The 72,089-nt window shown below is 38.0% G+C and overlaps 4 protein-coding genes across 4 annotated transcripts in view; 2 read left to right on the plus strand and 2 right to left on the minus strand.

Annotated features, from left to right (window-relative positions):
- The first annotated feature begins 31,782 nt into the window (after window positions 1-31,782).
- Window positions 31,783-36,473, plus strand: LOC130432669 (uncharacterized). Its single transcript, XM_056762161.1, has 2 exons — window positions 31,783-32,904; window positions 36,215-36,473. The coding sequence occupies exons 1-2, from the start codon at window positions 31,783-31,785 to the stop codon at window positions 36,215-36,217; spliced, it is 1,125 nt and encodes a 374-aa protein (XP_056618139.1). The 3' UTR covers window positions 36,218-36,473.
- Window positions 36,474-46,977: 10,504 nt separating this feature from the next.
- Window positions 46,978-54,117, minus strand: paqr7b (progestin and adipoQ receptor family member VII, b). The gene is made up of 2 exons (XM_056763075.1): window positions 53,835-54,117; window positions 46,978-52,063 (listed from the first exon to the last, which is right to left on the minus strand). Exon 2 carries the CDS (start codon window positions 52,026-52,028, stop codon window positions 50,964-50,966), a length of 1,065 nt encoding a protein of 354 aa, XP_056619053.1. The 5' UTR covers window positions 52,029-52,063; window positions 53,835-54,117; the 3' UTR covers window positions 46,978-50,963.
- Window positions 54,118-56,361: 2,244 nt separating this feature from the next.
- stmn1b (stathmin 1b) lies at window positions 56,362-59,217 on the minus strand. Its single transcript, XM_056763517.1, has 5 exons — window positions 59,122-59,217; window positions 57,485-57,530; window positions 57,222-57,394; window positions 56,918-57,109; window positions 56,362-56,824 (listed from the first exon to the last, which is right to left on the minus strand). Exons 2-5 carry the CDS (start codon window positions 57,498-57,500, stop codon window positions 56,759-56,761), a joined length of 447 nt encoding a protein of 148 aa, XP_056619495.1. The 5' UTR covers window positions 57,501-57,530; window positions 59,122-59,217; the 3' UTR covers window positions 56,362-56,758.
- A 12,762-nt stretch (window positions 59,218-71,979) lies between these two features.
- Window positions 71,980-72,089, plus strand: part of serinc2l (serine incorporator 2, like) — a 9,630-nt gene continuing 9,520 nt past the window's right edge. The window contains exon 1 of the mRNA XM_056762451.1: window positions 71,980-72,089. This exon is cut by the window's right edge and continues 47 nt beyond it. The gene's annotated coding sequence lies outside the window, so the exon portion shown is untranslated.

Below are 72,089 nucleotides of genomic sequence, written 5' to 3' on the forward strand. Positions count from 1 at the left end.
AGTACATGACATGAGATCATGAAAATAACATTTCATGCAGTGTGTAATGTTGGCGTGTTTGAAAGTAAGCAGTCTGCCAAGTTGCAAATCTAAGGGTGAAGGAATAACAAAGTTATTAGCTTAGAAAAAACTGAATCACACAAACGAGTCGTCCCAAGTCTGACTTGCGAACCGCAGCATATTTACATTACTAAACTTGTTGTTGGACACTCCAGAAACCAAAGTAGGACCTTAAAAATCCCTAGTTTACATTTACATTTATGCATTTGGCAGACACAAGTGACTTACATTGCAATATCCTATACATTTATACTTAGGTATTTGCAATTCTCTGGGATCGAACCCACAACCTTGCATCATTTACGCAATGCTCTTACCACTGAGCTACAGGAAATTTATCTTCTCTTTAACAAGTCACATATAAATCTAATGTAAGAACTGGTTTTAATCTCTGTCCTTCTCTGTCACTTAAATTTATAATGTTCATGTATCATTTTCTATGAGGAAGTCAAAGAGATGACTTATAAGGCAGAGCATCCTAGATGCTCATGTTTCTCCATCTTATCCCACTTTAGTAATCCTCCTCCCGCAGCCTTTCTGCACTGCTCCAATAACCAATTATTTACTGCGAGATCACAATCTTTGCTGCATATTACTGTGCTGAATATTCTTCTGCTACTGTGGATCTCTTTTGCCCAAACGCTCATTGATAAGGCCTGGTGCAATTCAATAAATCTATGTATCTGTGTTTACATTTTATTTTCAAATGGATACCTGCCTTTTTTAATCTGTTCTCACCTTGTTCATCTCACCTCGCATTTTTGGAATAAACAGCTCTCCTGTTTTGGTATTTTATTAGTTCTTATAAAATGAGCATAACCTTGATTTTATATCTATCATCTTGTTGTCACACTTCACAATCTGTCTTCATGCCCCTATAACAAAGTGCGAATAACTCATTAAAGACGGGTAACCGAACAATGGAGACAACCTGTCACTTCTGTTGTATGGACACAAAACCAATGCAAGTCAATGGGACCTATTTTTACGATCTAAGCGGATGGTCTAAAGCACAGGGCGCAAGTGCGCTCAGGGCATGTCCAACACACTTTTGCTAGTTTAACGACGGGAAAACGGGCGGCACGCCCGGGCGCATGGCTAGACGTTTTCCCGATTCTCTTATTGAGAAATAAGTGTTTTTTGGGCGTAACGTGCAATAAACCAATCAGAGTGTCATTTCTCATTCCCACTCGCGCCACAGCGGATTCGCTATTTTCACGGCGAAATTCACAAGAGCTAAGACTGGACGCTTCTCCAGAGAGGAAACGCATCTGCTTGTGCATGAGGTTAAAGCGAGCTAGCAGATCATCTACATGAAAAGCCGGATTTGTATCTTTATGTAGGCAACACAAAAATAATCTTTTACATTGTACTGCATTTCTTTTTTACATTTGGCATGTTTGTGTGCTGCTGCGCTTCCCTCTGTGTAATAAGTATAAAGTGAAAGTGCGTTGTGGACCCGCCCAGAGGCGTATTTTCAATTTATGCGCTCTTTTTTTAAACAGTTCCTGAAATAGCAACGCTCCAACACTGCGCCTGAAAACACCTCTTTTTTAGACCAGCAAGGCCTTGGGCGCACAAATGAGCGCAAGTGCATTTTATATTTAAACAACGGAGGACTGGAAAACGAGAACTGTATCGGCTGAAATTAGCAAAAACACTTGCGCAGCATTGGGCCGGGTCTACGACAAGGCCCGACGAGTCAATTATTTTAAAATGTCTTCTTTTGTGTTCTGCAAACGAAAGAACGCCGTACAGGTTAAAAATGACAAGAAGGTGAGTAAAAGATGATGACAAATGACAGGTATTTAAATCCAGTTGTCAGAGAGCACATGTAAGGTCTGGTGTGAGAAGCTCGCCCCTTCAGAAGGCAGCAAATAAGTGCAGTTAATACAGTATCTATCTTGTGAGCTTCTAGGAGACTGAAAATGCACTCTTAGAAGCGCTCTCATCTCTAGTTCTCCAGAATCCAGGTGCGAACAATAATCTTTCTGAAGGAGAGCCAAAGATCCGAGAGGCGTTACTGTACTATAAATAGATGCGTCAAAAAGCTCACCTCTCCACTGTAAGAACCCGTCTGAGTGACAGATGCAAAGAGAGGGAGAGAGAGCTGGTAAAAAAGCCATTTAAATGTGATTGAACATTCCTTCACATCAGCAGGAGAAATCATCAAGTGTCAATTTTCCCGTCCTTGTTCCTTCACTAACACAGTCGGTTGAGCTCGGCTGATACGCTCACGCTCCATCTCTTTATTTCCATGCATTTTTAAACAGCCACATCGACTCGAGCTGCAAAGTCATTTACAAAAGCCTAGCCACGCTGTAATGAGAGAGAGTAATAATGCGTGTTTGACACTCCTTGCATGCTTTTCTCATTCATTATAAAATAAGGCTGCGGAAGTGATTAAAGAAATATGCAGAAACGAGGATGGAAAGCAAAACATTTTGCATAGTGTAGTAATTAAGCAACGCCAGGTGTGTGTTTTATTTATTGCTATTACAATTTGAAAATATAAGCTATCTACTCCACTAATCCAAAACATCACAACAAAGCAATTGTGAAATTAGTAGTTTTTGTATAAAGCTAAGAGATCAATCCGAGACTTTGAAGTTATTGTATTGGGATTTTCACCAAAGATGAACTTTGATATGGAGGAAATATGAAAAAGGTCAAACTCTTAAGTGTTCCTGCAAAATTGATCTACAGTATAATAGTCAACAATCATTATTTGTATTTAATTTTTTATTATGGATCTACAGTAGATCAGGTGTTTTCAGGGGTCGTCCAGAAGGTTCTAAGGGGTCCCCAGAATTTTATTTGAGAAAAAAGTGTATATATTTATTTCTAAGTGTTCATGTCTTGTTTATATGCGTAATGCATACTATTAACAATGATCTTTATAAAGCTGTCATGAAAAAACTATTAAAGTCAACAAAGTAAAATCAAATATATTAAAGTAAAACAATACTGTAAAATAAATTTGAAAATTCTCCTCTTCAGTTTATACATTCAAATTACATTGATTTTAGAATTTCAAACTTATTTATCAAACATGTTTCTTTATGCTGTACATACAAAAATAGTTGGATATGGATTTTCGGATGAGGGTCCGAAAATCATAAGCTAAGGTTTATCATATTTGGGGGTCGTAAGGTTTCATAAGGTTTATCATATTTGGGGGTCGTTGACATCTGAAACTTTGAAAAACCCTGATCTAGAACAAGGGGTTTCGTGTCATTCACTACAACGTCCACGTGACTGTGCGACCTCACACTATCCCACTCTCTCTAAAAGCCAGCACGGAAGTGACTTAAACTGCAATTCATCGACTGGCCGCTAGAGACTGGCTCCAAAAGAGCAAAATATCATTGAGTCCCATGTTAAAGTGGGCAACTTTACAGAAGAAAAAAATAATTTTGGTCTTATTGTACCCTACAGGACAACTGAGGTTAGTGAATTTTTTATAGCTCACCCATTATACTTATGTTAAGCCTTAAAATTAACACATTAGGTGTGTGGCCACTTGAGCTACATGTGGTTTCAGCAACCAGGCATTACAGCTCCAAGCACATCGCGCTTCTTTGCCCATTTTCTATTATCCGGGAGTGACGCGCTGCTAAAATGGCGACGACCGGCTCCGCCTTCTTTAAGGTTCAAAACATTTCCTTAATATCCTACAGGTCAATATTTTATACAATGTATGGGTGTGACTCACAGTTTGAAAACACTGATCTGAATGTTTTTTGAGTTAACTATTAAAACAATGATTGCAGGAATGAATAATGTAAAACTCCTGCACGTGTGCTTGTTCTGCTGTATTCTATTTCATGTAGTACGTCTTGCTTTAAGGATTCATTAGGGATCCTGAGCAATAACCTCATATTCAATTTTACTGCCCAACGTCTGACCACAATGTATATTTCAAGACAGCAATAATCCAAACAGCGGGAACATATTTGACCCACATGTTAAATAATTAAGCAGATCTGCTTATTGGTTTCTTGCTGAAGTGGAATTGCTTTATAAAGCCTTAAGGTGCTTAGTCCGAAAACTTAATTTTCATGTGAATAATAATAATGTTCAGTAGCATTTGTTTACAAATTACAGCATAAAAATTATAAAAAATAATGCCACCAACAGAATTCTTAGTCCGTGCTAAGTAACATTAGAAAGATACATAGTTAGTTTCTGTATGTAGTCAAAAGTGACAGAAAAATACACATAAGCAAAACAACTGCCAACTATTTAACGACAACATAAAGCAAAGAGTTGGTCCTCCCTGTAGGATTTCTGCGGTGTATAACTATCTGTTGTTATGTACTATATTTGAAAATAATTGTGTCAGTGTAGATATCCACGGAACATAAAAGACTATAATCCCAATTGACCCCTGAAGCAAAAAGTACAATAACAAGCTTTAACAGAACAATAGGAAGCTATAAGAAAAATGCGGATTCATTTGAAGTAAACTGAAATCTTCAGCTTCTCCATGAATGATTCTGTTTAAATAATTTGAAAAGTAGAGTTAAAAGTGCGCAACGAATCCTATATCCTAAAGATGTTTCGTGATTTTTATATGCTGGCAAGCATAAAAAAGCAAAAGTAAGACACTTAAAATGAAAGTAAACAGATCCAGGCAGTAAACATTAAAATACATCATTTAAAAACATAGCCACAAGACTTAAATGTTATACGTGTTGGCGAGAGACCGAAGTGATAGAATTGCTTACTGACCTTGTCTATGTAGTGTTATATCCAGTCTTACACATTTGTTGTCATGGCGACCCAGGAGAGTCATTTTTGTAGGTGCAAGGATACTAGAATGTGACCTGAGAAAATAAGTCTTACATCAGAAGAGAACAATTTAGACAACACTACAGCTGAAATGATGAAAAGAGATTTACTGAATAAATTAAGTGCTTTAACAAAAGTTTGAGCATCACATTTTGGCCTTTAACATCTTCAGCGATGGTGCATATTTTGCATTTTACCTGAAATTAAAAGAGTGCCCTACCCAAATACAATGTCATGATAAAAATAGTTATTTTTTACAGAAAACCCTCTAAATGTACAACAATTTGATGGTAATATGACAATTATTCAATGTTATGTTACTCTAAAGTGCATTCATTTTTAAATAGGACTCATCTGAGATTATGTGATATGAATATGAAATTAAATTTGGAGGATTTTCGAGAAGATTTTTGGAAAACAATTTCAAATCTTTTTATGTTCTATCATGTTGCATAAATGCAACAAAACGTTTCGAAAAATGCAATGTGTCTAGTTTTTGCACTGCAAAAAATGACTTTCTTACTTAGTCTTTTGATCTTGTTTTCCAGTATAATTGTCTAAAAATTCTTGAATCAAGATGTATTTTCTTGAGGAAAATTACCTTAGAAAATAATTCTTGTTTTTAGTTAAAAAAAAAAATGAAATTTGATGTAAATTTGTGTTTAAAATAAGCAAAAAAATCTGCCAATGGGGCACGAAAAATTAAGATTAAGTTTTACCTTTTTCTTAGTCACTCAATTAGATTATATTTCTTACCCCATTGGAAGTTTGTTCTTGTTTTAAGCACAAATTTAAAAAAAAATCTTTTTTGCCTTTGTAAGATAATTTATGGTTAATTTTATAAAATAGGATAAAAAAAAAGTTTGTTAACAATGGATTATGGAAATGAGCTCAATTCATTAAAACAACTAAACTAGACGCCCAGACACTACACTAGTCTTCCCAAAAACAATCCAATCAAACAGAACAGCGATGAAACAAACAAATGATAAGTGTCATTACCAGGCACATTGGGCCCTGTTTTTTTTATCAATCATGTCCCACCTGATCTCAACAAATAAGAATACAGTTTGAAGACCTAGCATATCATTAAAAAGGCAGTATAAAGAAGCAATTGTTTTAATGAGACGTGATATAGCCCATGAGAACTATCAACGGGGCCGACGAAGAAATAGCAATGAGAGACCGAGCCAGATGTAATGGCTAATAAAGTGATATTAGACCTTGCTCAGAATGAAGACTGGGAATTCGTTCAGAGATGGTAGCCATTTTAGAAAACACAACAACAAAACTCTCGAGTAGTCCTCGATCTTCATCTGTTCGGCGGATGAGTCCCAGAGCGTGACAGGTAGAGATGAGGAGGCTATCCGTGCTTGCGTCCTAATGAGAGTGGGGAATGAACATTAAGGCTTTAATCTCACCCTGAGAGCCAGAGAGGCATTAGTGGACGTCAGCCATGATGGAAAGTAATGAGATGTTTTAATGAAGTGACACAAAGTGATATTAATGGTGTGTTTAGCATGAGGAAGGGAAAGACGGGAACACAGAGGCTGTGATTGGCATGGATCCGCGGGGCACGGGCATTGATCCAGGAACACACAAGGGGTACATGGCGCAAGCTCCGTAGAATTTGTTATAGTTAAAAAATGCTGGTTGCTTGATCTTGACAGATGTTTGTTGGCGGAGTGATGGACGGACGTAGCGTATACCAGTCTCAACTGACAGGATCAAAGCAAGTCGGATTCGTAGCCCCAGGGGCTCATGGGATTTTGAGACAGATGCCAGGTTTCGGGAATGTGTAAACATTTACGAAGAACAATGGTCAAGTAGTGCAGTGTTATTGTTAATAAGTTTAGAAGTTCTCTAGTCAGATTGAAGATGCGTATTGTCAGGATGACAAATATGGGTATATATGTTAAGACGTGCTCAAAAAGAATCAAGGTTATCACAATATTTATTTATTTGTTTGTTTGGATGAACAAATAATGCTATCAGTCAAATTAATCTTTAATTTGTCTATTTTGTGTCTCCTTTTTTGCTAACAAATCACACATCAGTTAAAATCATGGTTTAAATATGACGTTTATTGACAACACCTGTACATTGTGAAACCCCAAATGTATACCAGTTATTAAAATGATCTATATATTAATTTCTATTTTAAAGTCAATCATATTCCTTCTTTATATACTGAAACCGCTGTTTTCTATAGACTGTTCCATTGGAGGCATGTGCCTGGCCCGAAGTTAACTTCCGGTCTGTGTTTGGTTATCGGTCTGGCTAGTGGCTAGTAATATAAAACTGTATTTTACATCTAATTTATATTAATATTTCATGTATGTTAATTGTATCAAATTACATTGAGACTACTCAATAATATTGATTCTTTGTGGAGGTCAGCTGGAAGTTAAGTTTGGGTCACATAACGTTTGTTTATGTTGTTATTGCAGAATCCATCTGTATGTTGCTATGATGTTAACATTTACACATCCTTATCTGTGTATTCTGTTGTTGACAGCCTGTTGTCGAAGTTTTGACAGTTAACACATCATTAGTGCTCTTGCTGTGGCCAGATCCATCAAAGGCTCTGCTGTCTAAAACAGAACAAATAACAAGCATTGTTTGTGCGCGTTCATCTGAAATGCCTCCTGTCGCTGCCCAAAAACATGATGGAGAACAGAAATAATATGCAATGCATCCCAAAATCTTTTAGACTCGCTGTTTGTCCTTTCATTACTGAAAAATCCTTAGACTCAATGGAATTGAAATTGAATTTTTTTTGGGGTGCTGTTAATATACTGCAGAATTACAGATAACTGCTAAGATTGTGTGCTCCAGGACAATAACAAAACTTGCATTTGCAAGATATACTGTACAGTGGGTACAGAAAAGAAGAATCACCCCCCTTCACAATAATCATATTTTGTTGCCTATGCAGCCTTGATTAAAGATATTAAAGGACATTTTAGTTTTTTTGTCATTTTTATAATATATATATATTTGCTTGGATGTTATAAGTTGCACTCAGTAAAAAGAGGAGGAGCCCCTCGGTATGTCCCGCCCTCGCTTCCTGTTACAGTGGGAATTACGTCAAAGCATTAAACAAATTTCAAGGCACTTCAATGGGACTTTAACCCATTGAGTGCCTTCCCTGTTTGTGAGGGTGGGGCTAGAAAGTGATTTTGACTTTTAAATAATTGTAACTCTGGAATGCTTTTGTCTAGAGACCCAATCCTCCTCTTGTTTTTAGAAGAGATTCTATACTTTATTTTAAAAGTTTCTGGAGTTGAAAATGAAATAAATTTTTTTTTGTTATAGCGGTTTAATTTTACATTAATATAACAATAAAATAATCAATAAACATCGTTTTATTTTACCAAAAAATAAACTTTTCTGATCAAAAAACACACAAAAAATTAAAAGACATATTTCTAAACAAGTTTTGTTCAAATTTCAAGCTGATATTAAAAAATGCGGTTTCTGGGAAAATAGATTAAATCTAGACATATATCACATAGAATTTTGAGGAAGAATCGTTATTAAAAATCGAAAAATCGTGAATCGTGAGGTACCAAAAGATTCCCACCCCTATTATATATTCTAGAGTCTTAGACATTTCCAATGATATATAGTTTGTCATGATTAGATACGATTTAGTTGTGAAATATTGAGGTAAACCTAGGTGTTCCAACGGTGGAACGGTGACAGTTTTGTTGTTGTTTCTGAAAGAAAACAGTATCTTTATAGGTTCAATACATTAGAGAAACATAGAAACAACAGTATATTCCCAGATAGATTTAATGAATTTTGCCGCACATACTTTGGGGGGAAGCCTGTGGAAAGGATTACAATATAATAAAACGTGTTAGACTGAGATTACTGAAGACTACATTTTTTTTACTATCTTAAAGCCTTATCAAATGTGACAGAAATGTTTAATAAACAAACACACAGACCTTGCGGAAGTGTAGAAAGTGAATGATGCCTTCCAACTTTTCAGAAGTCTCTGGTGGTCTTTTAGTTAATTTTCCGTGTGGGCTTGAATATATTCTATGTTGCTTTATTATGCTAAATTGAAATTTACATTACAACTGCCATAGGTCTTCCTTTATGGATATAGACTTCCCAGGCAACACAGTGATAACTCAATAAACATGAAGTCAGCTAACACATATAATACCATAACAACTATTAGTCTTTAACGCCTGCGGGCATGTATTTTCCATTTCAGCGGTTCCTCCCCACCCCCTATCAGACAGCAGCTTATTGGTAAGACTGAAAAATGCTTTCCACATCCCGATCCATTCTCGTTTCTTTCTCGCGCACCCTCATGTTTATATTTCCAGTAAGTAGCACGCGTTCGGCGTGACAAAATGCACGTGCGGGGGACAGGCTGATTCAAAATGGAAATATATGATTGCATCTCTATATTAGCATGCGTGCACTCGTTTGTCTCAAGAAGAGCGGGGCGGGAATTTCACAGCAGAGAAACCAAGTGGGGAGAGAACAGGCGCTGGCTATAGTCTCCTCCGCAGTCTCTGACAAGTTCATTTGTATATAATTACTTACACTACCCGCGCACAAGAACAGACATTTGTCACCGTCAGCCTGACGCTTGAATTTCAGACAGAGACGAATGCGTTGGAGTTCTCTTTACATAGTTGTAGTTATTAATCCCCCAGTTGGTCTCATTTTAGTGTGCCTTAAACCTTAGTAATAAGGGCATTGGTCTTACCGTGGGCCTCAATTTATCAGGCGGTAAGCGCGGGTGAAATGGCGATCTCCATTTAAGGTTCTAGATCCCACATTGCGAAGGCGTTTGAAGCTAAAAGGGCGGGAAAGGAGTCATTTCAACAGTCTCAATTTTTGCGTGTCACCGCGCACGACTTTCCATCAAAAGTACTTTAATACGCAATATCTGTCATATGTATAAATATATATTGACGCAATCTGATGGGAATTCACACCTATTTAACAAGGTGGTTCTTTCGTGTGGATTTCTATTTCCTGCGATCATATTCGTATGTTTAGTTATTATACTAACAAGGTAAACATATACCTTGACTTAAGAGGTCTAAAGACACAAAGCAAGGTAAAAAATCTTGGGGTCATTTTGGAGTCTGACCTTAGTTTCAGCAGTCATGTCAAAGCAATAAGCAGATCAGCGTACTATCATCTCAGAAACAGCCAGAATCAGATGTTTTGTCAAAAGCCAAGATTTAGAGAAACTAGTCCATGCTTTCATCACCAGCAGGGTGGATTACTGTAATGGACTCCTTACAGGTCTTCCCAAAAAGACCGTCAGACAGCTGCAGCTCATACAGAACGCTGCTGCCAGGATTCTGACCAGAACCAAAAAATCTGAGCATATCACTCCAATCCTCAGGACTTACACTGGTTACAAGTTACTTTTAGAATCAACTTCAAAGTATTATTAATTGTCTATAAATCCCTTAATGGTCTAGGACCTAAATACATCTCAGATATGCTCATTGAATATAAACCAATCAGGTTTCTCAGATCATCAGGATCAAGTCAGTTAGAGATAACAAGGGTTCACTCAAAACAGGGCGAGTCAGCGTTTAGTCATTACGCCACCCATAGCGGGAATCTGCTTCTAGAAGACATCAGACATTCACAGACAGAAGCTACTTTTAAATCCAGATTAAAAACACACTTGTTTAGCTGTGCATTCACAACCTGAGAACTGTGCTGCTTAACATCAACTGCACTTCTATTTCTAATTTATTTTTATTTGCTCTTATTCTTTTTATATATACAGTCACATTTTTTATCAATTTTATTGATGTTTTATTGTTTCTTAAAATCTAAAGTTTTTGTGATCTTAAATCATTTGCATTTTAAAGATAAGACCTATTTCTTTCTGTCAATCATTTTATGTAAAGCACTTTGAATTGCACTTGTGTATGAAATGTGCTATATAAATAAACTTGCCTTGCCTTGCCTTGCCTACGACTTTTCCCGTGTGACGTTAGGTTTAGCTAAATGATTTTAGGGTTTGGGGTGAGGTAATGTGTTGGTTAATCAACTCCTAAAGTATTTGCGACTTCTTTTGACATCAATTTGGAAATATATGAATGTACATACACACGCGGTCTGTGTATTGAGAATTGTGGTGCTGGTGACACGAAAAAAGAGGAAATTCGTGATGAAGGACACGAATTAATAGAAATGAGAATTTCACGAATTCCCGTGAGTAATTTAGTCGATCGAGTCGTGCAAATGCACCGTGTTGAAAGCAACCTTTACTCTGAGGTTTGCTTGACATTTGATGTTGGCAAAAATAGATTTTAAGTTAGCATTTAATTACTTTTTGGTGGAACTAATGTTCGTCTTGAACAAAGAGACCGGTTGAACGAGTGGATGCCATGGGTGCTGTTTTACATTTTAGATATGGTTTATTCTACCTTAGTTACTTTAAGAAACTTCTTTTCATAATTCGTACAAGAACGCACATTGACACTGATATGTTTGATGGGTAATTGTATTTAAAAGTGACTGGTTAAAAATAAGTTCTGATCTAAACTTTGATTTAACACTAAATGGACTTAAATGGAGATTTCGCGGTCAAAGACACTCAGTTTAAAATTGACAATCTAAGTGGGGGTGTTTGAGAGCAGTCATCTTGTCTGTTCTGATACCTCGCTGTCAAATGCTTTTTCTCCAATGAAAAGATAATGATGGATACGATAACTGACTCGCTATCAAAATCCCCATGTGAATAACCAACAGCAGCTGCATATAGATGGGTGTCTCAAGTCTCATTCATCATTTAAGGGAGTGCTCTTTAAGTGCTTTTTATGGCTTGATGCTTTGTGTCTTCTCTTGAACTACACGTTTGGTAGAAGTATAGATTGATCATTAAAGAAATCGATTTATAACAGACATATTTCTTGAGATCTGGAGATTGGTGATTCATACAGTGGTTCGTGCACATTAAAGCTCTCTTAAATACTTTAATGGAATTATATGGCGATGTGGGTCTTATGAGGAGGTCAAGGTTTGGCTGGCCAGCATGGGCCATTTAGCCCACCTGACTGCAGAAAGCATGTTTCTGTATCGAAGACTACAAATGTTGCTGTGTGTGTTCTTATTTTGCAAGATATGTTTGCCATATATGTATTAAGGATCATTTTTTTCAAAATTCTAACAAACATTCACAACATAATTCTAGTCTAGTCATGTCCAGTTGTTTGGACATAAAGAACAGCTTGCATATTTTGCCTTTTACATTACATTTACATTACATTTTGAGCTGTTATATAATGTGTCTTCAGTAATAATGTCATAAATGTCCTATTCAAATTGGGTTGGAAGTCCTAGAGGTGTATCAACAGTCAGCGTAACAGTACTGTGTACAGGAAGAGTATGCAGGAGATATCTCAGCAAACAACATCCCTATGCAGAGATGCTTCTTTCCACAAAGGAACAGTGCAGCCTGGAGCTCAGTTAGGCTTTTTCACATGAGTAAACCATCCTTTGAGACTGCCTCTCTGGTCTCAGGAAACTCATTCCTGTCTGTGCTTGGTTTTTTTGTTGAGCAAATTGTTACACAACAGTGTTTGTCTGAATATCATCATTACCTGACACTTTCCAGAAATAGTGTACATTAACGTTTTAATAGTGAGATATGTCCGTTTAGACCAGGGGTTTTCAAACTTTATGATGACAATGACCCCCAAATATGATTAACCTTTTGTGAGGGACCCCCTTTTCTAAAATACTGTATTTACTAATCTAAATTTTTTCTGTGTAAAGAAATGTTTAAAAATGTGTTGGATAAATAGTCAATTGAATATTATTAAGACAACACATTGTTTCTAAACCTGGCAACAATTTCAACTTGAGTCCAAAAAAAGAAACTATAGTGAGAAAATGTCACTAGAAAGATTAAAATATAAACAATTGTGGAAACTATCTATAGCAAAAAAAAGCAGATAAACAGTGTGGACTTAATCATTTTTTGCTTAATCTTTTTTCCTAGAAAATTTCTGGGGGACCCCTTGCATCCTTCTGGAGGCCCCCTGTTCCCCGGACCCCAGTTTGAAAACCCCTGATATAGACTGCTTCCATTAATCCACCAATTTGCACTACATGTTGCTCTTATATAACTACAAAATAAATATTTTTTTAAGAGTTAATTAGTTATACTGTTCTCTGACATGCATCGGAAAATATACAGTATATAATCAGCACTAACATTTATACAGTATACTTTAAAGAGTAACAATGCAATACAGCATTAAATAAAGGTTAAAGGGATACTTCACCTAAAAAAATTCAGTCATTATTACTCACGCTCAAGTGTTAAGCACTTACACGCGAACGTTTAAAGCCCTACATTTAGAATACTATTCAAGCACAGAAAATGCCCAAAAAGGAAAAGCACACGATAGAGAACAACTCCGGCATGCCTGGTCGTTTGACTAAATCACTGTGATTTTCAATTCAGATCCAAAAGCACAGTTCAACTATGAGAGAGATAGCTTTTAACTTATGCTAAGCAATTCCACATCGGTGTAAAAGATTTAACCAACAAACAAACAGGTAACAGCTGGCTTTTCGCTATCGGCGGCAGGCCCGTAAAACAAAAATTAACCCCCTCCCCTTGACACCAGCCCGATATCCAGAGGAAGACATCCAAGTCATAAAAGACTAAATGAGCTTTTCAAGTCTAGAGAAAAGAGAGCAGATCGTCTCAGCTTCATTAATTTGACGCAGCCCTATCAGGCCGTGTTCAGAGGAGGCAGCACATGCTGGTGTGTTAATGTGACGGTAAGTGATGCTGAAGCGTCTGTAGCAATCAGTGTAGTGCAGCGATCGCTGACGAGAGAGCCATTGGCGAAGCTTCAAAGAGTACCCATTAGCCTCTTTTTAATGAAACATGCCCGTTCATGATAGCTATCTTTCGCCGCTCTCTTCTCCCTGGAGAAAAATGGGGGCGAGTTTGAAACTTGTGAAAATATTTAACATGCGTAGTATAGGGTGCGGTAAGGGACTTTACAAGCAGAGCTGATCGACCATGTGAGTGTGTTTAACCTTCGCAAAATGTGCATGATCCTAATATGATGTTACTCAAGGCAATTCTTACGTTTTTTACTTGGAATGGAACATAACACCATTGTGTACCATTTACTGTATGGACATCATATTTATGCATCTTCAAAAGAGGTGTATTCATTACTTCCATAGACCACTAAAACGTTTTGAAATTTGAAGAAGACATAAGTGATAGTTGGTTTGAGATGATTGTAGGAAGACTGTAAAGGGAATTTGATTGAACAAATGTCTGTGTTGTGCAGTATGACTTGTTCATATTTTCATCTTGGTGAAAACAAGTGGAAAAACAATTGCAGATGTTCTGGTATTATAACACAAAAATCCCATTTTTCTGCTCAAATATTTTTCTACTTAAAGTATAATAGTAGTTTAAACAGTTGTTTAAACTCAACAAACAACCTCTTGCTAAACTTCTTTAAGGTTCTGTGTGTAATTTTGTGGAGTTTCTATTGTCAGAAATGCTATATATAATACATAACTATGTCCTCAGAGGTGTATAAAGACCTTACATAATAAAGTACACACACCGCAGGTCCCCTTACATAGAACTGGCCATGTTGTTTCTACACTGTATTCCTAGACGAACAAACAGCTCTACCGAGTGAGTTTCCGAAAAAGTTATCTCGTCCGGCAAAGAAGCGACACAGTGATGACATCTTAGTCCTGTGTCAGCCATCGTAGAGCTTTGAAAAGTGGGCCGTTGGTTGCGATTCACATCCTCACTGCTAGAGGCCGCTAAATTTCAAACACTTGACCTTAAAATACTTACGAATAAGTTACAAAATCTGAATACATGTCTTTTCTTTAATAATTTTTGCTGTTTTTTTATCTGAACATCGTGACTGAAACTGTATTTCTGGCACTTCTCGTGATTGTTGCGTTCGTAACATGAGTTGCTTGTTGTATTCTGCTAAATGGAATGTACAATGTACAGTAAAAAAAAAATGAAACCGAGTTATTTTTACCACATTTGAATTAAATCTGTAGGTGCTTACACAACGATCACTTGCTCATGGTTAACTATGTAGACAAACTTTAAGAACCTTTACTTTTAACAAACATAATTCCGTTGTTATTGATGTAATGGTAATCAGATTGTTATTTCGTGTCAGTGGAAATAAGTGTGTTGTTCTCTACAGTTCTGTGCTTCATCAAAAAACCTTGAATTCATTTTTACTACTGCACCTGATCATTCAGCAACCTATATCAACCAGGAACCAATTTACAAAAACAATACAAGAGCTTAGAGCCCACATCCTCCCTGTTTTAGATGCACTGTTTAACTTAGTTGTTTTTTCAAACCCTTCATAACAGAAACGTATAAAGCTCTGTAAACTTTGCCATGTTTACATGCGGCTTCTTCTTATACATATTTGTATGAACTTCCAGACTCATATCTGAGATATAATGACAAGGTGCAAAGACATCCCTGCATTTACATGAGGGGAACCATTACCTCAGTGAGGGAGGGGGAAGTCAAGAAAGAGGAGAGAGACTATCATACAAATATGAGTCATGTTAAAATGAGATTTACTAATTAAAGCATTTCATTTGACATTTTAAGGAAAACCGTGGGATATCAGATGTTTACATAGTAGTGAACTGCGTTTCCAACAACATGTCCAAGATCCTTTAATCCTTTCACTCTCAGAAGCTTTCTCTCTTTAAGATTCTTACAGCGGTAAGTCAGGGTGTCTTTAAAATATTGCTCAGAAGACAGACTTTCCATCAGTCCTGGTCTTGGAGACTCTGGTATGGTGTTGAATTTTAGCCAATAAGGGTACTCCGACTGTTTAAAGATGTTTGTGATTGGATCACCTTTTTATTCAATATTCACAATCAGAAGACTCTTCCGTCAACACCTGACCGATCAGTTCTGACTTTTATCTCCTTTCAATTCTTTCAAAAACAACCTAGCTCTGTATACTGTGCCCTTTTTGTTGTCTTTATTGTTCCAAACGCATCTGTTAGTCGCTTGATGACTAAATGTAAATGTAAGTCATTGTTATGTTAATGAGATTGAATTATATGACGGTAATGTGGAAATATATATTCATAGGATGTCATTGATGATAGGATGTCTTCAGCAGATTTGATCTGAATTAGCTGAGAAGAACACGTTTCATATGTCTATTAAAAATAGAAGCATTCATTTATTGTAAAAGAAATTGTGAACCTTTATATCTTCAGTGACTGAATGAATCATGGAATTCATGGATGAGGCAGTAATTGGGATTCCTTTCCAAACAGAATTGACAGCTTTGTAGTTGCTTTGCTTGGTCACGTGATGTGTTTTATCTTTGATTATAGGCTGTGCTAAAATGTCTACTACATACAGTGCAGTTGAACATTTGGTTGTTTCTGGAAACCTATTTTACATTCAGAATGGCCGGTACAGACACTACCTCATTGTTTTAACTTGCTCCAGGATTTATCTCGTGTCACTTGACTGTGGTCCTTTTAAAGGGCATCAGCTCCAAAACATCACCAAAAAGGTATGACGGAGTGGATAAATCTTTCATCAATGCCCTAGGGAATAGTGGGGTTGAAATTTACCCCACCGAATCTATGCATTACGTTCAACTTGATTTATGGCTCTCTTGCTCCCCCTACTGTCACTGGCTCACAATGACTCTTGCCAAGAAAGGATTTGAATTCAGGAGATGACTTGATGGGGGCCATAAAATAAGATATTATCATTAATGCGAGACAAAGTGGCCTTTTGAGAGAAGTTCTCTTGCAGGTATGATAGAAAATGTTGGCGAAAGTTTAGTTGCTAGAAATATTGGAACTCGCATGAAAGTAAAAACTACAGATAAGGCTTGATGCATTTGAAAATACTTATTTTTGTTACATTGATTTCAAATAAAATCGAATTATTTATCATTGAATAAACATGTATATGTCCTACAAACGACAGAGAAAAGAACAATTTTTTCCTTAAAAAAAAAACAGATGCCTATGATGATAGGGCAGCAGTCACTTCCCATTGTCCTGTCAAATGATCCATGTAACAACCTCTCATTCTCCAGCACTGCTTTGTCTTGGATCTCCCTTTTCAAAATAAACACCATGTTTGAAAAACTCTTTTTCATAGCTGTCGTCAGAGGCTCGAAATCCCGGAACTTTCCCTCCACCTGTTGCAATTCTCCTGTGCCTCCTCCGCTACGATATACGCATGTTACCTCTCTTGTCTTCCTACAGAGATGAAACAATGTTAAGAGCATAAGTACCACCTACTTACGATGACACTGCTTTGTGTGTGCCCACCACACAATCCGAGTTGGTAAAATTCCCACATGCTGGGGGAAGTGAGTGTTGAAGCTATTGATCAATGTGTGGGTGCATGGCTTGGCAGCGCTACACGCTTTGTCTCTTTGTATGGTGGCATGACTTTCACTGCAATGAGCTTATGCTGGAGCTGAGCCGGTCTGCTCACAAAGTGATAGCGAGAGAAGAAAGGTAAGAACAGAAAGCGAGTGAGATAACGGGATGGTAAAAGAAAAGAAAGGCTCTTGAAGGAGAAGATGATTGGTGCTAAGCTTGTGGAGATCTTTATTCAAGGTCACGGGACGTTCCATGATCACCCTTTTAAGAAGTATAGACATACTTTAATATTGTAATGTCAAATCGTGTGATTTATTCTGTATATACTGGATATATATATAAATACAGCATATCTACTGTATGTGTGTGTGTTTGTACATTAATAGATGCATCACTAGTTTCTATGGCATGCTTTAGTCGTCCGCCATATTGGAACAGTCAAAGCCATCTCAAGATAAAATTTACTGTGAAATTGTTATATAATAAGTTTATTGTGAGTTTCTGCCAATCTCATATTAATCTTGAGTACCTCTAGAGTAGTGTTGCATACTTCGAATCTTCGAAGAGAATTTAGTTTGATCAAATTTATAAAAGACAGATTCAGCTGTACGATTATTTCTGAAAACAAACCACCTGGGGATGTGCAGGGGGAAGAACTAAATCACAGGCACACAATACATCATTGCATTAACACTGCATAACAGTTGATTGTCTATAAGTTTGTGTGGTTTACATTATGCACGTTCGCGCCGATTGCATACAAAACACAGACATATGACTTAGTTTCACTTACTGCGTGCGGTTCATATCTGGCATCTTTTAACACTGGGACAGCTCCATCTATCGGTTTCAAACTATCTACAAATCCAGTGTTATATCCATCTCCACCGTTTATACAACCATCAATGAAATGCTGTGAACAAACAAACACACCTCAACTTCTCTCACTATCGCAAGAGTGACGAGCTGCAGCTCCAGGCCCAAAGCGCAGCCAATCTTGATGGTAAGCGGGTCTTCCTATCGCTCTTCGTTTGATGCGTGGATGGTCCATTTCTTTCGATTTGCGTAGAATTGCCCAATAAGGGACTAAGAAAAGTTGTTATGTAACGTTTTTTCCTGTTCGAAAAAGACTTTCCTAAAACCTAAACGAACCTTGGGGGAGTGTTTCGAGCACAGAAATACTACATAATACGTCCAACTCGTTTTTTTACAAGTTGACCATGTTAAGCATGAGGAGCCAGCATGTTAAACAGTGTAAAGAAGTCAGAATGCATAAATCCCCCCTTTAAGTAAATATGAACTTGTTTTCCTTGCTTTCTTTGAGATCTGAAAAAATGAAAATTCACAGCGCATCTTTTATGTAATTTTGACCTGTTTCTCCAGTTTTCATTTTCTACAAATAACTATTTTTTACAGAATAAAAGAAAATGATAATTTTACCTAAACACAGACCCATAAAACCCCTTTGTAAATTCACGAAAACTGAATAAAATTTTGAAATGCTCTCTTAATTTGTTTGTGGCTGTGTGTAAATAAACAACGGAAAATCAGTGAATGATAAAATATCTCAAATATAGTGATGAGAAAAATACTCTTCACTAGTACCTCTACCTCATTCGTTTCTTCTGGCCTGCAGCAGAAAATGAATCTGGGGAGCAGGAGATGCTTGCTCCATTAAACCAGTGATGGTATCTCTCTCCATCCCCACCCTGCTAGTGTTTTCTTCCCACAAGACTCTTTTGTTTGACAGCATATTTTAATGCTCTAATGTGCTGTGTGATGAGTTCCAGATAGTGACTGAGCAAAGTGGTCCACTGAGAAGCTGTTGTTTGTAATATATAGCTGTACATTGAACTGCATACTATTGCACCGAAATGAAAAGTCGTTGCAGAACGTTGAGATCTGATTTAAAGGGATTTTAAGCATTGATCAGTTACCCTTTCACCTGTTTTGCTGAGTCAATAGAAGATCCCAGGTCTGTATTTTTTGTTAGTACTTTCAACGTATAGCCATGTCCCTTTTCCACGCCATAAACCTAAGAGTTATTTTCTAAGCCCTTTGGAGACTGGTTTCTGTTAATACCTGAGAAATGGTCAGCACAATTTTGGCTTTTATAATTACATTTTTACTTTAGCCGGCACTTCGCAGGAAATGAGAAACTCTCATTGCATGTGAGGATCTCAGCTCATAAAATATAGAGGACAGGGATAAAGGAATGACTCCTTCAGGAAGATAAGAACAACAGCTCATGATCCTGTGTCAGTCGTACCCTGGAGGTACGCAGCATGCATACTCTCTCCAACCATTCAACACCCGCCGCGTAAAAAAATATATTTTTTTAATGCAAAATTTCTTTTTTGCATTAAGGACTTGGAGTCACAGATAAGAAGACATGTAAATTACTTTGAATCTTCATAAAACATACTTGTTTCACTAAAAATACTTTCCCCAACTAGCCTAACAAAGCAGTCTGAACGAACCGTTACATATTTAACAATGTTTCTGCTTTGTTAAGGCTTTGCTAGCTCCCAGCATGCATTGTAGCTTTAATAAATGATACGGTTACTGTTATGGGATTATTATTTTGTTGCTCTGCTCTAATTTGTGTTATTGCCTTGTTAATGTTGTTTTTGTAGTTGCTATTAGGTTAGGCCTGTTTTGGTGTAGTTGTGTGGTGATTCTAAAAGCTCCTTTTTGCTCTTAATGAATCATGTAAGGAAAAAGAAAACAGGTTTCTAAAATAAATGACTTTTTTAAACACATCACTGTCACATTTCTGACCTTATTGAGTTGAAATTCTTCAATCTTCAATTACGTCAGTCAGTCATACTCTAGCTTTGCATGCATCATGCTGCAGCAACCCGTTAACATATATTATCTTGTGGATTTTTTTGCCATTGAATAATGCATTACCCATTTTGTATCATTACCCATATCCATTGAAATATTATATATATAAAAAACACACAAGATTACATGAAATGACATCGCTTTTTTTAATGTTTTTTAAAGTCTTGGGGGCCCCCTGGTGGCCATGGGGGCCCTAAGCAGCCGCTGAGATTGCTGCTATAGATTGCTGCTATTGTTTTGGTGTCCGATCAAAATATGCTCATTTATAATATCACATGTATTAATTCTTAAATTTATATTTCACTTAACCTACTTCGCTTTTGAAAAATGAAATTTGGAAAGAAAGTTAAAGATTCTTTATAGTAATCTAATGCCCAGGTTCACAGACAAGGCAAGTCCCAGATTTAAATGAATGTTTGAGCCTTCTTAACTGAAACCCTAACTTGCCCTAAAACATCTTAAAATATGTCTGTGCCATAGTGTCGTGTTAAGAGGCACACCATGTTTTTACTAAGGTTTTTCATCAAAGTAACTTTTTTATTATTGTTTTTATGTGAACTATTTTATTGTTGTTTGGTTACCAACATTCTTGCAAATATCTTCTTTTGTGTCCTGCTGAAGAAAGAAAGTCATGCAGGTTTGGATTGCCATAAGGGTAACCCACATCTTTAAAAAATGGCATGCTAACCAATTTATTTAAAAGCATCTCCATACACCTATGTATTAGTAACACATACATATCAAACTTTTCACATAGGTGAGGCAAGTTTTATACTGTACACCGAATTTGGCACGACTCGACAAATGACACTGACAATCCCATTAGAACAAGACGTGTGTCGTGTCGCGCCGCGTCCGGTGTAGACAAGGTGTTATTTTTAAAGGCAAAAATACTTAGCACAAAATATTTTATCATTCATGCTATTTTTAAAGTGTTATCATGGTGTAAACCTGTACTGTTGATATTAACAAGGCGACATAACTACAGCCACGAGACAATTGTTGCAGCCAAGCTTTTGTTCACATTCCATCTCCCTGTTTTGTCTGCATATTGAAGACACGAAAGTGTTGTATTGCCATGTTGATACACATATCTCCTCCTGCACAGCCAAACGACAGATATGGCTGCATGCCCAGCGCGCAACAAATCCAGAAGAATAGAAAGAGTTCTCCTGAGGCCCGTAATGTAATTGCCATTTCAGAGTATACTTTTGCATCCGTCAACAAGCAGCTGAGTCAGCAGCTGTCAGCACTAATTTCACATTCATCTCAGCCCTTTAGTTTTCATGTTGAAAGCAAGGTGAAGGGACTGGGAAATAAAATGCGAAAGTCTAATTGTGGTTAAATTGGCAGGCTTAAGAAAAACAACTCCTGAGAAAAGGTGCGTTATCTTGCTCTTACTTTCCTTTAATGAGTTTCTTTTAATAAACGTCTTTAAATGTGACCTTGTAAGTTGGAAGTTAAAATTGGGAGAACAACTTATAATGCTCTTTCCTGAGTTTTGTGATAAGGGGATCGGTAAAGTCTTTTTGGCATCTTGCGTTAGAAAGCGGGCGGTCTCCATTACAAAATAGTTTGAGCTCCTTGGTTTTTAAGCGAACAGTTCACCCCAAAAAAAAGAGCTTACAATATATTCTCCCTCAAGCCGTTCCCTGGTCAAATGTTTTGGGACACTTGATTAAATTGTTTCTCAATATTTAAAAAAATACTTTTGATCTAATGGTGTATGCTTAGACAGCTGAAATTATATGGAGAAAAATATCATTTTGCAAACATACAAAACTTACATAAATGAATGACTTTGACTGAATAATCAAGAAAGAACAGCCAATAAGAGCACAGAATAAATGGGAACTCCTTTAATATCATATATAGCTGCATGATAACATGAAAAGAAAACATTTCTGCTAATTCAGTCAAAAGGTGACCACACCGTTTGTTTTGAGTTTATTATAATTTAAAAATGTGGGAATATGAACACATAAGTGAGTAAGACGAAGTGAAGTTTTCCTTTAAAAAAACATAACTCTTGCTGCGGTTACGCCTGGTGTTTACACAACTACAGAGTTTTCCACTTCTGAAAACAGAGACTTTTGGAAACGCTGGAGACCCCGTTTTAGTTTGAAAACTACGGGGTTGCGTTTTCTGTAAATGGGGGAAAACTGAGACTTAAGAATACACAGGTGCGGTTACCCAGATTCTCTTACTGACGGGTCGTTTGTATCATTGTGTTTGCTTCACCGATTCATTAAGCCCCGTTCATATGACATGCGTTTTCCGTAGTGTAAATGCATATTTTTTCTAGAATGCACATGGAAACGGCTGTATTAACGAGGATCATTTTCGTTTAAAAGGGCGTTTTCATACGACAACGGGGTAATGTAAACACCACCAGGAGTGCATTTCCTAAGATGATCTAGAACAAAAATGTGTTTCCTAGCTGTTCCTATTTGTGAGCTTCATATGAGCAATGACGTCTAACATCCCCGCCAAAGGCTTTTAGCCACTTTTTAGCAACCGTAGCTTTTAAGACAAAATAAGGCTTTTAAAAAATCACAAGCAGGATATAATGGTGTGTTCTATGTCATAGAACAAAACGTGAAATATTTAGAGGTTTGTTTACCACAGACCAATTTGCCAAACCAATTAAAAAAACCCATAGACTATCGAGCGATGGAACTGGAAGTCCTACAATGTTAACTCGCTTCGGGGTTTTGCAGAAAAAAATATGTAATCTCTGAGCCTCCCTATTATGCAAAGTAACTACTTGAGCACTAGTTAAGACCCAAATTACGCAAAATAACTAACTGAGTTGAAATCATTTGCTGACAGCTTGGTCCCCCCAGTTAAAAAAATCCCATCGGTGCCCCTGTTTACACATTTAACAAATCACATAAGTACTTTAGACTTCAAAGGGACCATCTTCTCTTACTCTCTACCCATGAGTTCAGTATGTGCGTGAAGAGAATTACATGTATAGGCCTAAAGATTATCATGAATTAGATTATTAATTGTAGTATTAATGACACTTGGGAATTGCAGGACAAGATCGACATATTTGTTTTAGAAACATTAAACAATTAATAAATGTAAAAGGTGACTGCTTAGAAAATTGTATTGCGTTAAAAATGTCTATTTTTTTATAATAAATAAAGATGTGTTTGTAAAACAGGGAATTGAACAGGAATCGAAAACAGCACCTAGGAAAGCCAATCCAAGAATTGATATCCGAAAATTTGTGAACGTATTCAGACGGTTTTGCCCATTGTTCAATTAATGCTTTAAAAGAATCGACTCAAAGAATCAATCAATCGACAATGCCCCTGTAAAAAGAGACGACAACCTTGAAATAAACTACGCATTTTATAAAGCATATTTGAAAATGAAGGAACATCACGCAGTGTAACGAAGTTAAAGTACAGATTTTCTATTAGATATATACTCAAGTAAGAGCAAAAGTACCCACTTTTAATTTGACTTAAAAAGTACGTATTTTCCAAAATGTTACTCAAGTAAATGTAACGAAGTAAATGTAGCGCGCTACTACTCACCCACCTGAGACACGTATTCACCCTGAACATGCAACCCTGTATTACTTTTATGACCGATGTATGTGCTTTTGAGAGCTTAAAAAACTGTGTGTATCCATCGCTATAACCAAGCTTGGAAGATCAAGGATATTATTCAATGTAACTCTGATTGTGATCCGCTAAAAGAAGACAGTCATATACACCTGGGTTGGCTTGAGGGTGAGTAAAATATAGGCTCTTTTTTGGGGGGGTGAACTGTTCCTTTAAGAGCGGCTATGGTTTTAATGCAAGACCTTATTAAACAAAGATCTTCAGTAATGGTTTCTTCAAAACAGCCCCTAAACTAATAATAATTCCTGTTTATGATGCACATGACAGCAAACGGAGGGAATACAGCCCTGATCCCCTCTGAAATCAAATAAGGCTTGTTTTGTCTCTGTTTATGATTACCTTTTATGGCACAAAATGTCTTACAACACAGTGTTTACTCCGTTCATCTGCCCTTTGTACCACATTCACAATTCCCATACAACCCCAGAACACACAAAAGCCCCAGCCAACAGCACAATAACAGAAGTTATCATCTCCTTCTCATACCTCATCTCTGCATTTCGCCATGGAGGATGCATTACCTGTTTGGCTCATGTTACACTGGCCCATGGAGAGCCACGGATCAAGATTAAGTCACATTTGCATTTTAATACGCTATCCAACGCTGAGAATTTTCCTTTCTTTCCTATTTTGCGCTTGTTTAATGGTCTTCCGTGGAATGAATGCATACGTTTATAATAAACAGAGGACTTCATTATGGAAATGCAGGCTCTGCATTACACACCAAGAGTGGGTAAATATCTCGGAGGATAGATGCTGTATAATATGTCCCGTGAAATTCTGCATAAAACAGGGCTGTGGAAAGCCAGGTTGTTGTTATTACCGGATTAGATGAAACACCGGGCTTGCTGAAGAATCTGACATAAATTAGATGTTGCGCTGGGTTTCGGTAGGGGGGAGAGAGAGATTTCTGTTCCCATTATTGTTCATGATTGGACGAGAATGGATGAAATATCTGCGTGACTTCAGACGCTTGGGAAAGCAGCACTTTCATGCATGTGTGAATATGTGTATGCTCATGCGAGCGCTTCAGAAATACATTTTGTGTTCCTGGTGTATCATTAGGAAGTCACTTTGAGTTGCCTTTATATAGAACTACATATCAATCATTCATAGGAAAGCAAGCCTTTTACTTCCATGAATTATTGGGCAAAAGGGAACGATAATTATAATTAAACGACTTGTAATTGGCATTTACATCCAGGCACATTACGCAGTCTCCTTTGGGAAATATCTTACACGCACGAAACCTAGGAAAATTCTGTTTTCCCCTTTGCCGTGACCTTGTTTCATCAATTCAGATTCAATTTTAGCTATAAAATGTAAAATATTGAAAGTGCCTTTAAGCAACAAAACAAATGTTACCGCACACGAATGCGTGATTACTTTGATTAAAATCGTTCATATTTAATTGAACACAACACAGAAGAATGCACAGTTTGTCAGGGTTTCTAACAGCATGCCATACTTATCTTCTACCGCCTGGTTAGTTTATCATTGCTTTGCTGCGTCAATGTGTCAGAGTTTGTTCGAGACATCTGCTGTGTTTATGCACTTCGAGGATCTCAGCAACAGGACGTAATTGGACGTTGAAAGGGGTCTGTGTGAGTCCAACTTCTTTATTCTAATTAATAATGACACTTTGAAAAACCCTTGAACATCCCTGTTTTTATTCAAAGGGATACCCTAGTGAAAAATAAATATACTAAAAGAATATATTTGAAATACATTTATTTCATGCTAAGTATACTGCAAATCCATTTGCATCTTATGTACTTAAGGTAAATACACTGCGATTGTATTTGTGGTATAATAAATTGGTGTAAAGTCTGATTAATTGGAACAGCCAATTTTTACTTAATGTCCTTTTCTTGTGCAGAAATAGTGCTGAAGTACAACTAAACATTAATTTTAGTATATTTGATTGTGCTTAAGTGGCACTATTGCAAGTTTGCTTCAGGTACACTTTTAATCTCATTGAAAATCCTTATCAAAAGTGAAAATAGAACTCAATTTTATTTATTTAGAAACAGGTTTATTTTGAAGAAATGTGCATTGTGTATAAATAGTACTCCAAATAAAGTTTAATTATGATTTTATATCAGTAAGTCACATCAGGTAAATCTGTTAATACATTTAAGCTATACTTAGTATGAAATAAATGCAATTTATCAATAGTTTTTTCACTAGAGATACTTCACCCAAAAATGAAAATTCTGTCATCATTTACTCACCTTCAACTTGTTCAAAATCTGTATAAATTCGTTATAAAACAGAACCAAAAATGACATTTTTCCTACTATGGGAGTCAATGTGGCGCAAAATCTGTTTGGTTATAAACATTCTTCCAAATATCTTTCTCAGTGTTTATCAGAACAAAGACATTTATACAGATTTGAAAACAACTCGAAGGTTAATAAATGATGACAGAATTTTCATTTTGGGGTGTACTATCCCTTTAATGCCTAAATTGGTTTAGCTAAAGAATTTTTGGAAATTGAATGAGGGTACAAACCCGCCCCCAGATTTAGTTATTTTTTTTAATTTCCCTTAACCGTATGCCCTGAATGTATTATTTGACTGTACAATATTTAATTACTTCATTCTCTTTTCAGTTTTTTCTCACTACTTTAAAATGGTGGATTATTTAGTGTGACATGCCAATATCGTTTTGTGTACAAGGTGCAATCTGAAAAAGATGTGAGATGTTCAGCTAAACCAGATTGTATATGACAGTATGGCACAAGTACAGATATGTTCACACAGACTTAAAGAGTCAAATCTGAAGTCTTTTCAACATATTCTTACCAGAACTAATATCTTTTCGAGATGGTGACGTGGGATGTTTTACGTATATGCTAATGAACCATTGTTTTCAATGACTCTTGATTAAAGTTCAATTAAAAAGAAAGTGCTGGTCTAATGCACACTGATCTTATTTCTTCATAATGAAAGCCTCCAAATAGAGTTTCTTAACAGAAGAAAGGCTTTATTAGCAAACAGTGCCTGACTGAATGGAATACATTCTGATGTTCAGTTAGGTTGGCATGAAATGAGGAAATCATGCGTCGAATTCATTTTACTGTGTTCTTCCCAACTTTCACACTTGAGATCTTTTTTAAATCAAGACGCAACACGTAAATAAAAACACTATGCCACAGTAAAAACAACTTCATGACTTGAAATATAATGAGAGCAAATGGAGGGATGTACAGTTTAATGCATGTATATAATCCTATTCGTGATTCAAATAGTTATGTTCGATTTATAGCAGAGTGTGATATCCTTCTAAGACCTTCTATCTCAATATTTCGTGATTTTTATTTTTGATTATTAGTCACCCTTTTGTTTGTCACTGACCAAATCTAACCAATAAGAAGTATTAAAAAGTTTTTGTCGACCTTAACAGCACAGTATTTAATCTTTTAAAAGATTTTTCCATTTCTAAAAAACAGTGAGTTTGGTTTTTGAAAAACAGTGACGAGTTTTTGAAAAACAGTGACGATATCATGACATTGAAACAGAAAAATCAAGAAAAAACAAAAAGCTTTAGTAAAAACAAGTGGAAAACAGAGTGGAACTGAGAAATTTGGATGGAGAGTTCAAAAACAGTATATGTTGCCTCAGACAAACATCTAGCTTTGATGCATTAAAAGAAAAATGTGTACAACAGCAAAGACAGGCACATTATTCAACTTAAGTTATCAGGCTGGTCTTTTGTGGTCTAATAGTATATTTCTGATAACCCTGCCCCTAAAGAAATTGTGATAGAATGCTTGACATGTCCGGCATATGGTTGTGAAAGTAGGCGGTTCTTTGCCAGTTTAAAGGGATAGTTCACCAAAAAATGAAAATTGTATCATTTACTCACCCCCAAGTACTTTCAAACCTGTGTATTTTTTTATGATGCTTAACACAAATAGTTATTTGGAAGAACGTCTGTAACCAAACAGGTCTGGGTCACTATTGACTATTATAGTAATAAACTTCTATGGTTGTCAGTGGTTTCCCAGAACTGTTTGGTTTCCCACATTCTTCAAAATGTCTTTTTTTCTGTTCAACAGACAAACTGTGAGGGGACTGTTACATTTTTTAATGGATGCTGAAGCAGCAAATTAACTGATTTAAGGTTTTCAAAGGACAGATGAAATCTCTCTAGCTCTTTCACTTCTCATTCTCTGTCCAGGCTGGGGTCAATCTTTCCTCTGCTACTTTAGATAAGTTGTACGCTAGTGATTTGTCTCTGTCCGTGGCACATGCCTCATTATTCCAGTTGGATGTTATGGGACAGCTTAACCTATGCTGCTTGTCGACAAGAGCATTTGTCAACATTTAATAGCATCCTCTGCTGAGACACAAGCGAGGTGTACTGCCAAAAATGAGGAGTGACGGAGATGAGTCGAAAGAAATATCAAGTACATCTTAATATCTGTTGCATTGTCATCAGTCATAGTCGATGGTTGTATAAGAACAAAACACTTGAGAAATGGTTAAATGACTTGGGAAAATCTCTCTTAAAGGGATAGTTCACCCAACAATGAAAATTCTGTCATCATTAACTTACACTTAGCTTGTTCTAAACCTGTATACATTTCTTTGTTCTGATTAACATAAAGGAAGATATTTGGAAGAATGTCAGTAACCAAACAGAGCGCATTCCACAGTGACTGCATAGTATTTATTTTTCCTCCTATGGCAGTAAATGGGGGAGGAGATCTGTTTGGTTACTGACATTCTTCCAAATATCTTCCTTTGTGTTCAGCAGAACAAAGAAATATTTACAGGTTTGAAATGACAAGAGGGTGAGTACACGATGTAAGAATTTTCATTTTTAGGTGAACTTTAAAATATAGTTTTGATTTATTTCGGGGTTTTTCTTTTATTTTGGGTGGCAAACATTAGAGGATTTTTACACACAAAATATGTTGTTTTGAAGAATGTTGGGAACCGAAAAACATTGATCTGCATTGGTTTTGTGTCAATACAAAAGTAGGCAATAGGTACCAGCTTTGTCCGGTTACCAACGTTCTTCAAAATATCTTCTTTCGTCTTCTGCAGTGGAAAGTGAGTCATACAGTTTTGAAATGACAGGGTGGGTGAGTAAATGTACATGACAACAGAATTTTCATCGTTGGGTGAACTATACCTTTAAATTCCATAGTTATGTTTAATTGAATAGTTTTGATGAGTTTACTATCCTAAAATCAAAAAAAAAAATTGAGTAAACAATAAGTGACCCTAAAAATTTGAATAGCAGTCTTTGTTTAAACATTTTATACATACCTGTAAGCAATCAAATAGTACTCGTCTGGTGCACTTAATAAATGAGACTGCCTGTAGTTCTGACTCAATTCAAGTTCATTCTTGTTTAGCCCACATTTTACTGTCCTATATCTTATGGGCAATTAAGCAGATAAAAATCATGTAGCCTTAAGGATGGTTACTTGATGTGTGAATATCCTGCAGGCTAGCATTGAAAAGGGGTCCGTCAGGCATACCACCCTACGGCACATGGTGAACTAGGGTAACACCACTTTTCTGGGTTAAGACAAGTGCATGATAAGGTGTTTATTCCAACTCAATGACAAATGATTTTCTATATAACGAATGAGAGGTCTAAAGATAGTTTATGACCCCCAAAAGCCCTTTAAACCAATCTTGGTAAAGGCCATTATCTAACACTGTCATTAAGACTAATTATCTCCCTCAGGGGCAAGTAAACACATGGATAAGCAAGATTAGACCTTGTTTGCACAACTGATCAGCTCAACAAACACCTTATTTGACTGTGTTGTTGGTAACCAGAGGCGTCTGAACGTAAAAGCACTGGTTTGTCCAGTGGACTCAATGGTGTGTGTTGTAACTGTATGATTGCTTTGTCAACACCTTTAAGGTCTGTCCTGTGCGTTTGTCCTCAATGGAGAAAAAAAATCTGTGAAATGACAATCAATAAAAGCCATTACATCAAGATACATGTGACACATCTATGCCATGAAACAAGATTACATTGATTTCTCCACAACCGAGATGAATGCTGTAGATACAAGATTGCAACGATTGGCAATTCCAACATGTCTTTTTTTTAAACATTTAACATGGATTGTCTCGCACAACATGATGATCTATATAGCAACACGATAGAACCAATATCATCACAAAATGTATTTTGCTGCGTCCGAAATCACCTACTTGCATACTATATAGTATGGAGTCTTGAATAGTATGTCCGAAAAACAGTATGCGAGAAACACCCGGATGGTCTATTTACTACATTCGCCGAGACTCGTGAGTGTGGATCGGATGGACACTTATCCATCCCATGATGCCACGGGAGATGAGCAACGTTCAAATTTCAAAAGTAAATCAAGTGGAAAACTCTAATGGGACGTCTGTTTTTAATGTAAGTGCCAATAAATAAATTTCTCCTGACTAAATTTTGTTTTATTGGTCCTTGCATGTAGGTTTGTTGTTTATACATCATAGGTCAAAGAGCATACGGGTCACATGACCATACATCACGCCGGACGCAATATGTCCGAAATGTATTCACCATACTACCACCCATACTATGTAGAACGCACTGTTTTAACAGCCAATAGGGACTTATTCAAATTTAGTACGTACTGTCACAGTATGCGATTTCGCAGGCAGCCATAGTGTTTAAAGTGATTGGGAAATTGCAAAATCACGATGTACTGTATACTAAATTTACATGAAACATTTTGTCACCCAATAAAATAAGACACCAAAAGAGACAATGTTTAATATTTCTTCTACGGGTAAAGAGTTTAATCGTGAAGAGGAGTTGGTAAGGAGGCTCTCCTACAACACCTGGCTCCGGTTGGATCCGTCCTTTCAAGCTCTCCATCTATCTCTCTCGTGCCTGTTCCACTTCCTCCAGCCATCTGCCAGAGAGGCAGAGAGGACCCCATTTCACTGGCAATGCCTGTCAGGAGTCTTAAGGCCCGTCGCTCTCTGCTGGTGCCTCTTGGCAAGTTTTTCCCCATTCCGTATGTCTGAGTTACAGGGCTGAGAAACTGCCACGGGAGGATGAGTAAGACAGAGTACGTCAGGGGGCGAGCGGAGACAAGCTGTTCCCTCGATTTTCTCCGAACATGGATAGGCAGTGAGAAGTTAGGTCACACAGCAAAAAAGTCTTTACTGCTGAGATTGTTCTTCTAATATTCTCAGAGACACCAAGGCAAGGACACCGTAGGAAAGACATTGTTTAATTACCGCAATAAAGGAGGATCATTAGTGAGAGCCATTGCCTTGTGGGCAGTGTGCCGACAGGTTTCGAGATGAGTATAAATCTCAACTTGGAGTCCTTTCTTGATCTTGTGGCTTTTGTCTCTACTCTACTGTTTTGCCCAAAAGGAGGCAAAAATGCTAAAAATCCCAGTTACTTCAAGGGTACTGCAATATGCAGGCCTCCAAAGTTCATTGGTGATGAACAATTATCAATTCATCGAATTTAGTCTATTTAACAAATTACATTTTTTTCATATTACAGTGTTATATACAGTACACTGTTAAAAAATCCAGTAAAAATGGTAATCTACTGGAAAATAATAGTTACAGTGTAAATAGAAAAATTACAGTGTGGCGAGGTGGGCGTGGTTCAGCACGGTCTGTGAAGAGGGGGAGTGTCGGGAGAAAGACGGTGAGTAGGCAGATCAACGTTTTAGTGAAAACACCTGCTTCTCATTCTAGTAATTGGCGAGGAGACGCTTTAAAAGCGAAAGGCAGATCTGGAGGTAGAGAGAGAGACCGGCTGGGAAAACGAGTGCCAGAGCTACAGAGACGCTGTATCCAGAGGAAACAGAGAGACGAGAGATTCTTAGATCCGGAAGGATCGAGCGGGACTTTTATTTTGAACACCGGATGTGTGAAACCCGGAACTATTATTTGAATAAAATACTTATCGTTTTCCCAGCCACGCCGACCCTGACTCCTTTCTTCCCTACACTTATCGAACGTATTACATTGGTGCCGAAACCCGGGAAGAAAGGAAGCCGCCGCCGCCAACATGCAGTCTCCGCCAGGATCGCCATTTGCGGAGGTCATCTCCTCCCTCGCCGGCCTTCACCAGCAACACCACCAGGCCCTGTTGGGTCTGAGAGAAGACCAGGAGAGGCGATTCCAAGTCCTCATCCAGACCCAACAGGAGGACCGCGAGGCGTTCCGGAGCTGGGTGAGCCAGGAGAAAGGTGCAACCGGAACATCGACCGCATCCCCCACCATCCCGCTACATAAGATGGGAGTGCAGGACGAGCCGGAAGCTTTTCTGGAGCTGTTCGAGAGGTCTGCGGAGCTGTCAGGATGGCAGCCGGACGCGTGGGCAGCCCGTCTGATTCCCCTTCTGACTGGCGAAGCCCAGATGGCCGCCCAACAGCTACCAGTGGAGAACCTGCTCAAGTACGCAGACCTCAAAAAGGCTATCTTAGAGCGAGTAGGGCTCAGTCCGGAGCAGCATCGCCAGCGGTTCCGATCATTGGAACTCGGGGATCGCGGTCAACCCTTCGCCTTCGCTCACCAGCTCCGGGATGCATGCCGCAAATGGCTGGTGGCCGACGCCAGCACTATCGACAACATAGTGGATAAGGTGACACTGGAACAGTTCGTGGGACGACTCCCCAGGAAGACAGCCCAGTGGGTCCAGTGTCACCGACCGTCGTCGCTGGCTCAGGCCATCCAGCTGGCGGAGGACCAGTTAGTGGCGTGCCCCGGGGTCGGCGTACCCCTAACGACATCTTCTCTCTCTCCCACTATCAACCCTTCTCCTTCCACCAGACCTGTGCCGTTTCCGAGGTCCAGGGGGACGTTTTTTCCCCGACCAGCCCCACGTAACCGGACGTTTCCGGAGATGGGGAATCCAGGAGCCGCCAGGACTTTTGAGGGAGCCGGGAACTTACAAGGGCATGGCCCCAATGCCTCTACTCACCCGTCATCCTCCCAAGCCTCTCCTCGCCAATTCGGGGGTCTGCCTCCTGCCGCTAGGGCGGCGGGAACTTCTGGGCCGGCCTGTTGGCGTTGTGGGGACCCCGGACATTTTATCGACCGATGTCCCATGATGGAGGTCGGTATGATGATCCGGGTGCCGGACAACCCACAGGCTGCCCTCGGTCAAGATGGGCTGTACCAAATACCTGTGAGTATAAGGGGGGGTACATTTCAGGCTTTGGTAGATTCAGGGTGTAACCAAACCTCAATACATCAAAGCCTGACTCAATTCGTGGCAAGGGATACGGGCCGTATGGTTAAGGTAAGGTGTGTACACGGGGATGTGGTGAATTACCCTTTGGTGCCGTTAACCATAAAATTTAAGGGGCAAAAACATAGTGTAGAGGTGGCTGTTAACGAGCACCTCCGACATCTGCTAATTTTGGGAACAAATTGGCCGTTATTTTCAGTATTGTTGGGACAATTATGTGCGGATGTTTCTGGGCGCAACCAAGAGCAATGGGGGGGGGCGGTCGCGCAGATGGGAGAGGTTGAACCGGGACCACTGACGACTGATTCAGAGGGAAATAGCGCTGTGGAGAAAATAATTTTCTCCCAGGGTGATGATTTCCCTCTGGAACAGTCTCAGGACGATTCGCTCAAAAATGCATTTGATCAGGTCCGTTCCATCGACGGACAACCTCTCCACCCTGCACAACCGCTGTCCTACCCATATTTTGCTATTTTGAAAGACCGGTTGTATCGAGTGACCCAGGACACTCAGTCAAAACAAGATACAACCCAATTGGTCATACCAAAAAGCCGTCGGGAAATGCTTTTCCAGGCGGCTCATTGTAATCCAATGGCGGGGCACCTCGGACAAGCTGCCACTATAAATCGACTAACGACCCGATTCTTTTGGCCGGGCATTCATGAGAACGTGCGCAGGTGGTGCGCGTCTTGTCCTGAATGCCAGTTGGTAAACCCACCGGCCACCCCACGGGCACCATTATGCCCACTTCCGCTTATGCAGGTCCCCTTCGAACGAATTGGTATGGACCTGATCGGGCCGTTAGAGCGATCCGCACGAGGGCATCGATTTGCGTTAGTCATTGTAGATTACGCAACACGTTACCCTGAGGCAGTGGCGTTACGCAATATCTCAGCAACTAGTGTTGCGGACGCGCTGTTTCGACTAATCTCCCGGGTGGGAACCCCAAAAGAGGTTCTCACCGATCAAGGCACGGCGTTTATGTCACGGACACTCCGCGAACTGTATGGATTATTGGGGATTAAAACGATTCGGACCAGCGTCTACCACCCACAAACAGATGGACTGGTCGAACGTTTTAATCGCACATTAAAAACCATGATCCGGAAATTCGTTCACGAAGACGCCAAAAATTGGGATAAATGGCTGGAACCCCTGTTATTTGCGGTCCGCGAGGTTCCCCAAGCCTCCACGGGGTTTTCCCCCTTCGAGCTCCTCTATGGTCGTCAGCCTCGCGGGGTTTTAGATGTCCTAAGAGAGGCTTGGGAGGACGGACCATCCGCGAGCAAAAATCAAATTCAATATGTCCTGGACCTGAGAACAAAACTCCATACACTGGGGCGGCTCTCAATGGAGAATTTGTTACAGGCCCAGGACAGGCAGAGCCGGCAATATAATAGGGGCGCCAGACTACGTAAATTTGCACCGGGAGAGAAGGTCCTTGTATTACTCCCAACGTCCAGTTCTAAGTTACTCGCCAAGTGGCAAGGACCATTTGAGGTCACACGACGAATAGGGGATCTCAATTATGAGGTAGTTCGATCGGATAGGAGCGGAGCACATCAGATTTATCACCTCAACCTCCTCAAAAAGTGGAGCGAGGCGAACACCGTGATGCTGGCGACGACAGTGAGCAGAGAGGATGATCTCGGGCCAGAGGTAAACACCAAGGTGCAATCCCTCGCTCTGGCTCCAGGGGGAGATCACCTCTCGTCCTCCCAGTTCACGGATGTGGTAAAATTACAAGCAGAATTTGCAGATGTGTTTTCGCCCCTACCCGGTCGCACAAATCTCATAGAGCACCACATTGAGACCGAACCGGGTGCGATAGTGCGCAGCCGACCATATAGACTACCTGAACACAAAAAAATGGTGGTTCAGAAGGAATTAGAGGCAATGCTGGACATGGGCGTAATAGAAGAGTCCAGCAGTGATTGGGCGAGCCCGATAGTCTTAGTACCTAAAACTGACGGCTCAGTTCGGTTCTGTGTGGACTATCGAAAGGTGAATGCTGTATCGAAGTTCGATGCATATCCAATGCCACGAATTGACGAATTACTAGACCGACTAGGCACGGCTCGTTTTTATTCGACATTGGATTTAACAAAGGGATATTGGCAGATCCCTCTATCTTCCTTATCCAAAGAAAAGACGGCTTTTACCACGCCGTTCGGTTTGCACCAATTTGTCACACTTCCGTTCGGGTTATTCGGGGCCCCGGCGACCTTTCAGCGTCTCATGGATCGCATACTCCGACCGCATGCTGCATATGCCGCAGCGTATTTGGATGATATCATCATTTATAGTAACGACTGGAACCGACATATGCAGCACCTGAGAGCGGTCCTGAGTTCGTTGAGAGGAGCGGGGCTAACGGCTAACCCGAAGAAGTGTGCAATTGGGCGGGTAGAGGTAAGGTATCTGGGTTTCCACTTGGGCCACGGGGAAGTGCGTCCCCAAATTAATAAGACAGCAGCAATTGCGACCGCCCCGAGACCCAAGACCAAAAAGGAGGTGCGGCAGTTCCTGGGGCTGGCGGGATATTATAGGCGGTTTGTGCCTAATTATTCGGACCTCACCAGCCCGCTGACTGATCTCACTAAAAAGGGAGCACCAGATACCGTCCAATGGACGGAGCAGTGCCAGCAGGGGTTTACCAAGGTGAAGGCTGCTCTGTGCGGCGGACCGTTATTGCACTCTCCTGATTTTTCTATTCCCTTTCTCTTGCAGACCGATGCATCGGACAGGGGCGTGGGGGCGGTTCTGTCTCAGGAGGTGAGGGGAGAGGACCGGCCGGTGCTGTACATTAGTCGTAAGCTCTCACAGAGGGAGGCTAAGTACAGCACCATAGAGAAGGAATGCCTGGCAATCAGGTGGGCGGTCCTCACCCTTAGATATTACCTCCTGGGACGGGAGTTTACGGTCTGTTCGGACCACGCGCCTCTCCAATGGCTCCACCGCATGAAGGATACCAACGCGCGGATCACTCGTTGGTATCTCGCATTACAACCATTCAAATTTCAGGTGATCCACAGGCCGGGACACAGATGGCTGTGGCTGACTTCCTCTCCAGGAGGGGGGGGGGGGAAGCTGCAGGCCGGATGGGGCCCCGGCCTGAGTCGGGCGGTGGGGGTATGTGGCGAGGTGGGCGTGGTTCAGCACGGTCTGTGAAGAGGGGGAGTGTCGGGAGAAAGACGGTGAGTAGGCAGATCAACGTTTTAGTGAAAACACCTGCTTCTCATTCTAGTAATTGGCGAGGAGACGCTTTAAAAGCGAAAGGCAGATCTGGAGGTAGAGAGAGAGACCGGCTGGGAAAACGAGTGCCAGAGCTACAGAGACGCTGTATCCAGAGGAAACAGAGAGACGAGAGATTCTTAGATCCGGAAGGATCGAGCGGGACTTTTATTTTGAACACCGGATGTGTGAAACCCGGAACTATTATTTGAATAAAATACTTATCGTTTTCCCAGCCACGCCGACCCTGACTCCTTTCTTCCCTACACTTATCGAACGTATTACATACAGGTTTTTGCATAAAATTACAAGCATTTTTCTGTTATTTGACATTTTTGAGATATCTTAAAAATACATGAAAAAAATGTAAGATTACAGGCTTTTCATTTATTGCACATATTAATAGCAGTTATGGTGTAAAGGGTGAAAAAAAATGAAATTGAATCCTGTGATATGTTCCTTCTATACGTCTATATGTCATTAACAATATGTAAAATATGTAAAATAACAATATACTATCAGCACATAAAAAACATGTGTGAGAATTCTTCTGTTTATAAATGATAACTTGGTTCAATCCAGACACACGTCTACGAAAAACAGTGTATTATATTACCTCATTTTTATAGTGTTTGAGGTTGATACATTTTTCTGTCACCATTTTTTTTTGACAGTCAGATGACAAAGTTGTTTGCATGTCAGCATAAAGCATAGTCGCTTTATACATTCTGTAACTTTCATGGTCCCAGATACGCATGGCATTCTATTAAATACCCTGTCTGAAATTCCTTGGCGTTATCATCAGTAGGACCCAACGTCTTATCGGCCTCTTCCAGGCTTCTCTGTAAATATTTACAGCTGGGCACGCTGGACTCGAGGAATACTAACACAAAGCCAAGGACCTTTAAACAGCATGGGAGGAGTGTGTAGTGAGCCATCAAGTTGTGCTTCAACACAACACTGATTAATACTACAAATATTCCCTCAAGCACATCCTGCATCCCCTTTTAATGAGTTTACTTTGGTTTGAGTGGAAGTGAATCACACCAGTGGACGGAGCTCTGGAAGAGGTTGTGTACTACACTTTCATCTAAAGGGAATGAATGGAAAGTGGCTTTTAGCATAGAAAAGCACAGAGGAAGCAGTCGGCTAATTGCAGCAAAAGAGATTCAGAAAGGTCCTTGAGAGACAGAAATCGTAAACATGAAAGATGTGTCTTTTTGCTTTAAGCCTATGAAAACAGTTGAGATGTCTTGAGGATAGGGCAGTTTTACCTTTACGAAACTTGCAGAAAATGACTATTAAACCTGTTCTGGGAAAGTACATTAAGCAAATAAACAGCATTTCATTTTGGTTTGAAATCAAGAATGCGGCCGTACTGTTTTTGTTGTTCAAGTTCAAAAAATTGTATTTGTTTTTTTAATATATCATATTCAAGGTCTGTCATTCCAAAGATCAACGAGCAAATCTTGCTTAAACCTTCAGTGTAGTGTCCTATTGCAATAACAAAAAGTTTTAGTGTGTTGTATGTTTTTTTCAAGTTTATTTTGAAGGGACAACATACAATTAAAACATAAATGTTCCCATAACATGCATTGTACCAAATTTAGCAAGCATGGCTCAATTCCATCCGCAGTCCCTCAGCAGGTAAACGTTAAAGATGTGCAACAAATTTGGATGATAAGAGAAAAGAGATCCGTTTGTAGATCATCCGTGAGGAAACAACCCTTAAATTAGCATTTAACCGTTCAACTGCAATGTTATCAACTTCTTCAGTCCTGCCTCTCTGAATGATTTGTTCTCGGTGCTCAAGTGTCAAGTCAGTCTGGATCTATCTCTCCTTCTGTCAATCCACAGAGCCCATCTCTAACTTCGGCCTCTTGACTCCTAAGCTTCCTTGTTTTCCCTTAGACACTTTCATTAAGATTTTGTCAAGATACATTGTGCACATTTTGTGCATTGTTTGCAGAGATTGCAGAATTCTTTGCATCTTTTTGTGTGACAATATCAGATAATGGAACACTTCAGAGGCTCAATAGTTCATAGCTTATAGACGTTTCAGTGGCATAACAAACGTCATGTGGCCAAAACTTAACTTCCGGTATACCTCCGCAAAGAATCAATAACTGAGTTTGAATTCAATTTAATACAATTCATATACAATAAAACATTCATATTAATTCATTTTAATATTTATATTAATTATTAATAACTATTGAAATGGTAATGAATCATATTCAGAAACAACAAGATTGCCATTTTTTTAGTGTTTTTGTTGAGAGAACCATCCATCTTTTCGTAATTCCCTTTGAGCTCTGTTCCAAATGTCTGAATCAAGCGTCATATTTTATGTGCATCATAATACCATATCCTCATAGAAGCACGCAAGCACTTCTACTCACAAAACCACAATAAATTAAATTTTGAGCTAAATTCCGATGCACAATCGTGACGAGTGGAAAAAGATATTTTCACATGTTGCAGTTGTTACATGGTTTTAAAAACGTATTTGTTTGAGCATAGAGAGACAATACATTAATCCTTATATTAGGTATTTTGGTGCTCATCGGTTCACGAGGCGGAGCATCTGTGCGCGTAAGCCAATCAAAAAAGGGGATGAAGAACTCATAACAGAAGACAAGATGTAAAACATTTTCTTCTCAGATTTGTTTAGTCAGATTCCCCCCTACTTAGGAAGCATCATTTTGAGCATTTTCAAGAGCTTTCTTGCAATCTGTGCAATCTTGTCAGAACAAACGGGATCTTGTTGATATACGTACCATGTAAACACGGATGAAAGTCCCTGCGACGTGCCGCAGGCCTTAAAACAGATATCAGCCCCTGTCAGCATATCTTAAAGCGCGCTTCTGTGAATTTACCTCAGATGAGGGTGATTACAGCAGGCCATGCATAAATAACAGTGACCTGGGAGCACGGGCAGCCTGAGGTTCTGTTTAGTATGGTAATTCTTAAATCCTTTTGCAATCCTCTCTTCCAATCTATTTCATTTAAGTTTACCCTTCAAACTTATTCCAGTGTATTTTAATGTTGTTTTTAAAATAGCCACATTTATCTTCAGTGGCCAGTGTCCTATTTTTCTAAGTGCTTTAATTAGTCTTGAGTTAAAGGTAAGACAACATCTGCTGGCTTTGGGGTGGGCAGAGAGATGGGGTTCAATTTCTTATTTTCTTTAAATCTGATATTGTGCGAAAACCTCTCGGAGGCTCTCTTGAGGTCTGGGATATTTGCTTAGCAGGCTCCCGTCACCCAATTAATCTCATTGTCTCAAACATTTTAGGACATTTACACCTGCTTTTTGACTAATAATGTATAATTAACTGCTAAATCTTCAATCTTAAAGGGTATCGCAGTGCACAGTAACATTGTTTAAACATATTTGCAGATACAAGATACATTTGAAAATTGCAAATAAGATGTTTAGTTTTCTGTTTACGGAAAATATCTCCTAAATTAATTTTACCTTTCTCACTACTGCCACTTTTCCTTTTAACACATTTAGGTGAATAAGCCAATCTTTTTTTAATTATATACTTTATCGTATGCAATTGTGCTTGTGTTACTATAAAAAAAAACTCCATTAAAAATATTAAATACCTAATCATTTACTTTTGTATTGGCATGAAATGAAAGCATTAGAAGCGGTCGGTAATGGAAATATTTTGGTCAAGCGAGTAAATGAATCAGTGGCCATGCGGGAAAAGACCATTAGAAAGCAGCCTGCTTTTAGTACACTGGGACACCTGGGTGCCATGGTTACCCAATTGGCCAATAAGCCCAGCAGCCACCTGCAAACAGACACATAAACAGACCAGCAGGAAGTGGGACAAAAGGGCCATCACAAGAATTTGATAGAGCTTTTCTTTGCTTTTATGGTCTGGCTAGATATTGTTCTTCTTTAATCATTTAACTTGTTTCAGAAGAAGTCAATGGACCATTTCGGGATGTTCTTAAAGATTTTATTAGATTTTCATCATAGGATTTGACCTGTAATGTCGGGCCTTTATATCCTTTACTTGCTTTCTGCATGCAGAGCTTTTAATGTGTCTGCAGTTGCATTCAGAAATGTATATAATTGTTTAATTTATTCATTCACTAATCAAATATAAGCCTTCAACATTTGCTTTCTTTGCTTCCGCAGTATAGTTAAAGCTTAAGAGACGCATATACTGTGTTAGTTTCATGTAAAGTTATCAGGAAGCAAATTGCATTAAAACAGAAAAGTGCAATAGAAGTATTCCCGCTGGTTTCAGACATTTGGACCTCTTGTGTGGACTCAGAGATGTAAATTTCCCCAGCAATCTTTAACAGAGAACAGAGTATGTGCTAAATACGTCATTAGTCCAGGGGAGAGAAATTCAGGGATTGATCATATCCACTCCCTGCTACACAAAGGCACTTTGATTACCTCCAGACATAAAAAGGAGAGGGAAAAGCCATCTCTAACCTGTCCCTGTTTTCAGACAGTAATGATGGTTTTTAAATCTTGGGTTACTGAAAGCAATAATTGGAAAGAATAACATCTTAGCGCATGGCCTATGCCATGAAGCCATAACTCCGTCTTAATGAGGCCATCCATGTCATTTAAGTCAAGCTAGACAGAGCACCTCTCCCTGCCGAGCTAAAATACGGCCCTTTCGCACAATCATTAGACGACTAAATGCCCGTAATGTTTACACTGATCTTCAGGCTGTGTGGACAACGAAGGCACTTTATCCTCTCTGCATTGATTCTCACATTGAATTTAAAGCTCCTCCAGCTGTTAAATGGATGAAAGCAGTATTGCAGTGTTCCCTCATGTCTTAAGACATACAACAATAATTCACTGGACATTTTTTATTCGTCCTTCATTTAATTGATGGCTGATGAAGAGGCTGAGCTGTGAATGAATATCGATTGGTTATAGTTTTGTTTTCAGTTGTAGTAATGTAAATATTTGTTTAGGTTTTTTAATGTTTATTCATATTTTGAATATTATTATATATATTTTTTATGCTTTTGTCATTTTATCATAATTTGTTAATTGTTTAGCTCATTTACTTTTGATTATTTTAGTTATTATTATTGAAAATAATATTTAGACCTATATTTATTTGATAGCAATACAATCTTTAGAACAAATTTCACAGTGCCATTTACAGACTAATAATGTATAGATGTATTATTTTTACTCACAATTTGCATAACAAGAACAAAATAAATAGTATTGTCATAAAAACATGAAATAAAGTACATACACAAGCTTTGGGGTCCTATAATAATTTCAATTCTAGTTTTAGCCAAGTTGGCTAAAGTCCTAATGGCGGTTTTTCTTCAGAGAAAAAATGGGAGCTCATTGCTTTTAGAAATGACACGTCAATGCTTTTTGATGGAAGCAAATTATATTACTTTATTTAAATATAAATTCTGATTAATTTACTAACAATTGTAGGCAATGTGGCATCAAAAGAAATAAAAATATTTGTATTATTTTCATCATCAAGCCTGGAACAACAGTGATCTAAATAAATGTTGTTTCTTGTTGTCGGTACAACCATTTTAAAATATTGAAAGTGTTCCTCTGACCACTTTTATCTGTCATTTTGATACACAAGCACATTTAATATTACTTTACTACTTCTATCACTAGCTAACTTGTACTGCAAGAGTTGCATCTACTTAATGTTCTTTTACTCAACTTTCAGTGTTGGGTGAACTATACATTTAAGAGTTTTTTTTATTTTTGCATTTAATTCTGTACCATTGAATAGTTGTTCATGGTGACACCTTAAGGGTTTATTTCAGCACTGCTCCACATTCATTGTACTGTAAATCCCTTCCATGCCCTAGCAATGTAAACTGACCAAAAGCTTTCGATCAATCCCATTGAATCTTCTCAGACCTCTCACACATTATCCTCCTGAATTACATAATGCCCTGTGGATTAGCCACTAGTCTCAGGCACATTTAAGTGTTAGAAAAGCACAAGTTTTGTATCACGTTGAGGCAGGCGTGTGCGAGCTTGCACATACGATGAATCTCCATGCTTGAAGGGATTAATAAAAAGGAGAATATATTGATTTCTGCAGGTGGACTTTCTCCCCAAGATAATGAAAAGGTAGAACATGACAGAAATGCAGAAACTACAAAAGAAGGAAGAGGGCCAATCTCGGACAGGAGACGGACCGTTTGTCAGAAAAGGCAGAGAAGAGGTGGCTTTCGCCATGAAAGGGGCGAGCGATTTAATAACTTTTAACAAAGAGATCTCTCCGCCTGCTGAGATCTTTAATTACGAGTCTCTTGATATTACCTCGCCAGTCTTGATACAAATCATTGTGTGACAGACCAAATGGAACATTTAGAAAAGGGAGCTTCGAACGTGGAGATGGGTGAGGCTCCTGGCAAAGGGAGGAATAAAACGGGGAGAGAGTTAAGGGGACATTTGGAGAGGAAAATTGATGGAGACAAGAGAGGGAATTGATAGTTAGAAGACAGGAAGCAGCCGGCAAGGTGATTATGCCCATCTCGCCTGTATGATTTAGAACCCTCTAACCATATAATGCAATGCCGCGAATTCATCAGCGCGCATATATATATGTCCAGAACCAATTTACACTTTTAGATGCAATGATTTTTGGCTGGATATAGCGGAAAATAGAGCTTTCTGTGAATGCACAACGTGATTTACATGATTTGATATACATCATTAACAGCATATGAGTGAAAGGAAGAGATCACTTGTTTACAGAAACGCACCGAATGAGAGTACAAAAAATATCAGCCTTCATAGATTTAATGCTTGTCAGCAGTCCTGGTCCAATAAATTGGCTTTTGTGAGTGTTGAAAGATTACAATGATGTAATTGCTCTAAAACGGATAGTTTATGTTGTGTATACGACTTTTCTTCTGTGGTTTAAAAGAGATATTTTGAGGAATGTCTCAATGGTTTTGTGTCCATGCAATGGAAATCAATGTGGTCCATGTTGTTTGGTTACCAACATTTTTCAAAATTAATTATTTTGTGATCTGCACATGAAAGTCATACAGGTTTGAAAGGATATCCATTTTAGTGAAAAGTATCCCTTTAATTTTCACCTTTTCATTAACTCTTCCAATTATTTTATCTTGCGGCAATGTGTTTTGTGAGCACATGCAGTCCTGTCCACACTTCAGTGTTTGAATGTATTTTGTATTCTTGTAAGGTACAACGGGGCAGGAAAACAGAAAGTTATTATTTCTGTTCATGCCTTGTTTGATGGCCAAAAAAATATTTTTTATTTAGGTACATCCTTGTTCAAAATAACTTGTGTAACAAAACGGTGATAGAATTTTACCTTGGCTTTTCAGAACCTCAGTGTTTTGTAAGAACTCCTGCATTATTTTCCTTTCAGGTCAGTAAGGACCTACAAAACAAATGAATTTCCATCAAGATTGAAGCGGTTAAAGGGGGTCACTTTGCACGTCCTCAGTACCTCCCGATTTGCATACTCAGTTGTTGCATTACAGATTTTCTGAATCTTCCACTTTTTGGCCTTGGTTTTGTCTTTTCATGTGGGGCCTTCATCTGCAACATCGGGGCTTTTTACTCCTTGTCCAGGCACTGGTGATCTAAAGGTTGGATAACTGAAATGCTCTTCTTGCTGGTCAAACCGCTCCAGCTGGTTCAGAACGCAGCACCAAGCCTCGTCTTCCAAAGGCCCAAAAGGGCTCTTTTGACATCCCTTTTCATCTCTCTCCACTGGCTACTGGTTGAACCCCGTATCAGATTCATGTCACTAATGCTTGCCTGCAGGACTATCACAGGATCTGCACCATACTTTCACACCCTCCTACACCCCATCAAGAACCCTGCGTTCAGCAAACCAGCGGCGTCCAGTATTGCATTCCCATGAGGGCAGTAAATCGCTTTCCCGCTCATTCTCATTGACAACTCCATCCTGGTGGAACATTTTTCCTAAGTCAACCGGGCAACCACATCTCTCACAACATTAAAAAAACTACTTAAAACTCATCTCTTCTGTGAATACTTGACAAACAAAAAAAACACTAACCCTTTCTCTCAACAGGTAGTGGTCTAGCTTTTGTTGAAACCAGTAACTTTGTATTGGCACATATTGTATTATTGCTCTTGTATGACATATCGCTTATTGCTCCCTAAACTTTTGGATAAAAGCGTCTGCTAAATGCATAAATGTAATGAAATATTGTACATGTTTTCATTTATTCAACCGTTACTAAAGCACAGTCATTTAAGAATAAAACGGAAGACTTGTCCTTTCAGAGATTGTCAAAGTAATTTAAAAATGATTTAATGTCTAATCAAATGACCTTAAAATCAACCTCTCAGATCAGAATAATTTTTTCAATGCATATAAACATTTAATTAGTTTCTTTAGAGAATCTTTAGCACTGTTGTACCTGTACAGTAAATGCAATATTTTAGGACATTCATTTATTTTGGTTGTTGTTCCAAACCTTTGTGCATGCATGATGACCCATTTAACAAAAGAAAAATGATTGTATAGTTCATTCAGGCCGAGCCACCCAGATGGCGAGACCATAAAGTGTATCGTTGTTTTATTGACTGATGTTCAATAAAAAAAATGACTCATACTTTGTTTTGCTCTTCGGGTTGCCTCATTATTTGATAATAATAGTTGGAGCAGGATGCACAATCCGGGTTTCCCTGCATGCTTAAGAGCTATTTTCAAAAACAGTCAGAGAAACAAAGTATGTGACCTCTAAACATCCTTAAGTTTTCCCACAATTCATTACAGAAAAACTCATCTACACACTTTAGAAAAGACATAAATGATGCCTCATCCCTGTTCCAAATAAAACTTAGAAAGTGTTGAAAATTAAGTCATAGAATGGAATAGATGGTGACTTTGGAATGAAATGCACCCCTAATCTTTAGAGAATCACAGCGTTCGAAAATCACATCTGAGAAAGATATTGAACCTTAGAGATGAAAGCTCTCCCAGTCCACTGTAATTCTGATGCAAGAACGGCATGTTAAAATGAAATGACATGACTGTTTCAGACGAATTTCCACAGCATAGCAATACAGATTGATATTTTATGAATACTTTTGTAAAACTTGTGTTAGTGGATCTAGATTATTCTATCAAGCTATAATGCACATCATAAATGTTAATATTAATATATACAATTTATTGTTTAGAGTACATATTACAATAAAAAGGTAAATTATTAAACTACATTCACGTATGGTAAATGAAAGAGGCCCAGAGTATAGCAACTAGACATCTTCATTCACGGACCATAACATCAAACTGTGTAGACAAAAAAAAATGTTTCTTTAATAAAAGGGTTGTATGCAGAAGGCAAGAGAGAAAGAAATACAAGTGAGTGGCTGGAGAGGAACAAGAGCATATATTAAATCCAGAAAAGATGTCAGTGTGAGTTATAGTGCTCGATGCTGTATATCATGAACAACACAAGAATGACTAACTGGCCTTGAAATGGACCTTGCAGCTAAGATGAATGTGATCTGAAGTTGAATGTTTTGTGTCCAGCTATGACCTCCTCCTGAGAGGTCAACGATAAAGTCACATGCTTCCAACATTTCCACAAGAAAGAGAATAACAAACCAGTCTAGTGAGAACTGGGTGTACTCCAGTATGTACATAAAATATGTCATGTGCGAAAAGCTTTTGTATTATAATATAGAGATTCTGCTTTAAATAAGTATGATTTGATTACAAATGGCTTAAAAAGATTATGCCACAAAGCGTTTGCATGTGCCTTAGGTTGTGCAATATCTTTTGTCCTCGACAAGACTGCTATCGTGTGGTGGGTGTATGTATGGCACCTTTAGCGTTACAGAAGCTTTTATTGTCATATTCATTTAACACATTTGAGAGCATTATTAGAATTAGTTATGAATATGATAAAAAATGCAGTAGAAAATGATGATAAGAATATAAAGAAAGATGAAAATCCATGAAGCAGATAAGATTAAGAACATACTGTATATGATGCAAAATGTCTTATTTTAATTGTATTAAATTTATTTTACAATTACGTAAAACTTTGCAAAATTAAAGATGTTAAATGCCTCTTGTTTTGAGTGTTTACAATTATTGTAATCATTTTGAAACACATTGTCATTTTGAAAAAAAAAACTGTATCTCAATTTATAGTGTCTCATAAATATAATCCTTATAAAGGCAGTAGAAAAATAATATGAGAGTTAAACTGAATATTTTTTTCTTCATTTTAAAATCGTTGTTTATCATTTTTAGGTTTTAAACACCAATTCAAAACATATTTATAACACAAAATATATAGTTTGCAGTAATGTTTATTGCGATAGGCCTAGCTTTTGGGTACACAAACAAACCACAATGGTATATTCAAGGTTTATATCACAAGGATATTTTGCCCGGTTTAAAACAAGGTTTAAGACTATGGTCACAGATTGAAAAACAATTTGAGCCGTCTAAACTGAAAATTAATTTTAAAATGTGTCATTGCCATTGTTTGTTTCAAGATACACTCCAGTAATGTTTTTTATGAGGCATTTTAATAAAAGCGACTGAAATTTCTTAATTCATAAATTAATTATGAAATTGTAAAAAATATGTTTTTTAGCCAAGACTTAAAGGTACAGTATGTGACTACTGAATTTCAAAAATAATTCTTATCTGAAAAATATTTTCTTGATTAAAAAGAGTGACAACTAGCACTAGCTTGCCCCATTTTTCTTGAACTCTTTTTTTATTTCGCCACTTTGCCCAAACAAGAAACACAATGTAGAATGTGTGAATTATAGTTTATTTCCATAAATACCTAGTACATCAACACAGTCATTTCCACACACAATAGTTAAGTTTAGGTTAACATCAGTCTTTATTGTTTCTGTTCTGTACCGTAGCAGAAACGTGAGTGTTCGTTCAGCATTATAAGTGCTCGTGGTTGAGTAATAAACAAAATCATTGCTATAAGTCAAGAAAGTCAATCAATCCTTCCTGTTATTTACAATACAAAAGAAACATTCTCTAGACCTAACTCTTATCATGGTCATGTTAAAAATCCCAAATCTTAAACAGAAAAGTCTGTTCAGACTCTGAAAGTGTCTTCAGGGTAGTACAGAATTAAAAAAATAAACAGTTCAAAGTCATTTTCCAACACTCCCACATGAGCATTACCTTAACTTAAATTTAGGTCATATTCTGGCCGTGCCAGGAGATGATCTCATCTGTTGTTTTCCATTGAGATTTCAGCAGGTTTGAGGTACATTATGTTGGATCGTACATAGAAAACAACATTTCATGAATGGCTCCTAAATATCATTATCTGATCAAATCACAAACCCCTGACCACTAGACTAAACCCATCACAAACTCTATAGTCTTTGCACCCGCTGTGAGATCATTTTCCAGCATATTTACCCAGAATATTCTCATTTCTTTTCAGTCAACGGGCAAGCAAACATGTCAATCACATCATTAGTGTCGGTCTTTAAACATCATCTGTGACATCATTGTTGTCTGCTGGTGCTGTTAAAAATTGCCTGCTACCCCACGTGTTACCCGATGAGGAAATACAGTTGATCACGACTCCATTAACATGCTTCTTGGTTTGTATGTTAGCTTAGTAGGAGAAAAGGAGAACTACAATCGTCATGGTACATGGCTGGGTGAATTTCATAGAATACCAGACAGAGCCTTCATATCCTTTCTATAATGTCTCATAGGTACACGTATACTGTACATTCAACAATGCGTGAGCACCTGTATGCATACTGACACACAATGACGCATGCAGGTAGCCAGGCACATTAGAATACACATTTAACACATTCTGACACTCAGACTGTTATTTTGAAAAAAAGTGCTGAACGTCCAATAGAAAAGTCTGCTTATGCATAGGTGACACAAAGGCATTCACATCAGGGTATTATGAGGAAAGGCCGAAGTTATAGCCCTTGTGTGCAAAAGGAGCAATCAAAATGATGAAGGGCGTGATTCGTTGTTTTTCGAAAGCTGCTTTGGCTCACCTTTCGATAAAATTTCTTTTTCTATCGTATCTGAAAATCATAAAGATTCGAGCCGGAAACATAGGTGTGTGAACCCTCCAAAGCCTGTTCAGAAATGTCCCAGTTATATTTCCCCCCAAAAACAAAAAAAGCTATTTTGTGAATTTATATTCAGGACAAGTTAGCAAAATTTGATGTTTTATCATTCCCATCATTTTTAAGTTGTGTTTATTCGCTAAATCTTAATGACCGCAATCTTTTAGGTAAGTTTCTTTGATTTTGTAGAGAAATATGGATGGGACTTCTTGACTTGTCTCATAAGATCCACAATAGTGTCTATGTCGTCAATTGTGAATTTTGTCTCAAATGAATTTCACAAATATCTGATAATTCCGTCAAGAGTTTAAATCACATGGTCCTTCATGTCATTTAATCCTATAATAGCACATACTGTGTACTGTCCTTTTCAAATCAAATCGTTCTTTAATATTTTAGCTCTCTCTAAACTCAAAGACAGGCAGTGCATGACGTACAAAACACCAATCGATTGCTTTTCGCAGATAATTATAAATGAAGCTCTGAACAGTGGCACTGAACAGCTAGGACACGCTGTAAGTCAAGTCAGAACTGATTTGTTGTGTTGAGGCATGAAGTGAAACTGAAAATACAAAATATTCGTGTCAAACACAAAAAAAATTATCACTTAAAGGAGTAGTCCACTTTCAAAATAAAGTGCAACTTCAAAGGGCTTTAAATGATACCAGACGATGAACAAAGCGTCTTATCTAGCGATATTACTTAATAAACACAAATGCTTGCCTTGCTCTGTTTTGCGATACGCGTTCATGACTTCACGTAATACATAATTACATTGAAAACTTCAAATTGTTCAACTTGTAAACACTGACACTGTACTTCCGCCTGTGTCAAGCGTGACCTTTTCAACATAATTAAGTATTTTGTGAAGGCATGAACAAACATCTTGGATGACATGGGGTGAGTAAATTATCATAAACATTTATTTTGAAAGTGGACTACTCCTTTAAGTAAGAGCAGCACGCTGCGCCTATGGATTTTTTCATTCAGAGGCATAATGAAAGTACTTTTTAGGCTACATATCCAGTGCCAGTCCTACACTACTGTATGTATCTACAAGGTGTTCACTAATCCTTCAACATAAATGCTGATATCTTCTCACAGACCACACATAAATGACAGGTATGAAAAGGGTTAATGGCGCTTGTCAAACAGTTCAGTTTAAGAGTTTAAAGTCCAAACCTTTTAACCCTTCATCTATTTTGTTTAGACTGTAGCTCAGTTCCAAAACCCAATGGGCTGCCATATTGCTTTCATCAGCAGCTGCCTTTTAAGGCATTGAAACTCATAAGTACGCACTATATAAAGCATGCAGAGATTGAACTTGCAATTAATTTTTCACTGAGTTTGATGTACGTTTTTAAGAAAATGCCACAAATACTGTGAAAAATAAGCATTTAAGTTTAATTATATAATTTTCAGCAGTAATGTGAATATTTGTTCTGTATTTATAATGAACATTTCTTTCACCTCAGCCATTACATTTTGAAGTTTTTTTACGGCCCTTACCACAATGCATTCTGGGATTATATTCTCTGTAAAGGATATTTAAAATTTTGTAGAGTACTTGATGTACTTTATGTAGATCGAAGTTGAATGACGTCAAGCCTGATATATCTTGTGAAATCTGACCCAACAGCGCAAACTGTGAATCTTTATTTATAAGATTGGAAACCGTGATAAGATATGGAGACCATTTTGAACACTGATTCTTTAAAGGGGTTGTGCAACGGTGTTTCACGCATTCTGACTTTTTAAAATGTTAAACATGCGGGCATCTCAGGCTTAACATGGTCGACATGTCAAAAAACGAGTTGGACGTATCACATAGTATTTCTGTGCTCGAACCACCCACCTACGGCTCGTTTAGGTTTAATATATTTGTTTAGTTTAATATAAATACTCTTCGAAGATTAGAAGTTTGCAGAAGGCTAGTACTCTATATAGCTTGCCACTCAACGTAACGCCGTGTTGAATGTTGCGCCATCTTGGGAGGATCGCAGCTAGTGCGTTCAATGTAGTGTTTTTCTTGTTTGATTAGGCAATTTAACTATAGTATGTCGGTCTTGCTGTTTTAAAAACTGCAATAGCATTGCGCAGAGTCATTCAGGACAAGCCCACGGTTAATTCACTTTGGATTTCTCCATAAATCAAACAAAATAAGTAACTGCAAACATCAAAACAATAATAGCAGTGGAGTATTATCCTCTCAAGATGGCGGCGCCATTGCAACATAAGGGTCGACATCAGCTTCACATTCTCTATAGGTACTCAAGATTAATATACGATTGGCAGAAACTGTATGTGTTACTTCTGCTTTCATGTACTTGCTCAATAAATAATTGTTGTTTTTATCCAACAAAAAATCACAGATTTCAGCTTTAATTTGGCAACCTTTTGAATCAGCCTTTGTCAATGTAGGCAGCTCACTAGGTTTTGGAATCTTGTTGATGTGCCACTTTGGAATTGTAATGCAGTTTTAAAGCATGTCACCAGTTTGGTAAACAGAGAGCAGCTGAATCAAAATGCATTGCAGACCAAGAACAAAACCACTCACGACATATATAAGATGCACTTAAAAATGGATTTGTTCTCATTAGGTTAGTTGTCGAAGACAGGTGCAATCTCTTATACATGTGCAAGCAATGTTATCTCATCCCTCTATCTACTCCTGTTTTTCTTCTAGATACGCCTTGACACGCTTGCGCACGTAGAAGGCAGTGAGTGCACTGCAACACGCCGTGAAGATGAAGAGAGCCACCGCATCGTGAGCCAAGTCACCATGGAGACGTTCATAGAGAGTCTTCCTCTCGCTGTAATCCAGTCGTACTGCTTCAATTTGTACTAGGGTGCAGAGCACGAGGAACACGTGGAAGATCTGATGGCCCTGTCCGATGAAGTCGCAGCATCCTGGGAACCAGCGCTCAGGATCAGGGTACGAGAAGAAGTAGGCGCTAATCAAAAAGAAGAGGACCTGATGGCAGTGGTAAATCACTGCCTGGTCGGCCCAGCCCTGTTCAGAGCTATAGTATTTATAAATGCGATGCAACACGGGACTGATATCTAAACAGTAGGCCAGGCCAGAGGGCACCACCTGAAATAGCTTGTGTGCAAATTTAGGCAAGCTCGGGCTGGCGTACTTTCCGTAGCAGCAGCCTGCGCACGATAGCCAGGCCAGAAGGGCGGCAGCTGGCAGGAAAAAGCTTCGCACTTTGCCATGCCAATCTTCTTCGACTACGTAGTAGAAATGGGCCAGGGCGCTGCCGTATTGATATACAGCTACACCGACGTAGTCCAAAAAATAAAATGTGTAGTGGGACAGCTCAGACTTGGCCGAGAGCAGGTGGGCCAGAGCGCTGCAGGCCAGGTAGGTGAACGCGGCTAGGAGCAAGATGAAAAGCGGCTGGGCGTGAGGGTCTCGCAGAAAGTCCACCGTTTCGGAAAGCTCTTGAAATTTGACTAAGATGATGAGGGAGGCCAGCAGGTGTGTCCACACATTTACAGACTCATTATGCCTCTGGAACAGAGTGAGGAAGTAGTAGCGCCAACTCTGGTCGGGAAGCCTGTAGCCCGTAAATATGTGCGACTCACGGAAAACCCACGGCACGTCGGTGATCATAACAGTACAAGGCAAAGTAGGGAAGGCCGACTCCAGGAAACGGGGGATCTGACGAAGTTGCTGCGCGTTGATAAACAGCCGCCCGATCTGCTCCATCACAACCGTCGCCATGGCCAGAACTAAGCAACAGCAGTCTATTTTGAGATCTGTTTGGGAAAAGTGTTCAAGAACAGTTAAGTAGAACTATCGTTGTGCATCTTAACTGCTTCAAACATATTGCATTCATAAAAAAAAGAAATCTGAATTTAACAGGAGACAAAGATTTGATTTGTAAATATATGACGTTTCTTTATCTAACTATTTAGGGTGGTTAGCTTATTTATATTCATATTTATGACCCAGTCTGTAATTATAACCCAGCTAAAGTTATTTTTATCAATATAAAATCATAATGTAAAAAATGTAAGGCGAAAATATAACCTTGATATGTTTAGTATTGACTGAGTAAAGCCATGTGAAAGATTGAAATCAAATTTGATGGATTAGGGGATTTAAACCTGGTTTTCACAGACAGCGTCACATATATTATGCATTAAAATGTTTAAATTACAGTAATCTTCTAATGCTGCTTACATTCACAATAATTTTTTTTTTTTAACAATAATGTTTAAGCTATCATAAACTAACAAGAAACAAAACATTTAGAGCATGTGTTAATTCATTACTAATACATATTTCAAATCTAAAGGTGAAACTGTTATCATGGGTAAATGCAAACATTGAACTAATATGAACAATTGTATTGGCATTAGCTAACATCAAAAAAAAATATTAAATGCTTAAATACTATATTGCTCATTGTTATTTCATTTAAACAGTGTGTTTCAATGTCATTTATTTGATGAAAGAAATGCAACTGAATGATCATGGTTCATTATAAATGTTCACAAGTCATTTCTGTGTCAAGTTTAACAGAGGTATTTACATTTTTGTGTTTTTTCTTTTTTTTCCTGGTGAAAGAAATTCCTAAATGTTCGGTCTTCATTGCATTCACCAAAAGTCAAGCTTGTTAGGAACCCGAAATGTTTAACATCTTTTGCACACACTTTGAAAAAGGAAATAAAAGTGCTTTTCTCAACTTTTAAAATAACAGGACTAACAAGGAATAACAAGGAATACTAGATCAAATATATATATATATACTATAACCCATCAATCTCGATGTAGACATAATATACAAAAATATTTCTAGTAAATATACAGTACTGATCAGTAAATATTTAAGGGTGTAATACTTTGGCTTGCATCACTGTGTATGTTTTCTTTAAAAAATAATAGTTACAAGGAATGACAAAAATATAAAGGACAAAAACCTGTAAAACCTGAAAACTACTTCACGCAATGTTTAGCGGTGAGATTTTCAACGACACATGAAAAAGACATCATCGCTTACGTAACATGTTTCTGCATTAACATCCTCGTGTAACGTCACATACATTAACAGAACAGAAAAATCTCAATTGGACCACAATGTAAACAGGATAAAATACATACATAGAAATAAAAATACGATTTTATGATGAGTTGTCCGGCAAAATGTTGTGAATAATTTAGTGATGGCATCCGGAAAGCCAAATGAACGACGCCCTCGCGCCGTTCCGTTCCTTGCGTAAATTCTTGAAAATGAACGTAAGACGCCGGAAGCGCAATATAAAACGTTAACCGTAAAATATACATCTACAGGTGCCGCAATAATCAAAAACATTTAATATCTTAAGCGGTTCAGACGTTCACACAAGTCTCGAAAATAAAAGACGAAATTTGATCACAGCTGTAGACGGTTTTTGTTGCCGTTTCTACACAAAACACCACCTTCTGTCAAGCTACGTAAAAAGTTCGTTTTAATGCAGATGTGGTGCGTGTTAATGGTTTAATCTTTCCCTGAAGAACAAATCATCTGTAAATGAACTGGTTTACCTTTAAAGAGGATAATCCCCTCAGCCACTGCTCTGCATTTATCCGTTCCTTCATATGCTTCTCTAGGAAACAAACTTTAATGAAATATCATGATGGAAAATCGCAATAAAATTTGTTGAGAGCGAGACGCTCCTTCAAGCTCTGCAGTACCGCTGTCAGATGGGCGTTTTGAAAGATTGTAGATTGACAGAAATATCGTCCAATCAGAAAGGCTAAATAGCAGCGTCATCGTCTATTATCACCGTAACTAGCCAATAGGAGACACTCCCTAAGGTAGCACCGCCCTGTAAAATGTATGCATCTCGTTTTTTTCTTTTAATACCGCCTCCGTACCCTCCTTATTATAGGCATTTTAATATCATTGTTGGTCATTTTAAGAACCAGACTTCCCCCACAGTCCCCTCTTGACTGCAAATGCCATTTTGTTGTCATTCGCCTGGTAGCTATTGTCTACACATTGAGAGTGCATTGTTGTTTATTTCTCGTGCTTATTTCATCACCCACACAAGTTGTCTGGCTGACAATGAGTGTTTGTCAGTTTTCAGAGAGGAACAAAGGTTATCTTTGTAGATCTAGACACAGTTAGACAAATAGTACTTTCTCGGTTAACAGTATAGCACATTCTCATCCACTTTGTCGAACAAGACAGACCAAAAAGTGTAATCTTCAGATTGTTGGTTAAATTACTCTGAAGAGTAATTAATTACTGATTACTTATTACATTTACATATAGTTTAATTAGATTGTACAAATGACTCTCTCCAAAAAGTATTTAGTTGCTTATTAATAGTTACTTTCTATATCCCATATCAACGTTGATTAGTTAAGTGATTCACGGATGGACATGAAATAGCCTATTTAATTTATTCAATTAAATAATATTAAAATACATAAAATACTCTTATCTACTCACCAAAGTATTAAAAATGTGAGAAATATACATTAAAGCGCCGATTTTGAAGTTAGAATTTTGATGTCAATTCCAGTATTGCACACACATATTACGTGCAGTGTTGGGTAAGTTACTCTGAAAAAGTAATTAATTACTAGTTACTCATTACATATTCAACAGTGTAATTAGATTACTGTCCAAATTACTCTGTCCAAAAAGTATTTAGTTACTCATTAATAATTACTTTCTATATCCTACATCAACCTTGATAAGTAAAGTGATTCAAGGATAGACATGAAACGGCTTATTTAATTCATTCAAATAAATAATATTAACTGACCAAAGTATTACAAATGAGAGAATTATACATTAAAGCACAGATTTTAAAGTAAGACTTTGAATTTTGATGTCAATTACACTATTGCACACGCATATATTTCACAAAGTATTTAGTTTAATTACATCAAAAGTAACTGTATTTAAATTACAGAAAACATACGAGTAATCCCTTACTTTACTTTTTCAAGGGAAAAGTAATTAAATTACAGTAACTAATTACTTAGTAACTAGTTACACCCAACACTGATTACGTGATATTAAATGATAGGAAAAATAAGAGCATTCCCTTACTTTACTTTTTCAAGGGAAAAGTAATTAAATTACAGTAACTAATTACTTAGTAAGTAGTTACACACAACACTGGTTTTAGCTCCGGCTTCCTTTCCAGTGGTAAAGAGTTTCTATCATTACTATCATTCCTATCAACAATATTTTGAGTGATTAAATATTTAACTATATCCAGGAATAGCGATAACAGTGGCTGGTTATCTGTATTTGATGAATGATTTCTACCACACAGACAAACAGGTGATTTGATTTTGATTTTATTCACTTAGAAAAACATGTATTCATACAACATGTTGCTAGACATGATGTACTTTTTTGGATGCATGTATTTGCTTCTACTTAGGGAGTGAAGAATTTGGAAATGTAGTATAATTCATCTTAGAACAGATCGATGCACTATTTCAGAACACATGTGACAGTGTGTGAACAATGAGCCATTCATCACAGTGGATTGCAAAGCTGTTTTAAATTTGTACGGCTGTCATAAATTTGCATGCAGGTAACACTTTTTTAAACGAACAAACATCATTTTAGCATTGCTAAAGTCGTTTGGAGAGATGCTTTTGGAAACCTTTTATCTAATACCGTGTCGACAAACTTATAACCACTAGATGTCAGTACAGTTCACATACAGTCTCAAGCTGCTTCTTTTTTTGCTCAGTGCTACAGAAATGAAACAGTTGCAACATAGCAGAGTTTCTGTGTGACTGTTGAACACATTATAAAGATTTTTACATACGTTCAAATCTTTTAAATAACATCAAATTTCTCACAACAGATTGTTTTGTTCGGCGTGTTCGTTGTAGATCACTACAATGAGAAACAACTGTGGATGTCAATGTGTGTAGTGTTAACACTAAGACTGCAAAGAGCGTATCAAAAAGTTTCCAAAAAAACTATATTTCCATATAGAATGAACTGCTGTTAAACTCCATACTGCACGCATTTGTTGCTTAACTTCATATTACACTGACTGACTGATAAACAAAGAGGCAGCGGCAAAACTGATACAATAACAAACAACTCTGCAACTTTATTAAGCTCAAATTGACATACAAGGAAACAGGTGGACTTGCACAATGCAATATACCAAGTATATATAAGACCTATGCGTAACACAGGCATGCTTCCCTATCAGTAAAACAATGCTCCTTTAATGCTATAGAGCTGCAGCTGGACAAATCTACAGGTTGGAGGGGATGATGAAAGACATCTGAATACACACAAAGTGATGAAAAGTATGTTGCGCTCCAGCTTTTCATCAAAACCCCTTAATAAAAAAGTGGCAAGTACATGAATCCAAACACGGGAAACTGGCCATGTAATGGAGCAAAAAATAAATCTTTGGATACATTAAAAAACCCAATACTATACCCTAAATGAAAAGGAAAATGAAAGTGGGCCCTTAGTTGTCCCCCTCGGCCCCATCTTTCGTTTCTTTGTTCTTCCGTACCTCCTCAAGCTTCTTGTCCTAAAAAACAAACATTCGTTATGCAATATCTGATTCTAAATAAAATTAAGGAATTGCGACGTGTAATATATATATAAAGACATATACACATACCTTCTCTTTGAATTTCTCGTTCATGGCGGCCATGCGTGCTGTGCGGTTTTCTTTGTTGGCTTCCATTTTCTGGTTAAGCTTTTCCTCTGCCATCTTGCTGAAGTTGTTGTTTTCTTCCATTGCTTTTTGAAGGACCTCTTTCTCGTGCTCTCGTTTCTCAGCTAAATGCTTCAGGACCTCTGCCTCGTGGTTCTAATAGGAGTCAAAGACGGAGAACGCATGACCTACATGCAATTCATTATTAAATAACCAGACGTTAAACCTCTGATGCTTGCGCGGGAACTGCGTGCGTGTTAATGTTTACCTTGCGTCTCTCCTCTGCCGCTTCCAGTTTTTTCTGAATCTCGTCCAGAGATACCTCCTTCTTCTTGGGAGTGGACAGGGGAAATTCACCCTTGGCATCTGGGGCTGATGGACTCAGGATGACTTCAAAAGCCTGTCCTGAGGCACGCTTGTCTAGTTCCTTAACCTGAATATCTGTGAACGAAATGGCATTCCATTTAATAAACCATGTGCATTCATCTTTGCACAATGACATCTAGATCACAGTTGTAATCTCCAGCCCACCTCCAGAGGACGCCATTGCACTTCAAACCTTGACGGTTTCGCACACCTGCCAAATAAAAGGATAAGAAAATATAAGAATTTGACAATGTTGGCACATCATGAAAACAAGTCCTGTCTTTTAACCATATATAAATTCCTCTGTTAAGCAAAATAAGCTTTTAAATAGCTCAGCTTTTTCTTTATACATTCATACTTCATACAAACTACTTCAGGGTTTTGGGAGTGGCTTCACAATAGTCATGTATAATTCATTTGTAAATAATATATTTTGGAAAGAAAATGAGAGTAGGCCTATAAAGCAATGGCATGGCGTATTACATTGTCAATAAGCAATATATTCTTTATACTGAAAGCCATGAAAAAATCGAATCCCTGCCAGCCATTTATTCTGACGATGCTGTCATCAGCCAATTAAACGATAATCCTTCAATAAAAATGTGTAATATTGGGTGTCCATGAAAGCTGGGATGAAATTTAGAGAAAACACATCCCGTCGACAAACAATCTCTTGTGTAGGGTGATCCAAACGGCCATTGAGAAATTGAGAAAACAAAGGAGTTGTTGTGTTAGAACCGAACAAAGACAACAAAAGCATCCATCCTTCGGCGTTTTCGGTGTACAGTCAGATATTAAGCATCAGTAAAACAAGTCACCTTCATTAAAACACGTCAACATGGAAAACTCGATCACTAGATGGATGACAATAAACACCCAGCCCATATAGTGTCTGTCCTATGGGATAACGAATATCATCTGGAGACAATAGATGGCTGAGATACACCCTGAACCCTCTTAATAACAGACTATTGTGCCATGAAATAGATAATACCAAAAACTACAGTATAATATATTGCATTAGACTAACAGATAGAAAATCATGCAACTGCGAAACGCAATCGAAAAAACGACGTTAGGGATCAGCGTGTCACCCGTTTCTAGCCAGATCACACCCAAATCTCTCCATTTGCACGCCGGACTCTACTGCATCGACGTTATCATTTTTTAATAATAATCTCGGTGTTGACATGCAAAACGCACATTGCTAAATGTGTATTAACAAATGCCACTGATGCACATAAAGATAAATACAATGTGACAGCAGGTTTAGCGCGTGCACATCGAAGACAATAGACGTCCATACCCGACCTGGTAAACTGTCATATTTTATTTCAGAAATGGCGAGAAAGTAGAACGTTTTGAGATTTAAGGTCAAATAAAGGCCATCTTTTTTAGCCTGCTTTTAACAATAACGTGGTAACAGCATTTCCACCAGCAAAATCTATACCAAACTCGACTGAACGAGACCCGAATGTTTGTCGATGAGCTGCGCCAACAGCCTACGACGAAAAACACATTTCAAAGAATTTCGGGCCGTGAATTTCGATGGCTATTGATGTACTTACGTAATGCATATATTAAATAGTGAGACATTTTGTTAATAACCTAACAGAATAGCTCAGACGTCCGAATCTTTTATCTAGACGCCCCCTCCCCAAAAGGGGTCAAATTAGTGTCTCGTTGAAAATGTGAAATGTGAACACTTGGAAGTATGCACTTGACACTTTTAATGCCTGTCGTACAAAAACGTGCGATGCAATGCAAAATGTTCATTTTGGAAAACAACAAAAACCGCCTACCTTGAGATGCACTAGAAATGAGAGCTGGATGCAAACGCGCGCAGATGACTCTCTGCCTCAGCATCAGGCGTTCGCGCAAAAGAGGACCGAAATCTGTTGCGTCACATTCGAATGTGTCCAATCATCGTCGAGCTGAGCATGATGGGACGTGTAGTTTCGCATTCGTTTCTTTGTACTGTGCAGTTTCTCTCTCGCTCCGGATAGACTCATTGCAGATTTATAAACGATGTTATTTTTGGAGAGGTCATTTTTTGTATTGCATTTTCCATAAAGAATAGCAGAAATAGACCCTCTTCATATCCTTTGTTAACTGAACACTTACAATTAATAGTGATCTTAACCACGATGTCTACCATGGCATTACATAGCTTTTTGGTTTGATGTACATCATAAAAAGTAACGTACAAGCTATGTTAGATTTCATCAATAAGAAAGGAACTTGCAGGCTTGATCAGATGTCCCAACCTCCGCCCTTATGATAGTCATCTGGTTGCATAAAGCTGTTTACATTCAAACAGTGTTCTTAGTGTAAAGCAACAGTATGCTTGTAACGCATTTAACAAATTGTTTTGCGTGAAGCGTTATGCAACTTCACAGTTCACTTGGCTTTAGTGATAATTGTTTCATTCTGATGCCCCAGTGAACACTGCGTAACCGTGAGACATAAACCTTAGCTAAATGCTAGAGCTGATGGTCTCAGCACTCAGGCAGGAAGAATTTATTGTGCTGAGCTTCAAGCTGACTAAGTTTGCTGTCCTCTGGCTGGTGTTTGTAACTATTTCCCCGAATGCTCTTGAAGCAAATATGTATCTTTGAGTCAGTTGCCTAATATTGTTTGACCTTCAATTTGAGGCTTTTTTCTATTAATGCAGATATAGAACATTACATACGTTTATTTAGCATGTAGTCTTATCCATAGGCTTGATAAAAATATGCATATTCGAGCAGTTATCAATAGCTTGCATTAAATTCAATGAATCAGGCCTCAGTTGTGATATTTTTCTTAGGCATCATCCCTGTCTCATCCCTAAATGTGCTTGTATCATCCCCTGCCAGTCTCCTCCTGCCTCACCCTGGATCTCAGTCATCCCGTTTGGGGGGGGGGACGTTTTGTTAGCTGCCTGGGAAAGAGGGAGCAGATGGTGAAAGATGCCTCGCCCTGTCTAGGGTCTCTGGTGTCTAACACAAAGACACAAAGGAAATAGATGGAATTCAAAAACCCAAGTACAATTTTTGTTGTTATTACTATGGGGGCAGAATAAAGAGTATAAATGGAGTACATTAAACATTACTTTCATAACTATAAAGTACATTTTTGCTCACCAAACATGTTGATGCGGTTGTTAGATTTCAATTTCAGTGATTTCAATCTTTGTATTCAAGATATCAAGGTCATAGAATATTGTTTACATTATGTAGGATGCTTTTATGTAGAAAACAGTAAATCACAATTTTTTTTGTTTCATTTGTGAATTGTTTGTGAAGAAAAAACATATAGACTATATGATGTCAATGTCAACTTGCCATGCAAAATTGTACATTATTGATTATTTTTGTTGTGATATTTAAGTTTAACAGCTTGACACTGATCAGTTTGGTCATTTTTCAAAGCCAATTGTCCACAGCCAAATGTACCAGATGTACTCAATGTAGGCAAGACGTAATGCCTTAATGCGTCTATTTTTTGGCTAAGTGTGTGGGATCCTTTGGATGGATTGAGGATCACATGGCCTGCAGACAGTAGGACAGACACTGTATATTTCATTTCCCTCGCTGAGAGTGACCCAGTTTACAGAACCACTGGGCGACTGAAAAAAATCTCTAATAGTTGTCTAAATTTCTGCCAGCCTGAACAGATACATTAAAATATTCTAGCTTAAATGCTGATGTGTGTTAAGGTTTCCTTTGTTTGGGACATAGATTTTTTCATTGCGTAGAATGAAGTCATCTTTTTTCCATGGATGATGTCATGAAGCGTAATGTCATGGTGTTATGTAATGCTCCTCTTCGTCTGGTATGGTCCCATAAGGGCTATGCCCCTCCCCCATACTCGCAAAAATAACATGCATGCACGTGTTTTACACACAAACACATTCGCTTTCAATAGTTTTCTTTTTTGTCTTCCTTTCACCGTCCTGGGGGAAGACATACATGTACAATACCATTATCTTATAAAAATAATTGAAACAAATATAAATAAAACATCAGAACATTATTAATAATTATTATTTTATTATAGCGTTTGTTTTCGGTATATAAACCCACTTTTTCTGGAAATTGTATTTCATCATAGATGTCTATATTTGAAGACCCCATGATTTCCGAGCTGTCTTTTGTCGATGTATTTCCAGTTTGGACGGGGCATATCAAAGGTTTCCTTCTTTGTATATAGGCTTAATATATAGGTTAATTTATCTCTAGATTTATTCTGCAGTATGCTGCAATATAAACATTACAGACAAAATTTCCCCATTAATAGTTTACTATAGGCACAGATCACCCAAAAATGAAAATTCTGTCATTATTTACTCTCCAATTTGTCATATCAAACTTATACGCCTTTCTTTCTTCCGCAGAGCACAAAAGAAGATATTTTCAAGAAAGTTGGTAACTGAACAATGGAGGTACCCATTCACTTCTATTTACAGTCACAAAACCAATGCAAGTCAGTGGGTACCGCCGTCGCTCAGTTCCCAACATTCTTCAAAATATCTTCCCTTGTGTTCTGCAGCACAAAGAAACTCATACAGGTTTGAAATGACAAGAGGGTCAGTAAATGATGATTGAATTTTATTTTTGGGTGAATTAGTGAAGTATATATACAGTAATATACAGTAACTGTTGTGAATAGCACTATACTAATAAATGTGATTTAAATTGAATTAAAAGTCCACTAGATAGCTTTAAATCTAATAGACAATAAGCTCTCTCGTGTTTATCTGTCACACATGTATTAAGAAGTTAATGCAGTGTAGAGCATTAGGTTGCCATTACAGCCTGAGATGTAATTTTAACATGTGCGCTGTTCAACCTCCATTAGAAGCTGAATGAACTGATGATAAATTATAGATTAATAAAGCCCTTTTCTATGATGGGCTCTTGCTCTCAGGACTCTTTTTTGCCACTTTGACCTAAACAAACATGAGCTCAAATACATAAGCAATTTTTGTATGAAAACATGTTCGATCACAGGTTAAGACATGGTCGCCATTTTTTGCTTATGTAATACAGTAGGGCTACATGCATGATGGCCCAATGGTCACAGTCCAATAGATAAATGCTATTGAACATTTGCTTTCATACTGAATTTTAAATGTTTTCTGTTCCCTTACTGCCACCTTTTTATAGTCTTTATATCAAACAAAAGACACATCTTAGACTGTCTCAGCTGTAGGGGTAAAAATAGCTATTTGGGAATCTTTGAAAATGCACGTGTCAGTCTAACTTTTTCCTCTCGTTTTAATAGGTAACTTTGTGTTCATACATTTTTCTCTACAAATTAATTAATATTTTGATGAAACGTTTCTTAAGGAAATTGCACAAAATTCTTATTATGGTTACGAATGCCAAAAAATGTCAATAGATATTCAATTCCACTGCCCATGACTCTGCTATTTGTCTACATAACTGTTTTATGACTGGCTTAATGCAGTCTGAATTATAGCGGTTTGGTTTTTGAGGTTTTTCTTATGACTAGTGTTTCATAAACTGAACAAAATGTTTCCTGCAGCGTGATCCATTAGATTTTTTATCCTCCATTCATGTTGCTCTGAGATCAGCCTAAAGAACGACATCAGTGACCCCAACAATGAGACCGTAGTCTCTCCACAAACTAAACTCTACTGCCAATCTCTTCGGCGCTTTTCCTTTTGTGTGTCTCCCAGTGGTGCCCAAGTGGAAAAATACCAGAGAACTGTCTGACGGTTGCTCCAGTGTAAAGTTGTTATCCTGGTGGCCGTTACATTCAAACTGCACAATGGAGAGGCAGATATCAGTCGTCTCTGAACCAGAACAGCGTGCCAACATTTCAACAAAAGATCCGATTATAACGTTCAGAAAGAGGGTGCGCTGAATACCCACCCAGTCGGTCACGAGGGAGGTGGTAATTCGGTTCAATCTGTTTTTATAACCAAACAAGTATTCGAATTTGATGCTTATTGGGCGAAATTAACTACTCTTAAATGGCTGGATGCTTGCAAATCGGCTCATAAACACAATATGGCAACATTTCTGACAACATTCAATTGTTTTCTTTGTACAAGGGTAAAGCTTTATTGAGAGATGCATCCATCTGTTTTTGTGCAATTATTTCAATGGCCTCATAAGCTCATAGTGCTACAATGCTGCTTGAAATTGAAGGAATAGTTCACCCAAAAATAAAAATAATTCTTTCATCATTTACTCACTCTCTCGTCAATCCGAAGCTGTGTAACTTGCTTTCTTCTGCAAAACACAAAAGACGATATTTTGGAGAATGTTGCAAAGCAAACAACAACTTTCCTTGTGTGGAGAGAAAACAATTTCTCAAAATATCTTCTTTTGTGTTTCACAGAAAAAGTCATATAAAGGGTTTGATCTATATGAGGGTGAATAAATGATGCCAGAATTTTTATTTTTGTGTGAACTATCCTTTTAACACATTGGTATTCGGTGTTGCTTATGGCATCTAGCATCAGTCGAGCTCCAGGAACTCAATTTACATTTAAATTAGCTATTGATATTCGTTTCCATAGCTGGGCCGAATGGGGCCTTATACCAAAAAAACTGACCATCTGAATCTAATCATTTTAAATATTGAGGTTTCTCTTACATTGAAATCATCCCAAAAAGTACAAACTCTCTCTCTCTTTCACTCTCTCTCCCAGAGGAAGGCAGACTGGCACGTTAAGTGGCATGTGCAGTGCGTCTGATCGGGTACTGCTATTCCACACCCCTGAACAGCAAAAACGCCATAGCGTCATAGCGTGTGACAACACAACAAATTCCTGTGCCCCAGCAGAAACAGGCTCAGGGCCGTGGGCCATAACATTATAAAGAAAAGGTCACCCCTTTGGTTAAGGGTCCTTTCGCATCACCGTCTTCAGTCTAGTGATGTTAACAGAAGATCTGAGGGTGGTGTGGATGATGTCGACTGCCTGGGGTTCTCACCAATAGCTGTGCTTGCATTTGACATGTAATTATTATGAAATGAAGCGTTAGCCTCCTGTCTGCGCTGCATGTGGGCCGATGTGATAATATCTCACCGCTGTGAAGTCAAAGGCATCGTCTTGACTACCACCTTGGTTCCGATTTCAACTTTCCTACTCCTCTAATCTCACCGTTCTCTCCTTGCGTTGTTCTTTTGTAAATATGAACAGAATCACGTGACGTTGAAACAAGCAGGCTGCTGTTGCCGTTCTCTCCAAGATTAGAACCTGTTTCAAATAGATCGTTTTGAGCATGCATTTTGAGGTTTTTAGTAATATGGTGTATTTTTAGCAGAGGAGGTTTCTTAGGCAACGTGTTACCATAGCGACGGCACAGGCTGCATCCTTCGAGGGTTTGTTATACGAGTGTAAGGCAGAGTGTGGGACTAAACAGCATATTTGGGTGGCTGCATGCAAGCTAACACCATGTTCAGTATCTGTGACAACCAGACACAGAGTCAGTGCATGGACTGGATGTATCAAGAGAGGAAGCTGTCACAAAACAGCTCAGTGAATAATATGTCCCTTATAACAATATTATGCATTCAACATTACATTAAAACACATTATGATGCATTAAAAAATGTTTAATTATTTTTGTATTTAATAGATAATATGATATAAAGCATCACATGATTTGTTACTGTGCTAAGTATTTTATGTCCTTTTATCAATTAGTTGTTGTACAGTAAAGTCATCATGCGGTAAGTAATGTAGGCCTACAGGCAGCCGGTTGTTATAGCAGAAATAAGGCCCGACAGCACCCGACGCGAATATATCTCATATCCCCAGAGGAAGTATAACTTCAGCACATGGTGGGAAACAGTGGAAGCAGATACTTATTAAGACACAAGTGATCAGAATCTTTGCTTAAAAGGTTAGTTTACCCAAATACAAAAATTGTGTCATCTGTAAAATATGTATAACATTGTGTTTAATAGATAAACTGAAAACCCATGTGTCGTTTTCCTTCCTGATTTGAAAAGGAATCAGAGATGTTGTTGTCAGAGTGACACAGATGGACAGATGTTGAATATCTGATCATGATTAAAGCTTTTCTAATCTTCACACTGTTTTGTTAGGACACACTCTGTACCAGAAAGTCAGTAGGGGATATATTAACATTTACGCATTTGACATGCTTTCATCGTGAAAATATGTACTGTACAGTACATTCACGGTACACCTTTTAATCAGTTTTAGTATACAAGGCATTTTAAAAGTAGCCTTAAAGTGATAGTTCACCCAAAAATACTCTCATCGTTTACTCACCCTCCTGAACTTTCTTCAAAATATCTTCTTCTGTGTTCTGCAGAAGAAAGAACGTCAAAAAGGTTTAAAATGTCAAGAGAGCGAATGATGAGAGAATTTTCATTCTTGGGTGAACTATCCCTTTAAGTCACTTGAATGTACGTTCGATTCAATGTACCTCAAAGTTGAATAAACTGGATTTTTTTCAAGTTATATAGCCTGGCACTAGATTTTTGAGGTCAGTTATTTATTTATTTTAATTTGGGAAACAAACCTTATTTAGGTCATCATGAGGAAAACAGCTTATTATTCAAACTAAGGGACGTTTTTAGGCGAACGTTTTATGGAAGTGTTAGTGGAGAGAATATGCATATTCATCTGTCGAGTCTGCACAGAACACATAAACCCAATATGTGTGTGTAGTGTGCTTTACATAAATCGAAATTATGCACAAAGTAATTTCTTTGTGCAGTAAATAATAAAAAGCTTTCTCTCTTTGACTTGCAAAATATCCTCAGGGACAACACAGGATGCAGGTTTTTAGTAAAGATGAAGAATAAAGAAATGACCTTGCTACAAGATGATTCTCAGACACTGCGCCATCATGACTTGTTACTACAATCTAGGATATTAACTTTGACTGCCAGTGCTCACACAACACTCAGAGGCGCTGCCAGAGTCTGTCTCAGCATCACATAAAATCGTATTCTGAATTGTTATGTTTAGTTTAAATGTATCCAGCACATTTCTTTTGACCACATTCACTGTTATGGTAGTCCATAGTTAACATGTGCTTTAGAGTAGATTTGAACGGCCTCTTATTTCCTGTGAAAAGCTAAATATATGTTTGCACAGATTAGATTTTTATTGCAGAGAAACATATTGCCACTTATTTACTTTTTTGACAACAAATGGCTGCTTTTGCAACGTCCACGTGTGAAAAGTGTCTCCACCTGCTGGTGAACAGACTGCACACAATTTATTGGGTTTTGAGGTACAGCAGGTTTGTGATTTTCTTTTCTTTTCGTACCGTACATATTTCATGTTTGTATATAAACATAATGAGTACCACAGAATCACTGACTGACTTTGTAATATTAGATAGTGTACAATACACACATTGTGTGACTTTCTCGATTTAAACAGCACAGCAGTGTTAAAACAAACAAAGGCAATTTTATCCCAGTTTGGCAATTACGATTTACACTAATACACTAGCTGTTATCAGTGTAGAGCATTATTGACAGTACTGTAAAATCAATAGAGAGTTTTAAAATGGACGAGAATGGATGACATCCTAAATATCTGCCACACTTAATAAATAATGACAGTGAAGTTGCACACATTTGACGACACAGACAATATATATAAAAAAAATGCTTTCTAGACTTGTCGAACATTACAGTCATATCCCTTACTTGAATTTGCATAAGGTTATAATGACCTTAAAAAGGCTATGGCTCTTAAACACCTCCGCACCACAGGATTAAAGAGAAATTGTATTCTGTGTATTTTGGATTTTTAGCTCAAACAAGTTTGTCTCTTATTGTGAAGTGTTTTCAACTGTCATCTATATGGAAATGTACTGTATATCGTACATTTTATATGAACGTTTATAGAGAATACAAAGTGGACATATTTTCAGAAAACACCCTGCACACCGAGACAAGATTATGTTTTCCTTCATTTTATTATGTTTTTTACTGTTCTATGTTTAGAAATCAGTGTTATGCATGTGGGCATTCAGATTCTTGTAAAACAGCTATTTATTTTAGTATACTCTTAAGTTTAAGAATATACTGTACTTCACTTCCACTTTGAACCCTTCGATTTACGATTTCTTTTTCTTTTTTCAGGATAGGCATTTATGATTACTTTGCGCATGATTTTAATTTTTTCGATACGTTTTTGATTTTCCATGTTTTGAAAGTCAACGCTACATAATGCTTGAATATTTGCAAGCGCCTACTCACTTTTTTATCACGCACTTCCAAAGAGGCGTTTCTGAAAGACACATTACTAACAACACAATATCAAACAATATCAAATCACAACTGGATGTACACACAACTCACAACATTTGTCATTAGAAAGCTCATAAAAAGACCAGCATTGTGTCAAACGAATGCGTAAAATTCTATTTAGAGTCCCTAAGCAGGTCCACCCTCATTTTGGCTTGTCTGCGTTTAAAAAAAGCGAGGATGGCTCTTTGACATCCTCCTTCCAAATTCCTCTCCATTTCCCGTTTTTTGGACATTCTGTCTGTTTTTATTTCATTGCACTGACCCTTTGAAGGCCTTGTCCTTCATTTTACATTTTAGCTGCACTCTTCTGCCTCCCATAATGCAGTCTGACAGGCATCAGGAACAGTCGGTAGAGGTTGAGCTCCGGGGGAAAGGCTGGGCAGTCGAGGGCCCATCTCTGCGTTCCAGGCATGGGCACAGGCACCTAAGAGCCCTCCTTAACCTCTGGGCTCTCCGTAGGAGTGGAGGGTTCCTCTGCAGTTGGGGACTGAGCATCACCTGGACCGTCTGAAAACAGACAGAGACAGAAGAAAATTAAGAGAGACTAAGGAAATTCATGTTTTAAATTTTTAATAATAAAAAGTATGATATTTCATTTTTTTAAGCGTGATACCTGTGAGGGACAGCTCGGCCAGTTTCAGGGGCAGGTCTGGTGGGACTCCAACAGGAGAGCCCAGGATGTCAGGCAGTGCGTTGCGACGGCCAGAGCGGCCCGATGAGGCGAAATCCAGCACCGGCTCCACTTCTGTCATCTCTAAAGAAAAGAGAGCGAAAGAGTGAGGCTGACGCTCGCAATTTATCGAAACATTTCATCACATTCATTATCTTTTCTGACCACTAGGTGGAAGTGGCTTTCCAGGAATTGCCTCTTGCCCACAGGAGGAAACACAGCATTATATAAGCATGCATTTTAATGCTTGACCCATCTCCATGGTTCCACTGCGGCCCGAGGCTTGTCTTTGACAAACACAAATAGGCCAGTCTACCAAAACCTTCCGAATCGGCCCGCATTATCTCTCGCAGTCGGGAAGTGGTTGCCGTGGCAACAAGAGATCCCTATATTGCATAGCAACAGGTAATCTTCTCTGACAAAGAGTGCTGAGATGCACTTTTGCTCTGTTTTCATTTTAGACAGCTGTTGCAAAATACAAGTGAGCTATTTTTTCCCCGACACGAGTCCCATCTCTGTGTGTGTGTGTGTGTATGTGTATGAGCATTAACATGCATGCGAATTTGAGTGGGCATAAGCACATGCTCATGTTTCCGTGTGTGAATCACAATGTCTGCACACTTACAGACTTAGCATGTGCTTGCCCAGACATATGTCTGCACATAAATATATATAAACATTCAAATGAGTGATTTATTGGACCCCTGCAGCATTGCCTTATGGGAAGCATCACTTCATGATAAAATCAAGGCCAGTTCAAATGGTTTTCAATATCTGGTTTGTATTCTCAAACGGTCAAAACAACTTCCAAAAAGTACATAAATCATTGACACTCAAGGTCATAGTGAACTGGAACTGAAATGACTCAAAATTGCATGCAGGTCTTTATTGTAGTAATTCAATGGAAAATTGTATTCACCCCCTCCATACATTTGGTTATACTGTAGCTAGCGATAAGATTGCATATTTTATATGATTTAATGGTTTTATTATAACAGACATAAATATGACACATTTTGTATTTTGATAGTTTTAAAGGAGTTTTTATTGCACTTTAAATGCTGTATGATTCAGTAGTGATGCTTGGAAAGGCAGTGAGGGGTGTGCAATTATTTGAATATATGAATGCATTGTAGACCATTAAAGAGCAAAAAACTAATACTTTTACATCGAATGAGGGACTTGACTGTGGACTCTGTGGATCAGTTTTTTTTTTTTTTAATGTAAAAATTTAATTTAAGTTGCTTGCACAAAAATGTCTCTGCACCTCTCTACCGTCCTTAAACTTGCAGTTTATATTTAATGGGCAGGAGCAGGAACCATTTGATAAGTACAGCTTAGCAATTAAAAAGGGTTATTTAAGGCTCTCCCAGCCAGTGATCTCATCTCTGATAAACACTACACACCATCACAGCACAGCTACACAAACCAAAGACTCTCGCTCATTCTCTCTTCTGGCAAGATGTCTGGCTAGGTCCATATTATATGAAGCTGAAGGCTTAAAGATAAGAGACAGCATTGGAGTGGACCTGCTGCACCCCAAGCCACACTTATTTATTTAAACCTCCTTTAAACTTTGCTTACATTTGCTTTAAATACAGTCGACTCTGAATGCCACGCGGATTACAGAAGAATACTTTGACAAATTTCTTTGTCAAGATCTGTTGTTACTGTAAATATGGGACAGAGACTATTTAAACTTTAATATAAATGACAAGCACTGTGAACTTGGTTTTGTCATATCAAAGAGTCAATGTACAAACTAGAGCAATTCATGATGTGACGTGAACAAATGTACATGAATATTATCAACTCCGATGGCCAGTTTATTACCGTTTTGTGACTTTATCTCTAATAACCCGAGTTTTTATCGTTCACTTGTGGAACTGCACACAACCCTGAAAAGAAAATAATAGGTTAGCTTAAACAAAATTATACATCATGTACCTTTGGGTCTTGTTTCCCACACAGGGAGCTAAATAAAGGCATAGACACAATGTGCATGTGAAAAACAAGATCTAACCCACTCTACAATAAATGTGGCGTAGATTACGGCATGCCCTTTGACTTGTTTATCTACATTGGACTCACATGATCGCTCACATAATGACAGGAGGCCGACAGCTTCATTAAAACATGGTGCGCCCACACTATTATTAATACAATCCTTGTTTTTGTTTTGCAATATAGATTTGTGATTGGCACACTGTGCCCGAAAAGCGAAATATCAAGCTGTCCATCGCTGTTAGTGTCCGTCGGAGAAAAGTCTAATGAGAGTGTTGCATAAGATCCCAGAGAGGTGACAGATTTTATGTGACAGGCTATATAAACAAATCAAGGCCACACTTTCCCAGCACTCACACTGGACAACTACGGCCACAGTTTGGATTTGAACGTCTCTCAGATGTTATACAACCATGCACAGCTTTTTAATTTGAATATTTTAAATTCAGTCCTACTTAAAATAGCATCACCTGAACAAAGTGAGCACCTGCATCAAAGCAAAGCTGGTGCATATGATGTGTAATGTTAAAGCTGTGTGCAAGTTGCCCTCTGGTTACACGTGAAATTGATCTGACAGCAGCACAAGCCCACGGGTGTACATGTAACGCTTACGTTACTCACACATGTTACTCTATTTTTAACATATATTGCCGGTGAATAATCCCAGAAGACTGTATATTATTGTTTTATTGTAGTGCTTTATCTTTTTCTGACATCGATTGCATATATATCGTATGTTTTTCACTTCAAATGTTCAAGAGACAGACATTAAAACATGTGCTTTAACACGAATGTTACAATGTGTCAGGTGATGAATGTTACAACGTGTCAGGTGATGAATGACAGATTAACATCGTTCAGTCCTCTATAGCGCAAGGAAGAAACGACAACTTACCAGCGGTTTAGAGAGATATCCACGGTCCCGGTTTATGCCGATTGTATCACGATACGGATCATTTAGTGCACCTTTTTACCGGAGGCAGTGTGTTTTGAAAGCACCTCCCTCGGTCCTGAGGCTTGACACCATCTCGGCTCCCGTTTACGATCGTGATTTCAGCGGAATAACTGACAGGCGCACAGAGGACGATACCAATAAAGATTCGTAGGGGAGAGGGCTCAGTGAAGGGAGACAGAATAGTCTAAATCGTTAGAATTTAGTTAACATAACGTTTATATTCAGATTTGGAAAATATATTCGATATAATGTTTAGGTTATTACAAGTAGATGTAGATGTTAAAAGGAGGTTTCGAGGAGGTTTTGGGCCCCTCTTGCAGACACACATACCGCAATCAAATATATTTAATTAGTCGATTTTTTTAATAAGACTTAATGCACCAGACACAACACTCACATTAACGGAAAAGCATTAATAAACTATCTACAGTAAACTCGAATTAAAAAGTCAATACAACTTGCAGGACATGCCAACTGCAATAATGCACAAATAGGATAATTGTGGTTCAATATCTGACGTTGTTCATCAATGGTTTATTGACTTTTAGATCTGTTAAAATCTGTTAAAATCTGTCATAAATTGAATTCATATTGTTGTAAAGATTATTTTGTTCCATTGTTTTGATTTATATAAGTACGTTCATACATTTATGTGCATTGAAATAAAGGTTTGCATTCGTATTACAACAACCTTCAATTCTAATCTGGGAAGTCTGATAATAAAATAAAAGTCTGACTTTTATTATGAAACATCATAGGTTGTATTTTAAAGCAGATGGCTTCAAGCGTCTGAAGCAGTTAGAGGAAGTCACGGGAAGAGACTGAAAGCTTCCACCGCATCTCTTCAATATTTTCACGGTTTTGGATCATTTATATTT

Source organism: Triplophysa dalaica, chromosome 12 (genome assembly GCF_015846415.1).
Source record: "Triplophysa dalaica isolate WHDGS20190420 chromosome 12, ASM1584641v1, whole genome shotgun sequence".
Classification (NCBI taxonomy): domain Eukaryota; kingdom Metazoa; phylum Chordata; class Actinopteri; order Cypriniformes; family Nemacheilidae; genus Triplophysa; species Triplophysa dalaica.

Excerpts from the sequence above, each read along its gene's own strand:
- stmn1b (XM_056763517.1), bottom strand. Across the intron at positions 57,110-57,221 it reads CGGCAGAGGAGAGACGCAAG|AACCACGAGGCAGAGGTCCT; the intron begins GTAAACATTAAC and ends GACTCCTATTAG. Across the intron at positions 56,825-56,917 it reads ACGAGAAATTCAAAGAGAAG|GACAAGAAGCTTGAGGAGGT; the intron begins GTATGTGTATAT and ends TTTGTTTTTTAG.
- LOC130432669 (XM_056762161.1), top strand. The coding sequence starts at position 31,783 with ATGCAGTCTCCGCCAGGATCGCCATTTGCGGAGGTCATCTCCTCCCTC.
- paqr7b (XM_056763075.1), bottom strand. The coding sequence starts at position 52,028 with ATGGCGACGGTTGTGATGGAGCAGATCGGGCGGCTGTTTATCAACGCG.